Source organism: Diadema antillarum, unplaced genomic scaffold (assembly GCF_040938485.1).
Source record: "Diadema antillarum isolate AM-2024a unplaced genomic scaffold, OU_Dant_1.0 scf00000025, whole genome shotgun sequence".
Classification (NCBI taxonomy): domain Eukaryota; kingdom Metazoa; phylum Echinodermata; class Echinoidea; order Diadematoida; family Diadematidae; genus Diadema; species Diadema antillarum.
Genome location: NW_027270914.1, coordinates 3098658 through 3170746, shown reverse-complemented (window position 1 = coordinate 3170746; position 72089 = coordinate 3098658). Strand labels below are relative to the sequence as shown.

Below are 72089 nucleotides of genomic sequence, written 5' to 3'. Positions count from 1 at the left end.
TGGCCGGAAAAAAAAAACTATTATGTCGTAGAGAGCGCCCTGCGAGATTGACTCTTTCTGTGCTCTGAGTTTCTTTAAGATGTTTTTGTTGTTCAGGGATATCATTTTTGCATCACTGTTCCAACTGTATCATATATGTTTTTTATATCAAGTAATTCGGGGATTTCGCTGAAAATCGGCAAATTGGATTTGGGATTTGATATCGATTGTACGGTAGCCGTACTACAGCCTTCATATCAAGGTGTTTGTTTGTGTAGACTTGTAGACCTTTCACATTTGAAAGAGCTTGTAAGCGAGTAGAAGCTATGCGCGTGTGTTTTAATAAAGATTATGCGCTCAGTCTTTTCACTGTTGGCCTGTTACACACTGTGCAGTTGTTCTTGATTTTGAACGAGCTGTAAACTTGGTATGTATGTATGTACTCACCACTCTCATGCCGTGATAATAAGGATCAGTACAATATTGATGAACGATTGAGATGCCTGATTATTGTGACTTAATACTGACTGCCATGTATATAATATAGCTGCTCTACAGTCACATGCAATTGAAGTAGGTATACGTACTTCTACTGAGGATGATCAGAACAAGTCAATCAGAGTAAACGGCTACTAAAAAGCATGCATTTTTTTATTATAAGAACGGAGGATTCACTTTTCACATGTCAATGCTTATCAGTGGGGATGTTGAAATCAACCCAGGTCCATCATTTAGTGTGTCAGGTGCAAAAGATCATGCTGTTGGTAACAATACAAGTCGTGTAAGTAGTATTTCTGACCTTTTACAGCTGAATCCTTACAATGTTTATCCAACTACGCCTTTCTGTAAGAGTCTTCTGGGATAATTGAAGCAAAATAAAGACATAATATTCTCTGGCAAATGAAAATAATACCAATAATGATAATAATAACAACAATAGTAATAACAATAATGATAATGACAATAATGATAATAATGATAATAAAAAGAAGTAGAATGAAGCGTTCGTAACAGCATACATATCTCACTTGGCGGCGTAAAATTCGATTATTTTTGATATTCCTGTATAATGTTAAGGTATCATTCTTCTTTTCAAACAATGTGAGTTTGTGTATTATCATCGTCAAAGATTAATTTTGCATTTCTACATTTATGTAGAGTATTAACATTGTGTCGATGATACGATGTAAAAAGGAATGTCCTTGATTTTTTATTTTGTGTTTGTTGAACTGTTATATTAGTCATTCTATTGCAGGGCCCCCTAGGATAACAGTGTGTAAACCAGTGATGGGGCTAGCCTGGGTAAAGAAAACTGAATACATGAATATATAACAAATGATAAATAAAAATCATGTTTTCAGCATATTTCATATGTATCTTTATATGTTTTGGTAAAAAGCATCCTCAATGGTGACCTTGAGAAAGTGTAAATGTTGGGTCATGTAGAGTTTGAGTTGCTATATCTGTGTGCCAAATATGACGTTGATATATTATCATAATAAAGAAGTTATATGGGGGCACAATGTGCCCCCCCCCCCCCCCCCCCTCGGCCTGGGAAGGGTCAAAAATAACTTGGGCTTTATAGGGTTGAAAAAGAAATAGAACTACATATCTATTCTCACCCTGAATTATACAATGAATACCGGCACTCTAATGAACACAAACCACGGAAAAAATAAAAGTTAAGGATTACTATTAAAATTCTATAACATAATGAGTATTGAATTCGAGAGATGGTGGGGAAAAAGAGAGAAATAATGTGCGTGTATGTATGTGCGTGTGGGTGTGTGTGTGTGTCTGTGTGTGTGGGGGTGAGTGTAAGCCTTTTGTGTCAAGCTGTTTGCGTGTGTAGGTGCAAACAATGCTATATATATACTAGTATATTATACAATTATCATGAAGAGTTTCATTACAACATAAGCTAAGCGCCATTTTTTTAACATTTTAAAGTATGTCCACCGTCAGAGCAAAATAAAGCCTCTCCGGTGAAACTTCACTTGTAACATAATAAGGGATATTCTGGTAGTTATAAAACATATCCTACGTTTTCTTATTGTTTTCTTTGTTTTCCAGCAGCTTCAATCACAAGAATGGAGTTAGCGCGTTTTGCGATAAAACTTGTAATGATCATGTAGACGCGTATAGATTTGCTGTTTTGATCGAAAGTAAGGCCTACACCAAAGCTTTACGATCTGTGCATAATTTTCTCCGTCCTGTAATGCGATTTTTTATTTAGCCATGGAATCAGGTTTATGTGAATATTTTTATGCTCTTTTATTTGTTGTTGATTCATCCGATACTTCGCCACTTGAATGACACTCTTTCACGTACAGTCGCGTTAAACGATCAGCCTCATATCAAGGATTATCTATATTATTAGATTGTGATTATTTTACCCCACCTTACCCGACCCTTTGTATATTAGGGCATGTTATTCACGAAAGGTCGGGAAAAGCGACCACCCTACGCGAGCGTGATCATCCGACAGAACGAAGTAAGCCATTTAAAACGATTCAGATGACTCTGAACAATATGCAGAAATCGTAGCATTCCATTAATGTCCACCAAGTGCAGCACAGTTTGGGATTTTCTTGGATGAGTTTGCTAATGTTCTTGATAAACAGCTTCTCTGCTTTCTTACTTGCCGAATGCAGGTGATTTCCATATTATACTCATAGACTCATCAACTTCGAATTTGAAGTTATTCCTTGAATTATTACCAGCCTCTAATAATTATGATTCAACATATTAATGCGCCAACTCATAATCGAGGCATGTATTACAGATCTTCTTATTAAGTCATAAAGAAAACACTGCACAACTCTATAATACTGGTGATATGGAAGGCATATCTGATATTTCAGCAATAGTGTATGAGTAGAACCTTCCTAAACGTTTAAAAAAAATGTTATTACCCGGAATTTGAAATCTGTAAACACAAAAGAGTTTGTAGCAGATACTCATGTTAAGTCTCTTATATCTGCTAGTTCTCAGGTTGATATTGTTGATGATAAAGTGAATTTGTATAACACCTTACTCACTGCTACCCTTGATAACTTGGCACATGAGAAACGAATCAAGGTCACAATTCACCCCAATACTGAATGGTATACCAAGAAAGAGCTCCAGCAAAACTACTGTGCAGACCGTTGAGAAAGAAAGTCAAGGTCTACAAAACTGGAGATTCACAAGCAGGTGTATAATGCACAATGGTGATAATGATGTAAATGCCTGGATTAGGGATGCTTAGTTACATTGCCATTCAAAAAACGTTAAGGATTGTGGGAAAGAAACAAATCAAAAAACTGCACAAAGTTGGTAATGCTTTACTTCATCGAAAACAGCGATCTCCTTTACCAGGAAATCTCACTCATGGTGATCAGGTTGAGCTGGCAAATCGTTTTAATCAATATTTCGTTGATAAAATTGTGGCAGTCCAACAGACTTTCCAAGCTTGTCGTCCAACGTGTCAGCTCTAAGATCTGTATTTATCTACGACTGACGATAAGTCTGGTTCTGCTATGAGATGCACTGTAAATAATACGCTTCAACACTCCGTGAGTTTACTGAACAAAAAATGCAACTCTTATGCTATTTATTTTTCCAACAAAAATCAACTCACCAAAAAAGAAAATGTATAGACAACAATTTCACACAAAATAAAAACCCTAATATAATTTCGTTCGTATTTACACACACACACAAAAAAAAAAATATATTGAAACGTTCAGAAACAATTCAATGAGATAATAACGTTCAGGAGCATATCAGTGGAATAATTATACTAATAAATTCTAGACTCATATAAACACATCTTAAGAGTCATGTAAACACATCCTAGACTAATCTTATAAACACATCCTAGACCCGGGTTGAATAAGATACAGGTGGTTCAATACTTTACTGTGCGCACGTGTGGTTTCAATGTATACTGTCCGACGGGAATGGGGGGGGGGGGTGTGATGAGACAGTCCAATAGGTATTGCTGAGGTTGCCAAGATAATCGCGATGTCGAGGATGTCGTCCGGCTGGCGGGAATTGTCGTCGTGTCGACCGAGATGCCACCGCTTGCACCAGAGGACTACCAAGGTACGGCAATTCTGTCCGGTAGCGGGAATTGCCCTCACGCTAACCGAGATGCCGTTGAGCTACTAGCGATGCCGTCGAGATAATAATAATAATAATTCACAACATTTATATAGCGCGTTATTACATAAAATGTCTCTAAGCGCTATGGGAACAAGAAAACAATAGAAAGGGAAGAAGAGGAAAGTAAAGAAAGAAAGAAAGAAAGAAGAAGAAGGTACAGTTTCAGTAACGGTATAAGACATGAAACACAGTCATAATATTATTCAATAAACAAATACGTTTTTAACATGGATTTAAATTTGTCTACTGAGTCTGTTTGTTTCAAGCATTCAGGTAAACTGTTCCAGAGTTGAGGTGATGCTGACTGAAAAGCTCTAGAACCATAAGATTGTGTATTGACAGGAGGAGGTATTAAAAGTGATTTGTTGTTAGACCGCAAGTTCCGGGAGGGTAGGTATTCAGTTATCAACTGTTGAAGATAAACCGGTGCAATATTTTGCAAACATTTAAAAGTTAACAAAAGAATCTTGAAGTTAATTCGTTCGCGGATTCTTAACATATGGAGTTCTCTCAGTAGTGGGGTAACCGACTCACGTGAACGACGTTTAGCAATAAGCCTGGCAGCTGAATTTTGAACTCTCTGCAGTTTGTTGATTTGCGCATCAGGCAAACCATACAAGAGACTGTTGCAAAAGTCAATGCGAGACATAACTAGTGCCTGAGCGAGTCTCTGGGTTGTCTTTTTCGTCAGAAATTGGCGGATGCTGCCAATTTTGTGTAGGGCAAATGAGGCTGATCTGCACACATTGTTCACATGAGTTTTCAAAGACAGATTGTGATCAAATATGACACCCAAGTTCCTTGCATCTGTGCAGCATTGTATAGTAGTATCATCTAAAGAAATTGTACTAATTGGGCTTGAAATCCTGTGCCTGCTTGTGAAATGTATACATTCTGTTTTGCTTTCATTTAGCTTCAAACCATTCCGTATTGACCAACTCTTAATGTCCGAGACACATGCACTGAGTCTTTGTATAGAAGTAGACTGATGCTGCTTTTTATGGTGATGCCGTCAATATGATGCCGTCGAGTTACCTGACGGTGATGCCGTTGATGTGATTCCGACGAGCGTATTTGCTATGCCGTCGAGCCCAGCTAGTCGGTGTCGATCTATACGGGGATATCATAACCACCTCACATAAACATTCACAGGGTAATATCAATCATGAACCACAGTTCAATATTTCCTTACACCTAAACAACAATGCTCCTGTATACTTCCACCATCACAACAGACCTAAATATACATACTACAGAAATAAACCATCGCCATGTATATAATCATGACTAACTTAACATACAAACATGACAGATCATCTCATATAAGCTATCTCACAACCGACAACCAAAAGCCAACTAAAACTGTATTCTCCTAACATATTATCCATTTCTCATTTGAATCCTTCAACAACCAAAATTACATTGTAACTTGTCCCATAACAAACTTCTAACTTCATTCACTTTAATTATGAACAACAGAACCTGGATTGTCTTTTCCTGATAAAACCATAAAAAAACACACACTGGATCCACAATAATCGCTGTAAATTCAAACATTCCATATATAACACTCGCCTGCTGACTTGGCCTGCCTTCCTGTGAAACTAAAACAAAATCCTATTTCATCACTATACAACATTTTTATCCAATCTGATATACAGCATAATCTTTACTCTAACATAATTAATCCATATGTTATAGCGAACCAGCGAACATAACATAAATCTCTATATACAAAAAAATATAACAATAATGCAAATTCAGAATATTACAAAAACAAACTTAACACAGATACAGAAATACTTACGTCTGATTTGGTGTTCAGACCCTGAAGTAAAGTTAAGGAGGAGACTTCAGCTGTTGTCAGTGCCTGCAGCATGTCTTGCGCGTGCCCTGTATGCGTGGGGCTGCTGTGCCATGACTCTCCTGCCTGAAATGCAGCGCTGCGTTGCAAGCCGATCAGCTACCTCTCTACCCCTATCACCAGTGAGTTAGAAGAGCATGTCCTGCTCTGACAGATGTTCAGATCCAACTGATTTTTCCTTCCAAATTTACTTTCCCTGTCGCCTCTAATGTAACTCCACCCTCTACAGTGCTTAAACTGGTTCCAACTAGCTTTCCCCTTTTAATTACATGTCCCTTTTCTTTCCAACTAATTCTCCCTTTTTGCGTTAAACCTATATATCCCAACTATCTCCCCCTAACTAAATACCTATTTTTTTCCTACCAACTCTCCCTTTCTAAATTTGCCATTCTACCCTGACTCCACTGAGCCGCCCTCTTTCTTCCACACTGTCCTTTCTCCATAACCACTTCTCTCCACCAGGTTTGCCTGATTCGAAATTTTTATGCTGTTTACGTCTGCTGTCCCCATTTCGTACCTGATGGCCTGCCTGAACAAAGGAGTCTCACACATTCCTCACTCGCACTCTCAGTCACATCGTCACACACCGCCAGATGACATTCTCTGTGAATTCAAGTCAGAATAATTATAGTGAGTTTCAGTACTATTATTGGTATTATCAATTTATTATCATTATATTATTATTGTTATTGTTATTGTTATCATTATATTATTATAGTTATTATTATCATTAGTATTATTAGTAATATAAGTATTATAATAATAATTATTATTACTATTATTATTATTGTTATCATTATTGTTATTATTATTATCATTATCAAATATGTAAATAAACATAAATGCTTTGTCAGACACGTTACCATCATTTCTTGACTCGAGAGACCTAATTTATTACAGACAGGAACAAAGGAAAATTGAATTTGTCCGTATTTTGTGCATAGAAATCTTTTCCAACTTCATTTCTACCGTCATCCGTGTAATTACAAAATTTCGGAAGTTACTATATCAGACAAAAAAAAAGTATTGTGGATATATTTTTGTTTGGTTCTCGTATTTCACGTACATGACGTATATCTCAAGGTTTTATCGAAGAGTTATTCAATCTTCTACCTATGACGAAATCATTCTGTACGTTTAGAAGTGCTGTGTTTTTAAGGGATCGTACAGTTCTGGTTGACACCTAATTTCAGGTTTCTAACATTTTCTGGTGAGATAATGAGAAACTTCTTATGAAATATGAAAGAGCATTTAATTCTAGGAGGAATTCAACGTTTATTTGACGAAAATCGGTTTTGAAATGGCTGAGATATCCCCCAAAAAAGAGCAATAATTATAAAGTGTGGGACCCACACTTTATTACGATCGCTTTGTTTTACTTTGTTTTTAGATGTTTCAGTTATTCCAAACTCGATTTTCATCAAATAAACTTTGAATTCCTCTTAAAATGGTTAGCTCTGAAGTATATCATAAGTGTTTTCTTGGTATCAAGCAAAAAGTTAAAAGTCCAATTCTCATCTCTACCAATATTGTACCATGCCCATGCCTCTAACGAAAATCGTCACATTGTGATGTTCTTACAAGTTAAAATGAATTAATACGGCGTGATCGGTGCTGGGTGTGAAACGTATACTAACGGAACTGTTGATACGTTAGATACATTATCACACACCGTTTTTCTTCCGATCGAGAATGTATTTAGTCTGGCAGAGATGTTACCTGGCATTTGCTATTTGTGAGAAGTGTAATACTTATTCATAATGTTTCATACATAATCAATGAGATTATTGATACAATTCAAATGCAGGTACAAAAACCCTTCAGTCTTGTTTAAGGAGTTATAGATAAAAATATGATTTCATGCATACATTTGCATAATCAATGTACTAAAAATAGAAAAGAATTAACGGGCGAGATCTGAAGGGGGTCTAATTGACCCCCCCCCCCCCCAGTAAAGACGTTGCCTCAAATAGCCCAGTTACAACAGGGTTAAGCTCATACTTGCAATGTATAAGTCTGATTGGTCAAAAGTTTGAATTCAAAGAAACTTCATCTTAAAGTATTGGCCCCCATTAGGCAAAAGCTGCAGAAAACAACTCTACGCATGACTGGGATAAAGGGTCACGCGATTATATGTCTGAGGCTTTTCGGAAAATTATGCGGGATTCCATAACTATTAAGATTTAATCAGCTATACACAGTTCAAAAACGTATGGAACCCGCTGAAGTGATTGATGCCAAACGACAAATATTGTTGACCTATAAGTAGTATCATGATAAATATTGTGTCTATACACAATAAAGAACTGTAGGATGCTTTCAACTTGTTTTTTGATAACATTGGTGGTATAGTGCAGATAGAAGTCATGAAACAAAATCAGATTTTCATTCTAGAAATTGCCACATCAAATGTTAGTATTAATACAACTTAGTGACAAATGCCATGCAACTTTTGATCGCTCTGCCATGTGATATAAGGCTACTGGACATGTGTTCCAGCAAAAGATATTTCTCCCATTATAAAACATATTATTGCGTCACTGCTTACTCATGTTATAAATTCTTCTCGTCAAGAAGGCATTTTACCACATCAATGGAAAATGACCCTATTTAACCCTTTATTTGAAAGTGTTTAAAATAGCTTTTTCGGCATTACCGGGCAATATCGGTAATTTTTGTTGTTTGAAAGATGATGGATAAAATTGTTCACAACCATGGAGGTGCAAAATTGTTTACTACTGAAAAAAAAAAATACTCACCATCTGCCAGTTCGGTTTTAGACCATATTTCTCCACCTAAGCTACTCTCCTTAACGTAGAAGAAAATTCAATCTAAAAACATCCGAGGCAGAACTGACCCGGAACTGGGTCCGTTGGGGTCACACACCTTTCCGGGTCAAAATGACTTAGAATTTCATCATGAAGACCCCGACTGGGGTCACCCTCACTCAATTAATGACTCTGAATGGGTCATATCTGACCTCACTCCTTGTCATTTCTGATCCGGAATGGTGTGTGACCCCAACGGACCTAGTTCCGGGTCAGCTCTGACTCGGATGTTTTAAGAGTGTTGGTTTTTAGCAATGGATAAAACAGACTTATATATAGTGGGTGTTGTGATATACCTAAAAAGGCGTTTGAACCGTGGATCACAAAATTAAATGTGGCGTTAATGACAAAGCAGTGAAGTGATTTTAAAAATTCGAAAATCTATGCAACCAAAGACTTCAGGTTGCTTGTATAAATAATCATTAATTCTCTGTAAAAAATGTAACGTGGCGTACCCCAGATAGGGCTCGCTCATTTAGCCGCTGTTATTTCATCTTTATACAAATTACCTGCCTATCAATATTGTAAATTATCTTTATATACAGATGATATAGGTATACCTATTTCATTCAAGATCCCAAATGTAATATATAATTAGATGAATTATGATTCCAAGATCATTTCAAAAAATGTTTGAACGTTGATTTTTTTTTAAATTTAACAAAGTGCGAAAGCATGTTAAATGGCAGTAAATTACGATTGAAAAAATGGAGCCACGTAAATTGTAATATCCATATGGATATAAATGACGCACCCCTTGAAGAAGTATAAGGTTTGTAAATATTTGGGCATTCATATCTATGTAAAATTAATTTATCATCGAAAAGATTCATTAAATATCTGAAATCTAAGATCCCTGCATTGTAAAAGGAGGTATGAAGGGTTATGAAGGTCAAGGAGATTGTATACGCTCTGCAGTGCCGCTTTGATTGGCGACGAGTTTCATAATCTGTTCCTGTGGAGTACTTTTTCGAGGAACGGAAAGTTTTTATTCCTAAGAAATACATAATAAGCCAATTACTTGTAAAATAAATGAGTTATTGAATACTATAATTTTGAATGTGCTGTTACAACATGTCAACCGTTTAAAGTGAAATTCAATATAAATTTAGTTCATAATTCTCGTTTAAAATTGTTTATACATTTTTTACTTTTTGTATAATCATGTTATCTATACCTTCGTTCTTAAGTAGTATCTCATCTCATGACTTTTGAAAACTGACATTTTGGGATTGTTTTACGTTTTAAAAACTTGTAAATATGATACATTTCTCACACTTCGGAAGGGGTCTCAAGAAATAAGGTTCATACAGTGTAACTTCGAGTTTAACTCAATGGAGTCTTGGGAGAGCACTTGTTTAAGGCTCAGCGTGGGGGGGGGGTACTGTATCTGGAACCTATTTTGTTTAGTGGAGGTAAAGAAACGAAAATAGCACTGTGTTTTGAATTGCAATTACATCGTAATGCGTTGAGTTTACCTGCAAAAGACCTAACAAAATCTGCTATTTTTGTTTTTGTTTTTGTGTTGATGTTGTTGTTTTTTAATCATTTGGTAGTTTTCTCATCACTAAATAGACATTCACCATTATTATAGGCAGCAAACTAACTACTCCAGCTCCCAAAGTTTTAGGACGTTTGTTATCAAAGAGTTACATTCATGTTTCAGAAGGGCCTATAAAAAAGATTCAACGATGTCAACGCTGATTGTCATTATGGGGATGGTGATAATGTTCAATGGAAAGTTATAATTGGGACGTGGAAAAGAGAAGGAACAAATCTTTCCTATGTATGTCACATTGATTTCTTCTACATAGGTATCTATGTGAAATGTGTGCACATTAAGTCATTGGTACATTGTAAAGGGTTAACACCCATGCTCTTTAGCGGTACATTGTATTTGGTGAAAATGGCTGCTGTGGAGAGCAAGGCAGCATTTTATTGACAGAATGGTGAGTGTTGATAAGGCACTTCCAACAAACGCCCTAACTATAAATGGCTTATGAAGCGCAAATCCTGAAGTGAGTTTAAGTTGATGTATATCAAGCAAAGTTTCTTGTAGCAAAGTGAACAGGTGTGTACAACAATTACCCCTCAGAACTTTCTTTTAAACTGGCCTGTAATAATCCAACGTTCCACAGAAAACAGAAAATTTAAGACTTCTACAGATTTTTTTCCATCACGGTTTTTGTTAAATATAATGAGTAATCTTAAGCATTATAAAGGAACTTCCTGAATGGAAACATAGAATTGTGAAGATTAAAAAAAAATATTTACAAGGAATTGGCGGTATGGTATTTTAGCCCTTTTGCAAGAAAGTTCTTCATAACAAAAATAATTGCTCATATTCCTTTAATTCATCTGCTCATATACCGAAAACAAGTATAAGACGAATATAGGAAAGTAAAAATAAAAGAGAGGTTTTAAAAAGAAAATAAAACACGCGAATATTCATTTGTCTGGGATCCGAATAGCTAACGTCAGAGAACTATAATTCCGCCTAAGGCACGATTTTTCTCTAAATCAACATGGGCACAATTTGAGCTCTTTTACTGTGGCATTAGAATTGAGCAGAAAATGGTAGACCGTAATATATTTTATTACTGAAATAACGTGCAGTGTGCTAAATAGCTTCAATATAGGTGTATCGGGTCGTGCTAAATTTCCTGTAGTCAACCCCCCCCCCCCCCCCCCCGAGGTTTTAAAGCCATAAACTTATCCCCATTAATTCACTTTTTGGTTGTTGTCATGGCAGAAAACCGACAGAGAAGATCGTTTATGAGAAAAGCCGCTATTCTTAAAGGAAAATTCAATGGCAAAGCTCTAAGTCTAATTAAACTCTAAGTTTTACTATTGCAAGTCTAGGAGAACTAATCCAACCTGGAACATTGTGAGGTCACGTTCATTTTCAGATTTTTACCGTTTCCATGACAGCAGCTGCAACGGAAACAAGCCATCTTCCCACCCTTTTTTTATCAAAATGTATTTCTCTCCAAGCCACATGTTGCTGTTGATACGTGAGTACTTGTGTTCTCTTATCAGCTCGTTCACTTTGGATGTTGAAGTATAGGTGCGACAGTTCGTTTTCTTTTTTATATCAGCCTTGATAGTGGAAGGTACCTGCATTCAAACTTCAGAATTTGGAGAAACTCAAAGGCATCATGTCCTTCCGATCGAGATGTATGGAAAAGAAGGTATGTACAAGGACTTGGGAGGCATAATCATGTTGCATTTTCCCTTTGTAACTTGCTGACATAAACGTGTGCAATAATAGCGGCACAAGTGATGTGAAGTCCGTTTTCACTTGGTCTAGTTTACCAACCAATGTCATCCATAATATCATTATACAGTTTATCTGTATGTGTTATTATTTTGTTATAGCCCAGTTTCTGGGGGCTATTTTCAGGTATGAAGTCATGCACATGACTAGACAGTGAATCAAGGTGTCTGGCAGGATCTTAAACTCACAAGTATGTAGCCTTAGGTTTCAGATAATTACAGAACAATAAAGAAAGATTGAAGGGACCTTTTTAAGCTACAGAAGGTATGAAGAAGGTAGAGTACCCGATACCTCTGCTCTGAGAGGTACGTCACTTAATGTCAGAAAACAAAAAGCAAACATACGCCTCATCACATCTTGCATTCATATTTTAGGGAATAAAATGAGTGATTTATCATCGTCTTTTTTTTTATTTTGTTTTCATTATTTGATTTGACACCTTACAACGTAGTCTAATTGCCACACGTTTAAATGAATTTCACGGGTAAGAATTGATGTATCAAGCTTTCTATACAACTTACACCGAAATGTTCAATATTGTAATTTTCATTGAAATTGCGAACAAGTTCATAGACATATGGAGCAAACCCCTTCCTGATATGAAATAATATGAACTGTGTTATCGTAGAGCTTCTCTTTGTATACCTCCATATCATTTTGTGTTGAGAAACACAATCTGATCTTTCGTAATGTGTGCTAAAACTATTACATTGTAGAAGTTATTCTCAAGGATTTCACTTTGGTTAGTATTTGTGACACTGCACCTCAAAACAAACAAAAAGTCGCCAGACATGAATTTTAAGTTAAGACCATATTCTGAAAGAACAGACTTTAAGCTTTAAAATGATGTATAACTCAAATCAAATGGACTCTCCTAACCTATCTAAATATTGGAAAGAAAGCACAAACTCAGGAAAAGTGTGAACTGAGAAAAGAGGCTCTGAAGTACAGTGTCTATTCAAGCGCTTAATCTTTACCAAACCGTGCTGGCTGTGCAATGAATGGGACAAAAAACAGGAAGTAAACCGCCAGAGTAACAACAATGAAGGGATTATAAGATTAAACTGAAATTAAGCATGCCTCATTAACACATTCTGTCCATAATTGATGCCAACTTTCAAAGCAGTAGCACTATCCTTTCAAAAGTTATTAGAATTGAAGGTGAAGAGTGTGGACAAGGTTTTTCAGAAATGAAAAAGGGATTCTAAAGACACACCTAATCACACTATTCTACAAAAAATATCCGAGATAAACTGCTAAAAAAACACACTTTCCTGCCCGTTTTATGATCCCAAATTTTAGCATAATGTAAAAGAAGACCCGCTCTTTCAGAAAATATGAAAAAGTCAAGTTCGGCTAGGTTTACCCATTTCACTTATTTTCAGTCCTCACGCAAAATCAGTGTATGCGACTTTATGTTCGTTTTGAGGTGCACGGTCACATTTATTCACCCTCAAGTGACGTGATGACTGTTCCAGGAAGTCTAATAACGTTCTTGCAGTTCATGACAAGAAAAATATAATATGTGACCCTGCTTCACAAAACCAACAAAAAGTCACAAGACCGGGACTTTAAGTTAAGGCAGATTCTGAAAGAACAGACATTGAGCTGCAAAATGATGTGTAATTCAATTCAAATGGACTCTCCCAATCTATCGAAATACCACATTCGCACGTCCGACTCCGTCGACGGCGTGCCAACTTCGCATATTCTGCTCAACAAAAAATCGCTAATCTCGCGGTACCATCAAAGCGTTTATCGCGCTTTTGTTCCTCTCACATACGGCTTGCATTCTATGTGGTGATTTACTTATACAGTGTATCAAGCGGTGTTCCCAACTTAATTTGCGTGTACATTCTCAGTTTCTGTCACTATTTTAGGTGCAAGAATCATGCCTTTAGAGTAATGTAGCAACTGGTATTTCAAAAGAAAAATTGAAAATAGAATTGTCATACATTTTATTTGAAAGCAAAGTTTGACATTCCTCTTTAAATTTGCTCACTATTATGTCCAGCTTAACAGAAGTTTTTAGAAGTTATACAAATTGGAAAAACAGAATTCTTTCTCAAAGCATGACTACCTTCATGTCTCAGAATAACGTGGCACACAGGGGGTTTCCACCATGGCACATAAAGAGTTAAGAAAGCACACGCTCCGGAAAAGTGTGAACTCAGGAAAGAGGCTCTGAAGTACAGGGCTATTCAAAATGCTTCAATAATCTTTACTATTAAAAAGCCATGCGAGCTTTGCGATGAATGGGGAAAAAAACAACAACAAAAAATAGGAAGCAACCACCGTAGAAACAACAATGAAGGGATTATCAGATTAAATTGAAGTTGAGCACGCTTTATTAACACATTCTGTCCATAATTAACGCAAACTTTCAAAGCAGTGACCTTCTTCTTTTTAAAGTTCTTAGAAGTGACAGTGAAGAGTGTATACAGGGTTTTTAAGAAATGAAATGGGGCCTCTTTCATATAAAAACATACCTAAACACACCATTCTACAAGAAAAAATGTTCATGAAATACTGCTTAAACACTTTATGATCTGAAACATTAGCATAATGTAGAAGAACACGTGCTCTTTCAGAAAAAGTAAAGATTGTTATAAGTTGACTCATTTCACACATAGTCTACACTTTTCTTTTTATCATGCAGACATTCATAGATCTGTGGTTTGCTGTCTTCATTCTAACTTTCCCGTTGCCAGGTGAGCACCAAGGTGGAATTGTCCAAGTATGCATCCTTGCGTCTCTATCATTAAAAAGATAATAATAATTACGGTATGCAGGGCGTAAAGTATTACGTGGATTTTATTGATTAGATCAGCTTTGAAAGTGTAATACAAACCGTTGTAAATATGTGAAACCAGCACACAGTATATTTTTCAAAGTACATGAAAGTATTAACTCAGTAATAGCTTATCTTCATAACCGTAAGGTAATAATTGCAAATTTGTAACAACGAGTGTTTTCGTTAATCCGAAGGTTTGTTAATCAAAAAAAGAAATAGCATCTATTAATCGGAAAATGAACGAACTTTGTTTCGTTTTCGGATTAATGAACCTTCGGGAAATAAAAATGTGGGTTGTTGGTTGTTGCTGTTTTTTTTTTTTCGTTTTCGGTTTAACGAAAATTCTACATCACAAACTTTTTTCCCATTTTCGGAAAAACGAAACTTCGGCCCTGTAGAAAAGACTGTAAAGTAGTGAAGTGGTCCTGAAAACAACAGTGTTGTTATAAGGAAATTATAAAGAAATAAAAGAGAAAGTAATAGGAAAGTCGAGGAGAGGTTAGACCTCTAGTATGATATAAGAAAACAAGTGATGTGAGCGGCGGGTACTGGAGCGAGCGGTGATGCGTTGGGATTGTTGATTTCATTTCATTTATATTACACGAACTGTATTTCCAAATCCTCATTGTAATACTTGTAACAAAGAACAAAGTGAAAACCATAACATTACATTACGTAACAGTATATATGTGCAAAAAGAAAAAAAAAACACAATGGAGAGAAAGAGAAAAAAAAAATAAAAAGACGAAATTCTAAGAGGAAGAAATGGAGGAGCCAGAAGAGGTCATTGGCCATTCTACGGCTGGACTCCCACTTGAGCTTCTACTAGGTGTTTCAAAAAACATTTCCCACTTTTGATTCTAAATAATTAATATATATATATATATATATATATATATATATATATGATAACACTGTCATTGGTATGAGTGATAGCTGTATAGTGTACAAAAAGGGCCTTGGATTGATCCCTGGGGAAGGCCTGCAATAATTCTTAGAAAAATGGAACTATTGCCATTGATATAAACAAATTGTTGTCTATTACTTAAATAACTCTTAATCCACACCAAGGAAATCCCACGTATGCCCAAAAAAAAAAGAAAATATGACGTTAGAAACAAAATAGAATGATCCAGGTTGTCAAAGGCTTTCGAGAGATCTAAAAAGATCCCAACAACTACAATTTCAAAAGCTGTATTAAGATTGTTGATGAATTCAAGTGAAGCCCTATTATACGTTGAGTGTCCAGATCGAAACCCGATTTGTTTATTAATAAAGTATAGCAAATTTTAGCTGACACAAGCTTCTCAAATATCTCTCAAAAATTTGAAGAAAAAAAAATTGGCCTGTAACTATCACAATGAGACTTGTCACCTTTCATACATATGGGCAAAACTATCTTTAGTCTTTCAGGAAAACAACCAGTTTGCAAAGAACTATTCAAAATATGGGCCTATACTGGAGCAATAATATGTGTACACTTTTTTAAGACCATGGTATTGATATCATCACGACCTGGGGTTTTTGCCATCTTTCAGACTTAATGATGCATTAATTACATCAGAGTTCCTTATGGCTATGAAGAAAAATAAGTTTGGGAAATCACCAATAAGAAAATCAGATGGACTTTCCACTGACGACGGCAAAACTTTTAGCAATATTCTTACCAACAAAAACAAAATATTGCTTGAATATCTCTGACACTTCCACAGAAATTGAAACACACTTATTATCGTTTACCAATAATGGGGAATCAATCGTACTCTTGTGTTTCAAAATACCATTAATAACTTTCCCTGTACACCTCAAATCATTTTTTTTTTACTCCCAAAAATGTCTCACCACAAAAATCACGCTTAGCTCTTCTTATTGTTTCTCTGTTTCTTATACGCAGCCTCTCTATGTGACCCTGCACCACAAAACAAACAAAAAGTCACCAGACATGGATTTTCAGTAAATGGCAGATTCTTAAAGAGCAGACTCGAAGCTTTAAAATGATGAGTAACTCATTTCAAATGCACTCCCCTAACCCATCCAAATACTGAAAAGAATGCACACATACTGAAAAAAAATGTGAACTGAGAAAAGAGGCTCTGAAGTACAGGGTCTATTCAAGCGCTTAATGTTTACCTATCCGTGCTAGCCGTGCAATCAAAGGGACAAAACACAGGAAGTAAACCACCGGAGCATCAACAATGAAGAGATTATTAGATTAAGCTAAAATTAAGCAGAATCGGCGAGAAACAACGCTGAAGATAAGCAATTCATGCCATGTTTCAAAAGGCCTCACGGCTGCTCCGCTCGGTCTCGCATTCACCCGCTTTCTTGCAGTTAGTCTCTTTTTCGGCCACGGAGCCTTGCCAAAAGGATAGGTGATCTATTGTTGTTGGAGCGTGTTGATTTTATATATATTGTCGATTTTTTCCTGCCAGAAAACCCGAACAGTTTGTTCTATTACGCTTTCAAAGCAGTCATTACGAATATTTCAGGCTTCCAATATACACACTAAGATAGAGGAAGGGTAGGCCTACCTTCATCCGTATAAGCACACACACTTTTTAAACCTAGCCGAAGAGAACAGAAATGTGCTTTCTTGATAGGTACTGCTTTCTCTCTTTTCTTTTCCTTTTGGTGCGTGATGCTTTGTACTTCTCTCGGGTACTGTCCCTGCTAAAATGTATTTTTTATATTGGGCAGGAACGTGTGATTTATCTGGAGACATGTGTTTGCATGAACGTCAGGAATTAAATGACATATATGCCCACAAATATTTTCCGAAACGCTTGGGAGATACATCAGGCTGTCTCCGAAGTACGTCCCGCTGGACCATCCCAATTATGACGTCATGGTTCCAAGAGAGGCCAGAGGAAAGAGAAATCTCTACTGTGCTTACCCAGGTACAACTTTAACTTTAACTCTCTCTTGCTAGAGTAATTCCGAAGATTCGGACCTTCGCACGCACCTTCTATTCTCTCAGAGTAGTAGAATCAATGAACCTTCTGTGAAGAATGACGCCCCTCTTTCTCATTATTTTTTTTTCATTACTAATAATCCTTTTGATATTATCAAACGTTATTTCGTTTTTCATTTATTTTTGGAATAAGAATCATATTTCATTTCAAGGAATGGTAAACCTTCCGATATGTATCAAGCCTTGGAAGTACGACACATTTTTTTTTTCGGATTAACTAATTAATATCTACATTATTGTATACGGAATTGGGTGCTCGGATGTAACAAATATCACCCACCTCACGCAGTTACAGATTTTTCAGTCGAACATTCACGCCACCTGCAGGAAATATTAGGGAAATTCATGAAGCCATGTGAAATTCTAAAATTTCAAAGGTAGGTTTCACCGATTGCATCACAGTTTGCTCCTTTCTTTGTCTGTATAGGTTTTCTTTTTATTTCTTCTTTATATCTTTCAATCCATAAAGATTTATCTCTCTAATGACTTGTGTACTCGCATTTACTTTATATGCAGCATGCGTCCCAAATCCTTGTCTTAATGGGAAAAGCTGTTCGGAAATGCTGGTGGACTTCCACTGCGACTGCGACGATAATCAGGCTGGAAAGACATGTGAGAGTAGGTACCAGTGTGACATATAAATGTATACGGGTGAGAATTTTGAACGATGCACAATTGCCAATTTTCGCACCTTGTGACACTCTTTCCCCTACAACACCAGGATGATCCGAGAAACAAGATTCTTTAATGTCATCTCAAAGCCTGGTAAATTTCCTTTCAGGAAATGTATGATTTGGTTGACTTTTGACTGATATTTGGCATTTGACAAGGACTTGAAGCGTAAAAATACGGAAAAAAACGCTATTTCCACAATAATTTTTGTTTTTCAAACTAATGATGTGCCTTTTTATTGGTACGTGGCATCTAATATCTGACCGTGTCCTGGATCTGACATATCATGGCTATGTACCACAAATTCATAAGAACTTTATGAGTACGTATAAAATTACAGAGAACAATCGAAATATAAAAGTCCTAAACAGACGAACGTCAGTGATGTTTTTATTTCCATCGCTGCTGCAAATTCTACTTTTTTGTCCCAACTGTAATGTATACGAAAATTGGTGTTCCACCTAACGTACATATCCTGCAAAAATTGTGCGTCTGTTGGCTATACATGGGACGTAACATTCTTTTACGCAAGATTATACTCAGTTTTCGTCACGGACGTGCGTCCGCTATCTACTAATAAAGATCGTAGCCCATTCAACGTTATTGGCGATATTGTTCTGAGTCGTAATCAACTAAGATCTAGCCACATGATAGTATGTATGTTTTGAGTTTCACATTTTTCGACGAACCTCCGAGAAAAAAAAAAGAACGTCCGTGATGATTAAAACTTTTTCGAGTGGGACACCATCTTGCTTTCATGGCGAAGGTACATTTTACCTTTGGCTCTTTAGCCGAGGAGCTGCATGTCATGTTAGGAGCGGACTGGGGCTTGTCTGCAGTTTTTGGACCGTACGATTCACCGAAAACCAAGCAAATAATTAATATTTTCTCTGAAAATGCACCTCGTAATCCCTCTCTGAGCAATATTTATGTTGAAAGGGTGTCAAATTTCTTATAATTTGCATTGTCAATACCTTTTACTGCTTTTTGTAAGATTTAGGAAGGCTACGTACTCTCTGTCGATTAGTTGCCCGTCCTGGAACATGACCCTAGTAGAAGAACGAACGTCCGTGACGTATGGAATCCGACCGATAGGGATAAATTGTCTCGAAAGTGTCCTTTTTTGTGTAAAACTTTTAGCTCCAATAGCGACAAATAAAGTTTTACAAAGCAAACAGTGAGCTTAGAGCAGTAGTTTCAGAATTTTTAAGGCGGAATGTGATCATGATGAACAAACAGCTTTAAATTTACTCGCAATTTTACGCTTGTTTTCCCTCTAATTATATAAAAACAGCTAAACACTGTAAACAAAGTTATAGGAAAATATAATTTTGCGTAAACTGTAATTTCTGTTCATTTTTTTTCTGATGAGATTTTGGAGACAATTTGCACTGTTATAGGTTCGGAAAGTTTCGCTCACGAACGTTCCATCCGAGAAATCAAATTTCTGATAATTACAAACACTGTTCATTAAGTTAATGTTATTTGAAAATACTACCAAATCACTATGTCTCTCATACCCAAAGTGAATAACGTTCGGCATTCAATTTACCTGTAATAACAAAAAGGAAACCGCTTTGTTCACGGATGTTCGTTGGTAGAATAAGTCCATGGATTACATAGTAGGAGACAGAGGAACAGTGCCATTTTTTAGTGACAAATGCTCTCTGTGTATATCTTTTGAGTAAGGTAGCTGCCATCTCAAACAGAACACATCCAGTTTGGGTCTCCATCACGGACGTTCGCTGTAATTATCACAATATTTTATGCCTTAATACATTCTTATTTTTCTCTTCACAACGATTTTTCTCTCATTCCCTAAGTAGCCTGAACATGCTGCGACCAAACAGTGACAAAACAAAACCAAACAAATCCGAAGTCACATTTAGAATATATTGAAACAAAAAGGATGTGCACTCCCGTTATACCGAATTTTCTGGAGGAGCTTGTTTTGTTTGTTTGTTTAGTTTTTATTCATCGAATAGTCGTCATAAGCGAGCAAAAAAAATGCAGTATACAAGAATGCTGTCTAATGAAAGCACGCAAATCCTCCGTTTATCATGACATGATGTTTTTTCATCACAAAACCAACAAAAAGTCGCCAGACAGGGATTTTTAGTTAAAGGCAGATTCTGAATGTGCAGACTTTATGCTTTGGAATTATGTATAATTCCATTCAAATGGACTTTTCCAACCTACCCTAATATATGAAAGGCAGCACACACTCTGAAAAAAAAATGTGATCTGAGAAAAGAGGCTCTGAAGTACATTTTTAGAGTCCTCATGTAAAATCAACGAGTGCGAATATTTGTTGGTTTGTGATGCACGGTAATTAATCAATATGTAATTTATCTATTTATTTGAGTGGTTGAGAAAATCAGGGTTTCGAGAAAAACGCCTTGAAAGTTTTCCTTCCGATGGTAACATGATCAAGGGGAGGCGAAACAGTCTTCACCGCTTTACAATAGAAAGTATGCTCCTTGCGACCTCCGCGATGTTCATTAAAGCTTAGCGCCTGCGGTCTACGCATGACCAATCAATAATCATGATGCCAAGCAATAACCAATAGATCACTCCTTCGTTGCTAGGGGCGGAGTCTAGTTGCGGCGCTAAATCCAAATCTTCGGACACGTTTCTGTTCTGTTTCTGTCACGGCTCAGAAAAATGCTAATGCCTTGACTTTCACTTAATCATGAATAGCTTCGAAATTTCGGGAGATGATAGGCGAAACATTAGATTATAAAATTATGCCAAAAATAGAAATCGGATTGTTTTGAACAATTCTGATGATGTGACTTCAAACTCGATTTTCTCGGCTCAGCCGTCAGCGACTTTAGGATCCTTTTGTTATAGCGGGTCACATATGCATTACCTTCATTTGTATGTATTATTGATATTACCTTTGACACAGCTATCCGGAGGTGTCCGGAAGGCTGGTCCCCTAAGAAGTTCAAGAACGAATCTTGCTATCTCTACCGCGGCGATTCCTTGTCATGGACCTCTGCCAGGGACTCGTGTGTTCAACTTGGCGGATACTTAGTCGCCATTCAGACTCCTGAGGAGATGACGAGAGTACGGGAATATTTCAAGTCAACGTGCGGGGCTGGCTGTGGCAGATCTATTTGGACGGGGCTGAATGATCGCAAAGAGGAGGGGACCTTCACATGGACGTCAATTGGTGGCACTCTCTCCCAATCCAGTAGCATGTGGTTCGATGGCGAACCAAATTGTAAATTCGGGTAATATTGAGGATTGCGTCGTAATCGATCGGGACGCATTCAATGACGTTAGATGTGGTCGTGCCTTTCCCTATATCTGCGAACTGGAGATTTGAATGCGCACGATCGCATAATCATTACGCCGTAGAGAAGCACCCTGCGTGGTTGCCTCCTTTCTGTGCTCTGAGTTTCTTTAAAGGAGACCTCCGGATGATTTTCAGATTTTTGCATTTGAACAACTATAAATGAGTTATACTGAGGACAGAGTTTCAGAATTTGTGATAATTGGGATGAAGAATAAGAATATTTTCAACATTTAGAACAAATTGCAATGAACAAGGATGATGACATGGCAGAGTCACTATAAGAATGCATGAGTTGGGGCTCAAGGAAGCAGAACAAAAGAAGAAGGCATGCATAAATTATAAATTATTTATTTTAAACGGTATATTGTAATGGAATTACACTGCTACATTTCTGAAATATGTGAACCTCCTATGTCATCATCCTTGTTCAGTGTAAATTGTTTAACGTTTTTCAAAGTATTGTTTTTCTGCTCAAGAATAACAATAAATTCCACAAATCTATGCATGGAGTTGTTGATTTATGTACTACATGATGTGAAATTATGAAAATCGTCTAGAATGTAACTTTTTGCGTTGGTCTGAGATATTATTTTTGTATTATTGTGCAAACCGTATTGCATGTGCTTTTTTATCTTCGTAATTTCTGGATTTAGCTGAAAATCGGCAAATTGGAATCGGGGTTGGATATCGATTGTACGGGAGCCAAGCTATACGCGTCACGTGTGCTTTCATATATAGGTTATGGCTCAGGTGTTTCACTGTTGGCCTTTTATCATTGTTGTACTTGATTGTGAATAAGCTGTAAGCTTTGTATGTATGTACTCACTACTCTGATTATAAATATTAGTACGATGTTATGGAACGAATGAGGTGTTTTGTGAGTCTAATACTGACTCTTTTGCCATGTATATGGATGAGAATTTTGAACGATGTACAAGTGCCAATTTTTGTACCTTACGACATTCTTTCCCTTAGAACACGCCAGGATGATCTAAGAAACCAGATTTTTTCATGTCATCTCAAAGATTGGTAAATTTCCTTTCAGGAAATATATGGTTTGGTTGACTTTTGCCTGATATTTTTCATTTCACAAGGACTTAAAGCGTAAAAATACGGTAAAAACGCTATTTTCACAATAATTTTTGTTTTTCAAACTAATGATGTGCATTTTTAATGGTACGTGGCATCTAATATCTGACCATGTTCTGGATCTGACATATCATGGGTATGTACCACAAAATTATAAGAACTTTATGAGCACGTATAAAATTACAGAGAACAATTAAAATATCAAAGTCCTAAACAGACGAACGTCCGTGGTGCTTTTATTTCTATCGCTGCTGCAAATTCTACTTTGTTGTCCCAACTGTAACGTATACGAAAATTTGGTGTTCCACCTAATGAACATATCCTGCAAAAATTGTACGTCTGCTGGCTGTACATGGGACGCAATATTCTTTTATGCAAAATTATACTCAGTTTTCGTCACGGACGTTATTTTCTAATAAAGATCGTAGCCCATGAAACGTTATTGGCCATATTGTTCTGAGTCGTAATCAACTAAGATCTAGCAACACGATAATATGTTTGTTTTGAGTTTCTTTCCATCTTTTGTCAAATAGGAACCGAAATTATATTTTTAGACGAACTTCCAAGAAAAAAAGAACGTCCGTAATGATTAAAACGTTTTCGAGTGGGACACCATCTTGCTTCGATGGCGAAGGTGCATTTTACCTTTGGCTCTCTAGCCGAGGAGCTGCATGCCATTTTTGGAGCGGACTGAGGTTCGTCCGCAGTTTTTGGACCATGCAATTCACCAAAAACCAAGCATATAATTAATATTTTCTCTGAAAATTCACCTCCTGAACCCCCTCTGAGCAATACATATGTTGTAAGGATGTCAAATTTCTTATAATTTGCATTGACAATACCTTTTCAAATTTTTGAAAGAGTTAGGAAGGCTAGGTACTCTCTGCCGATTAGTTATCCGTCCTGGAACATGACCCTAGTAGTAGAACGAACGTCAGTGATAATTCCAGAGAACGTCCGTGACGTATGCAATCCCTCCGATAGGGATAACTTGTCCCGAAAGTGTCCTGTATTCTTTAAAACTTTTGGCTCGAATAGCGACAAATAAAGTTTTACAAAGTAGAAAATGAGTTTAGAGCAGTAGTTTCAGAATTTTTAAGGCGTTATGTGATCATGATGAACAAACAATTGACAATTTACTCACAATTTCACGCTTGTTTTTCCTATTATTATGCAAAAAACAGCTAAACACTTAAAACAAAGTGATAGGAAAATGGAATTTTGCGTAATCTATAATTTCTGTGCGTTTAAATTTCTTTCTAATGAGGTTCTGGCGACAATTTGTACTGTTAAAGGTTCTGAAAGTTTCGCTCACGGACGTTCTGTCCGAGAAAGGAAATTTCTGACAATTACAAATATATCGCTGCACATAAAATTTATGTTAGTTGAAAATATTACCAAATCACCGAGCCGCTCATACCCGAAAGTGAATAGCGTTCAGCACTCAATTTACCTGTAATAACAAACGGAAAACGTTGTTTTCACGGATGTTCGTTCGTTGAATAAGTCAGTGGATTACATAGTAGGAGAAAGAGGATCAGTGCCATTTTTTAGTGACAGGTGCTCTAAGTGTTTATCTTTTGAGTATGGTAGCTGCCGTCTCAAACAGAACACATCCAGTTTTGGTCTCCATAACGGACGTTCGCTGTAATTGTCATGATATTAAATGCCTTAATTCATTCTTATTTTTCTCTTCATGACGACTTTTCTCTCATTCCCTCAATAGCCTGAACATGCTGCGACCAGATAGAAAACAAAAAACAAAACAAAACAAACCAAAAAAAATCCGAAAAGTGCTACGTAATCACATTCAGGATAATGACGGAAGAAGTCTGTAATGAGCATGTGTTGAATAAGAAACGGAAAAGTTTCAAAAGGACGTGGAAGCAGTTGAATGAAAATGACTGAGAAACAGAGAAGGGAATCGAGCTCCAACACCCAGAGAAAAGAATTGCCAGTGCACTCCCGTTATACCAAATTCTTCTGGAGAAGTTTTTGTTTGTTTGTTTATGCTTTTTATTCATCGAAATGCCGTCACAAGCGAACAAAAATCATGCAGTATACAATTATTGATTGATGAAAACACACAAATCCTCCGCTTATCATCACATGATGTTGTTTTAAACTCATCAATGAAAAGCACTATTCATTTGTAATTTTTTCCAAGATTTTTTTTTTTCATTTTATATTTAAGAGACAGAGAGATCGTCAATTTGTTTGGGCATTTGTGCTTACTTTGAAAACACATGTTAAAAAAAGTAATGATTAAGAATAGGTTTAAGGTTGCACTTTGATACCTTCGCTCTTCCAAAGATTCGTTACTCCGATGTCCAAAGGTTTGTTATTCCAAAATTAAAAACAAAAATTGTAGTTAATTCAGGAGGTTTGTCATTAGAAATGTTCTTCGGAAAATAGATATTAAGGATCATTGTTTTTAGGTCCGTTCTTCTAAAGTGGAATGGGCCTAATATTCGTTTAGGTGAAAACGGTTATTATGAGGTTTTGAAATTGGAGGATTTTAGTTGTTAACATGTTTCTCCACATTTGGATAAGCGAACATAATTTTTCATGTTCCAATTAATAAGCCTTTCGGTTAACCTTCGGAGATTCCTATCATTTACCGAATAAAAAAGCTTCATAATTATACGAACTCTATCAATTTTTGTATTGACAAACTGTATGAATAACGAGCCTCCGAAATGACGCGCTACAAAATGTTTGTTATAACAAACCATATTGTAAAATATCGAAGTCACAAACATCCATCCAAGTTATATGAACTTATTATGGACTTGTTATGACGAAACTTCGCAGTATCGAACCAATTATCACTTCTGACTAATATAATAACACAAATTCTCCTCGATAACAGTGTGTAACACAAGGAGCAAACACAGAGGGATTTCTTCCTAACGTATTCGTTTGCCCTCCCCAGCTAAACATCGTATTTCTATAACGGAGCACATTTCTGTTGTTTTTCTATATTAATTCTTTGTCATAATTTTAGCTGTGACCATGTTCGTTATATAAAAAGCAAATTTTGCATTGTAGACTTTATAATTATAACAACTTTAGGACCTGAATATTCACTTCATGAAAACGAAATTTTGATAAATATATTCGTTCTCAAGGATGGACTACGTCACTGAGGTTACACGTACGTTTGTACGTTCATTTACGAGAGATGGAAAAATTGTTTTCTTTGATTCCCCAGTATGAGAAGATAAACAAGCTTATATAATTGAGAATTGGTAATATCTATTCAGGATTTTGCAGAGGAGTTTGTTCTCGACATGAAATTGCTGTTTGTTGGGAGTAGAATGTTCCAACTCAAGAGAGCTGCATTGTTCAATATCTTGTTTGTTCCGAACGTCCGTGAGCTCCATGCGAACCTCCGTGATGAAAACTATGCTATGTTTGTTGGGTTATAGAGACTGCCCAGATGAGATACATCTTAAAAAGGTATATTATTATTTGGGAGTGAAGATTTAAGTATGGGATAGTGAAATAAGAGGTGAAAATATTGAGTTTCTGTAAAATGCGCGTAAAGTTAAGAAAGTGTTTAGCGGAAGAGCAATATTTTCACAGAAATGACGAATTTAGTTAAATCATCAGTTGTCTACCATTACGAACAGGTTAAGAGTACAAGCTTAATATTCTGCAATCACGTAAACATGTCCCTTAAGATATTTCGTTAGGATTTTGAACTGAATCAGATCTTTGGAAACTATGTTAAATGGTATTCAAATGTATGTGCAGTACTATTCCTCACGGACGTTCGCTGCTCTGGACATGGTAAACTTCAGCGATGAATAAAAACTTGTTCCTCTGGGAAAATCCTAGTATAATTGGGTTCATATTAAAGCTTCAGTTATACTCTTTCAGGTAAGATGGATGATTTGGAGAATTTCCTACTTTTTAAATTTTGCCTTGTTTTGGCTCAATTGTACATCGTTCAAAATTCTGACCCATATATAGCTGCTCTACAGCCACAAGCACTTATAGTAGGTCAACATCCTTCCAGCTGTGGAGAATGATAAGAACATGTCAATCAGATACAAGGCTACTCAAAGCATGTATTTTGGATTATACGAATGAAAGCTTCACTTTTCACATGTTACTGCTTACCAGTGGGGATGTTGAAATCAAACCAGGTCCATCATTTAATGTTTCAGGTACCAAAAATCATGCTGTTGATAACAATACAAAACTTGTGTATAGTATTTCTGACCTTGTACGGCTGAACTGTTACAATATTTACGCAACTACACCTCGCTGTAAAGAGTCTTGTAAGATTAATGAAGTGACATGGCAAGAAATTGATGTACTACAGTAGAGATTATAGAGTGAAAAAGACTCACAGAGGTAAAAGATCAGTTAGACAGTAGGGATCAAACTGTGAAGTTTTTACATGGAAGAATTGATGTGAAATCTAAATTTTCATGTATGAATTTGAAATTTGCTATGTTAAATGCAAGATCGTTAAAGAGCAAAACCGCTGAATTTGTTGATAGTATTTTTTATCATGAATTAGACGTGTTTTTTTTTATTTGTGAAACATTACTACGCCTTACGATGCAGCTCCGTGTGGACACACGGAGTTTAGGCACATTCCCAAAATTAGTAAACGAGGAAGAATAGCCGTGCTGTTTGAAAGTCAAGAATTAGACGTCAAAATCTATAGATTCCCCAAATGTCTAATGAATTGAAATTATTCAGAATACTCTGACTTATATGCAAAAGTCCACCAAGTCCAGCACAGTTTCATATTTTCTTGGATGAGTTTTCTAATGTTCTTGATAAACAGCTTCTCTGCTCATCTTACTTGTTGAATACAGGTGATTTCACTATAACAATGGACTCATCAACTTCGAACTCGAAGTTATTTTCTGAATTATTGTGAGCCTTTGATATAATTAAACATATTAATACGCCAACTCATAATCGAGGCATGTATTAGATCTTCTTATAACTCATAAAGAAAACATTGTACAAATTCGTTATACTGGTGTTATGGAAAGCATATCTGATCATTCAGCAATAATGTGTAAATTGAACCTTCCTAAACGTTAAAAAATATACTACACGGAATTTGAAATCAGTAAACTCACAAGAGTTTTCTGCTGATACTCATGTGAAATCTCTTCTAACAGCTGGTTCTCATATTGATAATCCTGATGATGAAGTGAATTTGTATAACACATTACTAACTGCTACCCTTAATAGCTTGGCACTTGAGAAACGAATCAAGGCCACAATTCACGTAAATTCTGAATGGTACACCCAAGAGGGAGCTCAAGCAAAACGACTTCGCAGACAGTTAGAACGAAAACCAAGGTCTACAAAACTGGAGATTCACAAGTAAAAGGCGATGTGTAAATGCTTTGATTAAGGATGCTAATTTACATTATCATTTCAAAAGGTTACGGATTGTTGGAGAGACACAAACAAACTGTACAAAGTTGCTAATGCTTTTCTTCATCGAAAACAGTGATCTACATATGTGTAATTTAATACCAGAACACGTCACTCATGGTGACCAAGTTCAGCTAGCAAATTGTTTTAATCACTACAATGTACTATGTTGACAGAATTTTAGCAATCTATAAAGCAGAGGTTCCCAACTTGTTGTGCCCAGCTAAATGGCATTGTCTGTGAAGTCAAGTCAGAATAGAGTCAGTTCCAGTATGTTACCGTCAATGAGATCGAAAAGTTTAAGAACTCACCAAACTAGCCATATGAATCCCCAACATATTTGGTTAACAAGTGTAGCAGAGTTTTAGCACCCGTTATCACACGAATCATGCATACTAGTACCACAGGTGTGTAAAAAAAAATATTCATCCAATCAAAAAAAAAAAAGTAGACTGATATCAGGAGTGTCTCCAAATTACCACCCAATTTCAAATTTACCCTGTCTGAGTAAATTGCATGAGATTCTTTTCTAACGATTGACAACATTGGCAAGATAATTTTTCATCCAGTGACCTAAAACTGAATTATGATTTAATCTGGGTTTTTGTTATTTGGGTCAAAGCATATGTTAAGTAAAGTTGATTACCAATCATGTCATGTCAACATCGGTAGCACTTGTATTATTCGGTCAAAAATAGCCCGTAGTTTATGTGTTGATCAGGAAATGTTATTTCGAATCATGTATCTCAATCTAACCGAAGCAAACCGCGTGTCACAAACTAAAAAGTGGTCAAGTGCATGAAAACATGGTATTTTACCTTCTCTTTGAAAGTATACTGTTGATGTTTTTAAAGCAGAACATTCATATAACATGGAATAGCATTAGATTCACTTTGCATTTAATGGTATGACATTATCTCGGCTAAATATCAATAAAACACCCACCATGGAAAACAATTACACATATGAACCTGTACACTGTCTACAGGACATGGTTTGCTTTCCTTTGCTGATGCCATTCGATGGCGTCACAGATATCAGGGTTGTTCGACGAGTTCCTTCCTTTGCTTTGCACAAATATTTTCCGTGAGTTCGGGAACTGTAAGAACCGGGACTGGCTTAAATTTTATTTGCAATTTCTTAACATATTTTTTGAAAGGGCAGTTTAAAGGGATGGTTTAGTATTGGTTGGTTGAAGATTGAGCTTTTAACTTTCTGCAAGGTTGTGCGATTTTGTACGCACAGCTTTATGGTGGTTCAGTGAAAAGAAATTGATACAGCAATGGCAACCCTACTGAAAAAAACACAGTTTCAGACAGTGTGCTCACATAGTCAACCTTGTGAAAATGCTGGAATTTAACAGCGTGGAGATGATTTCACAATGTGGTTTGGTCTTCACAGAGTTTTCACATAGTAATGCCTTGTTTCACATTGTGATTTGATAACTCATACTGAAAAACATGATATATTCGCACGAAATTTTCGCGAATCGGAGCCGACGTTGTTTTTCGTGGCATGCAATTTTTGCGTTCAGTGCATATAGTGAACACATAGATAAGACATTTCGCGAATCTTGGCGCTCGCGAAATTCGCAAAATTAATATTCATGCGTACTTTCCTCGTTTTAGAGTATTGTGGTCACATTGTGATTTCACACTGTGTTAACACTGTGTTTGTCACGCTTTGGGACACTGTGTTCTTTCCAGGAGGGAAATCGCGTATGTTTATTGTCTGTTTAAGCACAAGTGAGTATTCATGCCATACGTCACATAGGACCACAACTATTGGAAATAAGGATGAAAAAACACGATGACACGAAAGAGGAGATTGTGTACTCTTCACAAATTTGATCTGTAAATTTGTAATTTCATGACATAAACTGCTAAACTGACTGGACGGCGATAATACTGTATCTAAATAAAATGACTGGCATTTATCTAGTGCGCCACCAATGAAGACAAGCATAGAGTGAGTGAGACTTTGGAACGGCAGCATTGGATGTAGTTATTTAGCACTGGGTAATAGTGTAAGCCTATGGACTCGTCGAGCATTGAGAGCAGCCAGCACTCAGAGTCGTGACTATGAGGGCGGGGTCGAAACATTACCCTAACAATCATAACACTAATGTCGGTCAAGCGCCTGAGCCGGAGGAAACGCCCCTTCCCCAGCCCACTTTTTCTTTTTTCTTTTCTTTTTTTTTTTGCACCCGTATAATACATAAAAATACATGTATATAGGCCTATACAGGGTTTAGAGTGACAGCACTTTACCCCCCCCCCCCTTGTTTTTGTTTTGTTTTGTTTTGTTTTGTTTTGTTTTTGCTTGTCAGATGAAATCAACCCGAAAGTGGAATGAAACACATTTTTGCTTGTTAAAATGAAAGTCATAAATGACACCCGATTTTAAAATGTGTCACCGGTCATGAGTGCAACACATCAGGGCTATGTAGAGGCTGACCGGAGAAAGCTTGAAAGACCTTCTGGCTGATACCCACTGACGTTGCCAATGGATATGTGCAGTTAATTGAATAATTGGTTAATTGTATAGAATATGCAGTCTTTAAGGTATATCTCATGGAAAATGCTAAAGGCAACGTTTTACTGCCTCATTGATTTAATTTTCAGTTCCTGTCATATGGTAATGATATTGACACATACGCGGGGTTCAATGACGAGTTGGAATAACGAACCCTATTTCTACTTCTTTGTTAGAAAAGGAAATGTTCCTCTGGTTTGTCAATCCGAAAATAAAATACAGCTCGTAAAATGGACAAAAGTAAGTTTGTCAATCGGAAACAGAAATAGAGTTCGTTATTCCGAAGGTTAGTTAATCCGAAAATAATCTCTGCCGAAGCCGTGGAGCGGGGGGGGGGGGGGCATGGAATTCTGTAGGTTTGCTATGAAGGATGATTGGTTAGAAAGGGCTGATGAATTGTGGCTGTGAGAGTATCCTTTCAAAGGGTAAACAGTTACCTACGTGTTGTGTTGTTGTTGTTGCTGTTGTTTTCATTTCTTTCTGTTTGTTTTTTTCTTCCTGTCTGTGAGTGGCCTCTTCGTAATGATTGTCTGTTCGTCATACATGGCCCATGCATGATGATGATGTACAAGAGGTGGAAAGGTTTGTATACTAGCGAGGTGGAAAAGAGAAATTACTTCTTTCCATAAACATTAACACAAGACTTATTGCAGATTGCAATTACACTCCAGTTCATCAGTAAGCAAATTCATTGTTTGTGTTTCTGTGAGTTTACATATCCCGTGTGTGTGTGTGTGTGTGCGTGTGTGTGTGTGTGTTTGTGTGTGAGGACACTGATTCATTAAATTCTCATTGCGTAATATTGCGTTTTTTCCAACTAAATGAAGTTTATTTCATTTTTCGAAATCACAAGCCTTAATTCATTTTATAAACAACTAACCTCTGGAACAACGAATCTTCAGAATAATGAACGTTATCGTCTGATAACGAACATCCGAAATAAGGAACTTGTTTTTGTTTTTTTTTTCAATTAAATTATCAATCTTTTTGTTACTTAAATTACTTTCAGAACTACGAACCTCCGGAGCAATGACCATTTGGATTAACGAAGTGTAACCATCAACAGAGAATATAGGGGAGAGATTTTGCTAACATCCATTTTCCGATTGCGCCTGGTTCCCTTTTTTACGACTTTTTTGTTGTTGTTTCAATATACAGATCAGCAGGTGCGGTCTGACAAATGTCATTTGTTTTACAGAGGGCCGACAAATTGAAGAAAATCGTAGCTAAATTATCTTCCACCCTCTGCTAATATCTTGCTTTCCTTTAATGCCATCATGGTATATGATATACATACAATGCCCAACGAATAGAAGTGCATCACGAGAAGTTTCCCCACCTCAGGTGCTACCAATATCTGACCTATATCAACACCACCATCTGGAATATACGCAAGGGCAACCATAAAACACACAACCATGTGCGCGCGCGCACACACACACACACAGTAAGGGAAAAATACATATAACACATACTTTCATATCCGCGATATCCAATCATAAAATGCCACTCAACATAGCTTTACCCAACTTGCAGTCATATCCAGGCATAAAGCACCAAGGGTAAGTCATGCACTCTCTTCTCTTGCAGCAATAGATGTACCATTGCACGCTTTTTAAATCAGTAAAACATGCAATTTGTCAAAGTTCAGTCACAGTTATCGTACGCTTGACAGTCGCAAATGATTTATTGAAATAGAAATTACTATCCAACGAGGGATCTGGTTTCTGTTAAGACTTTTTTTACTCACATCTGTATATGGAAGCACACATCATAAATGTGAGTTAGTCATCCTATCGCTTGACACAAAGGGTGAAAATGACAAAAAGGACAATTTTAGATGTAGAAAATTGGTAATCATTCAAAAACCGCGCGCGCATACACACAAACACACACACAAACAAACACAAACACAACTGAAATGACAGCTGTACGCAAAAGGTCATTATTCATGTTTTGAAAGAAATATTTATCCCAGATCATGAACTATGATTTTAGCCAAAGTATATTACTTAATGGTGATGTTACAAATAACGAAACTGGAATACGTATTGACAGATCCAAATTAACATCCCTACCGAAATTCATATTGCTATGTATGTCGTATGTCAGAACACACACATACACACACACACACACACACACACACACACACACACACACACACACACACGCCTGGTATAGCTGATCTTCAACAGCCTGGATGTCCCCTTCTGACACGTCTGAGGTTGCAGTTCGTACGTCTTCTGTGGTGTTAATTCAGTTTTTTAAACAGTTTGTCTACATTCTGACAAATGTCGACGGTTCCAAGCGTCTCAGGTCCTCTGCCAAAGTTACCTTAACGCCGTTTCTTTTATCTACAAAGATTGCTCTTTCTACAGGGTAAACTGAGAACGCGCCTTGTTTACCCTGTTCATTGCTTTACGTGATACCTGCTAAGTCAGGCAAAACCAATGAGAGAGCATTGTAGCTTCGTACAACTACGCGCAAGCATCTCTCTTGACGAGGCCACGCACCCTCTTAATTGATCCGGGCAACAGTCAAACTTTGCCTGGGTTCCCCACGCTCAATGCATGTCGTAGCTTTCGCTCATATAATATGGTGTCTTCAGTAGTCAATGTAATTTATTTTCGTGACTGTCTCAAAGACAAGCAACAGATTAGTGATAACACAATAGGTTATGGCATGCACATAACAAGAAAATGTTGCACTCATGCTACTCTCATGAATAAAAAAATGATTTTGATATAATGTTTCAACAGGCATGATAAGGTTGTAGGACTCTGTGCTGCTGCAATGAGTAGAGAAACATGACAAAAATCTACGAAAAGCTAATAATCAGCAGGAATCGCATAAACTGACCCAACGAGCTGATTTTAAAAAAAGTGATACAAAAAGGAGTCTAGGGCAATTACCCCATGGGCAATCACCCAAGACCCTTTCCTTGACCCTAACCCTCATCCTAATCCTGAACCTAATCCTTACACTAACCCTTATTACTAACCAGTATTAAGCGGGGGGGGGGGGGGGAATTGACCTTTGGGGGGCAATTGCCCTTCCACGATCAAAAGCTGTGTCAAATGAAGTTGCGAGAAGGAGCGTCATGATATTGGGAGGCATCACGGATGACGACTGTACAGAGATGATTATCCTCAGTGGTACATTAAAGGAGCATTCCAGACAATTTTCATAAATCCACATCATGCAGTACATAAATCACCAGCTCCATGTATAGATCTGTAGAATTTATTGGATCTTGAGCAGAGAAACAATATTTTGAACAACCTTAAACAAATTACACTGAACAAGGGTGACGACATAGGAGGCTTACATATTTCAGAAATGCAGCAGTGTAATTCCATTACAATACCACTTTCTTGCGAGTTCACCTGTGTATAATCTATGCATGCCTTTGTCTTTCGTTCTGCTTCCTTGAGCCCCAACTCATCCATTCTTATGGTGACCCTGCCAAGTCACCATCCTTGTTCATTGTAATTTGTTATAAATTTAGAAAATATTCTTATTCGTCATCCCAATTATCATAAAGTCTGAAATTCTGTACTCAGTATTACTAATTTAGAGTTGTTTAAGTGTAAAAATCTGAAAATCATCCGGAGGTCTCCTTTAATTTGATGGCGGAACGGCACGTCAATGTCATTCTTCAATCCGTGATCTTGCTATTGCCCGAGAGGAATCCCATCATGGATGATAACGCACACTCCTATCTCGCCCAGGTTGATCACCAAGTTGTGGAGGAGCACATCATATGGGTCCCTCAAAGCAGCCTTCTCATCCCGATAATGTAACTTATTGAGGGCATTGTCGGCCCAAATACAGGGAGGGCCGTTCAAAATAGGTCCATTTTTTTTATTTGCTTTGGGCTTTTTGTTTCCCAGGTACACCCGAAAACAGTGATATGAGAACAATCAAGTTGACCAACGTTTGGATTTTTTTAAGTTATCTATTAAGTTCTCCTTTCACTATTAAATAGAATTTCGAAATGAGAAAAAAAAAGTAACCGATTGTGACACTAGGGAAACTATCACAATTCTAAATGTTTATTGAACGCTTTCTTCTATTATGTTCTTTAACTTCATTTTAGTGCTAAACTCAACAAAAACCAAGATTGCATCCCCCTCCCGCTTTAAGGAAAAGAGCATTTTAATAAAAAAAAAAATGGTTTTACACCTACGGGGGTGCATGGACAGGAGTATCGACAACGACAAACATGACAATCTGCAGAATTGTTTTCTCATGCATATCTCCATCGAAAATAAAAATAAAGAAAACCAAACGAAATTGTCATAACAGCATGTGGTGATGCCTGAAGTAAATTCTCGCTATCGCCAATGAAGTAAAAAGTACCCGGATGTGACTTTCTCGTCAAGATTTAGTTCACTTGGTAGCAAGGGCACTTCCGGCGCGGGGCATAATTTGCACAACGCTAGCGTGCGCGTACGTGTACCTTACCTATAGCGCAGCGCCGACCACGGATACTAGTATACAGTAGGCCGCTGTACCGCCCGAGCCAGCGAGTGGCCAGGCCCGTCATACTCGTACACTGTAGTCCCCGCCGCCGGCGGCCGGCCTTGCTAGCTAGCATGCACCACCACTGCACGCAGCGCATAAGCTAACACATACACCGGTACGGCGCACATCACAGATCAGTCATCTCTGCATACGCTTACGCTGGAAAATATTCACCCACCTGGATATACAGTATATCGTCATGGAATGCCCATCTTTTTTCTTTATTTGTTCTCTGTCGAAATGTCGCGAACACAATCGGGAACGAACAGTGATCTCGAACTTAACCTGTCTCCAAAGCAATTTCTTCAAAGTAAGTATAATTTGTACGTACAATATACGTAGGCACTGTACTAGGCCTACTACTAGTGCTATTACCACTACTAGTAAGTCGCGTGTGCACGTACTGCGCTGTGGAGTCACCCGCAAACTTCATCCACGCTGCCACGTCACGTCTCGCATGCCAGTAAGGGTCCTATTTCTGCAGATTTTTTTTTTTCATTTATTGTCGTGCGAACAACACATGGCAGCTTCGCAGCAACAACCAATAGTTGTAGTAACAGCAATTTCTTAAGAATGGGGAAATTTCAAATCATATTAAAGCTGTAATTCAAGTCGAGAAAACCGGAAGTACACGTAGAATACAGTCGGTTGTGTATGTAAATAGCATTAGTCACGTATCACGCGCGTACGAACGGAAGTGACTTTGCTACCGGACTATCCCATAATGCACCGTAAATGACGCTTAAATCAACATCCGGGTACTTTTTACGTCATTGGCGATAGCGAGAATTATATGGGAATGTTTACCAGTGGCGGATCTAATGGTTGTGGTGGTGGTGGGGGGGGGGGGGGCTTACCTGGCGCGTGCCCCTCTTTTTCTTCTTTTTTTTTTGTGGTAAAAGCAAAAGAAATAAAGTCTTAGTTTTGTTAATAATTTTGTAAAGGCGCCTCCCTTTTACGGAATTCCTGGATCCGCCCCTGTTTGCCCTTCACTGAGTTATAACGGGCACGTGTAGTTTCCACTATTATACCACGTATGATACACAACTCACAATGCGAGCATGTTCAGCATTATATTACTGTTATTTTAGTTTATAATAATTATCTATGAATCCATTGCAAAAACAGTAGCCACATAGAATTTTCATTCCCATTAAGCGAATACACACCGCTACACTGTAGAAAGAGCGGTGTTGCATCTGACATAACACCAGCCCATGTTCAATAGGAGACCACAACAAATGGTGTTACTGTGGTGTAAATGTGTTTACAACATGGTTTTTTTTTTTAATCGAATGCTTTATCGGAACGCTCCCGTTCGTCTTTTTTAAAGTTCGAAATCAACAAGAAAAACAAAACTAATCAATCGTTTTTTATAAATACTTTTATACTTTGAAGTGAATCCGAATGTATTATAATTTAACACCACAAATAAGCACCAGAAAATCAGGGTTTTTTTTTTCCTCGGGAATCTGTCAAAATAACGTCATCAAACGTTTGCTGATTCTTGCACCAAAATCTTAACATATACAAATCTAAACTTTTAATTCTAAGTATAGCATATTCGAGAAAATAAACTGCTTTGTTGCACATTCAGCAACGCCGAGGTATTGAGTTCTTTATCATGAACTGCATGTTTTCTTTTCCTCTAAATAGCTGTGTAAAAGGGTTTCAGGTATGTAACTATGCCACCATAAGATTGCTGCAGGAAAGATAATGAGCCATGCAGTATCTCCTTTATTAAATGAGCTTCCTGTGTGTTTTACGTGAAAATTAGATGTTTTGCGTGCCTTTATTTGGCTTGCAGTTATGTTCCAGTACATTTAGGGCCGTGAATTACTCAGCAGTATGGTTGACGCTATGGTAACACAACGACATAAACCAAAAAAAAAAACATAAAATTTCCAGACTTACGCTCCATTTATATAATAATGAACCTTATTTTAGGGGGAAGGAAAGGCTGAAGTCATCCTGAAGCAGTATGAGGTCACGTTCATGTGATTTTTTTGTTTATCGTTTTCCATAACAACAGCTGCATACAACATGATCAAGGTCTCCCATCAACCTTTCACCCCGTTGTGCTCCAATCGAGTTGTCGTTTTCTCCACTCACTTTCATTCAGATCATGAAACTCGAGATCATTATTTATTCAATTTGTGTGTTTGTGTGTGTGAGTTTCTTTTTCGTTAGAAAATACGACTTTAGACAATAGGTTTGCTTGTTTGGTTTTTTTTTTTTTTTTTGTACCTCAACGTACAGCTGTCCACAGTATCCTAATTTAAGGATATATCAATTTGAATGACATTTCATTTGTTTGTTCAGCATGAAAAACATAAAGAATGGCAAAGAAAAACAATCATGATGCTTCACGTGATAAGCTCTAGGGAAGCAGTCAAGGCAAACTAGGAATTAAAGTTTCATTAAAATCAGGCCTTCAAAGAGTTTAGCAATGATAGAAAGAAAAATGTGATGAGCAATAATCATTTTCAAAGCACATATATTCATAATTCTCTTTTTTTCTAAAGACATCTAATATATATATACGCTATTCTACATAGCCCGTCCTGATTTATCATGCAAATACATTTTGTAAAATACCATGGTCAAATCTAAAGGTATACCGACGATATTTCTTTTTTTTTTTTGTTTTTTTTTTTTTTTTTTAGTTCTACTCAACACCTTGTGTATAAGATCTTTTAGGCATGTAATGTTTAATGTCTTTCAGATTCAGATTCAGATTCAATGACAATTATTTCAAGTAACAATAAATATATAGATAAAAGTACGCACGATCAATTTGAAAATGCTGGGGACACAAAAAATTGTGACAAGTGTCCCCTTTTTTTTTGATTGAATCATTTCTTTATTCAAGAAAATGTTTATACATTTATACATTATAAATAAATCAGTATGATATTCTATATTATACAACGTCCAAGTAGATCCTTGTAATTTGATTGGAGGATTGTTGGTGACGTGATATTCAATAAGCACTCCATTCAACGCGCCGTGCAATTTTGGTTCTATTTTTGCGTGCAACTTGGTTCGATTTTTTTTCGTTCTATTCCACGGTTCGAGAAATTGTACGGTACTGCATGTATTGTGTGTTGCATATTGAGGATCGCACGCAGCTAGCGCAGTGTACGTGTGCGGTACATGCTGCATGCGCGTATGCAGGCCTACGTAGTGCTAGTGTGTCTATACTGATTGCACAAGCCAGAAAGAGAATCGCAGTGGATCCACATGTAAGTATGGTGTTCATATATATATATATATATATATATATATATATATATATATATAGACTTCTAGGCCTACTTAGACCTACCCAACAATCCTCCGACCAAAAAGATCTACTTGGACGTTGTATAAAACAAATAGTTTATGGTCTTTACTCGTGCAATGGAACGAGATTTCGCACGAGGTGAAAGATAGAGGCGCTCTATTCAACGAGGCGAAGCCGAGTTGAATAGTGCGCCTCATCTTTCACCTCGTGCGAAATCTCGTACCATTGCATTCGTGACCATTCACTATTTGTATAATATTATGCATTATCATAGTAAATATACAAAAACTAGGTAAACAAATGGACAGAGACAGAGACATCTACCAAAATGTTATACAAACATTTTTTTTAGACAAAACTTACAATTTTTCGAACGGTTCACTAACCGTTGGGGTTTTAATGGGACAGTCGAGTATCAATGACCCACTATTAACATGTGGCGAAAATCTGCATTTTTGTTTGGTGGTCTAAAAAATGAATACACAGGTCCAAATTCTAAAAAAAATAATAATAATTCATGACGAATATGTGAACACAACTACATTTTGTTTACATACACGTTTCGAAATAAATAAATAGATGTACATGTATGTACACAGTTTATTTTCATATAGCTTTGTACTTTAGAGAAAGGTATATACATGTGGGTTAACTAGATATCAATTGTATAATATGTATCAAAACTCTACATTTAAAATATATTAAATTTAGACGCATTTGAAAGTCAGTTCAGCGGAGAAATAAAATTTGTTTGAAAATTATGATGTTGACATGATTAGCACCGCAATTTGTTTTGTTTTCATGGCTGCCTTGCAAGTGGAAAAGAAGTGCATCCAAACTTCAGAAAATGGATAAACTCAAAGAGACCCTGTACATCCGGTCGAGATATGCGGGGAAAAAGGTAAGTGTAAGGAAATTTCTATTAGACGTCGGTCTTTCGCGTGCATTCTGTATATTATTCCCTTTTTGACTTGGTAACAACGTTTCCAAAGATATTCGTCCAAAACACACAGACAGACACACACATACACACACACGCGCGCGCACACACACACACACACATCTCATAACGTCATGCCTTCATACTGAAGGAAATGAAATGCCTGTGAAGCCAACTTCCTTCTTAAAATTGACACAGTATTGAATACTACTAATACGACGTACTTAAAATGGCATGATTCAAATAAGTGTTACTACTATGGAACTTGGTGCGTCTCTACTAGACTGCTGTAATACAAACGCGCATGCAGACAACCTGAAAAGATGTCATGTAACGGCATGTAAATGAAAACCAAAATGCTCAGATATTGCTGCATTTTTTATACCGTTATGCATATATGGACAGGCATGTGGAGGAAACTCCACTGAGGCCGAAAATGGTACTGTAGGTAAAATCTCTATTGAATTGAGTCCATCATTATGTTTTCATAAAAGCTGATGAATGGATTAGGTTACTCAGGAATGTTGCTTGTTTTGTCATTCATTATCAATTTATTACATCACTCTTCCTGTAAAGAACTGTCCTGCGTCCTATTCATTATAACAATGACTATGTCAAGTATACAATACGCTCCTCGACAAATTACATTTTGTGTCGAAACCGCGTGGCGTCTTTTCAGTGAGTCTAACGAATGACAGAATCCAAACTGTCGCAAGTGTTGCAGACCACTTTTTTCACATACAATTAGTTAATTTCAATTTTGATAGTTACATTTTTTACTTTTTCACAGTCAATTAAGGAGATAGTATTGCTATAGCAGAGTAAATCGTATAGGAAGACGATCATCATTCTGTATTATCTATTCCATTGTTGCTAGAAAAATACTTCGTTAACAACTTACATTGATGAATATGTAGCCACCAACACCCATCCATTAATAATTGTATGTGCATGTACAATGATAAGACAGGAGCCAATAGATCAAATCAAATCAAATCAATTGTGTAATAATTTTGTTATTATCATTTCAACAGATATATACTTGTCTGTCCTCATTAAATATAAGATGATGATATTGTTATGAGAGAAGAAAAAAGCTGTGAAAAGTGCGCGTCAGAGCCTTCACCAACTTAACCTCACTTAATACCTAGAAGACTGCCCCACAAGGCAGCTTTTCAGAACGCTTCGACAGTTAAGTGTTTTTTAATGTAGTTCTTCTTTATTCGAATGTATGAATGTGATTATAGTACTGAATAAGTTTTATATATTATGCACTGCTTTGTATGACATTCTTTTATACTATGCAGAAATTCGTAGATCTTTGGCGTGTTGTCTTCATTCTAACAGTCTCCTCACCAGGTGAGCACAGACCACCCCTCGTCCTCTAGCGTTTTTTTTTTTTTGACATGTTTAATAGTTTCGAATCAACGAAATGATAGTATGAAACATGATTAAGACTGCATATGTGACCCTGCACCTCAAAACAAAGAAAAAGTCGCCAGACATGGATTTTTAGTTAAGACCATAATATTGTGAAAGTGCAGACTTTAAGCTTTAAAATGATGTAAAACTCAAATCAAATGGACTCTCCTAACCTATGTAAATATTGGAAAGAAAGCACAAACTCAGGAAAAGTGCGAACTGAGAAAAGAGGCTCTGAAGTACAGTGTCTATTCAAGCGCTTAATCTTGACCAAACCGTGCTGGCTGTGCGATGAATGGGACAAAAAACTGGCAGTAAACCACCAGAGTAACAACAATGAAGGGATTACTAGATTAAACTGAAATTAAGCATGCCTCATTAACACATTCTCTCCATAGTTACTGCCAACTTTCAAAGCAGTAGCACTATCCTTTCAAAAGTTATTAGAGTTGAAAGTGAAGAGTGTGGACAAGGTTTTTCAGAAATGAAAAAGGGATTCTAAAGACACACCTAATCACACTATTCTACCAAAAATGTTCGAGATAAACTGCTGAAAAAACACACTTTCCTGACTGTTTTATGATACCAAATTTTAGCATAATGTAAAGGAAGACCCGCTCTTTCAGAAAATATGAAAAAGTCAAGTTCGGCTAGGTTGACCCATTTCACTTATTTTCAGTCCTCACGCAAAATCAGTGTGTGCGACTTTATGTTTGTTTTGAGGTGCACAATCACATATTATGTAAACGATTCTAATCAGGCAACAATTAAGGTTTTATACCCTATGTCTGTGAAAAAACGACCGCGATTTGCGAACTTGGAAAAATATGAAGAACACTTTTACTTCCCTAATACACTGTCTCACCCAAAATTATATCTCGGAAACCGGCCAGGAACGTGTGATTCACGAGGAGACACGTGTTCGCATACACATCAGGAAATGAAAGACATGTGCCCGACCATATTCTCCAAAACAGCGGGAGGATACGTCAAACTGACTCCGAAGCACGTCCCTCTTGACCATCCCAATTATGACGTCATGGTTCCAAGAGAGGCCAGAGGAAAAACAAATCTATACTGCGCCCACCCAGGTGATTTTCGACTCTGTGGAATTTGCTTAGTTTTATTCATTGTAGTTTCTTTCATGTATGATCAGGTAAAGTTCCACCGAAGACATGCAGAGTATTTGATAGAATTTGTATCATGAAAAACTGAGAATCGCGTGCGAAGTAACATCGAATAGATCATATCCCATTGCACTCACTCACGTATTATGACGCATACTAGAAAGATACTGTAAATCATACACTTGCATTGACAACAAAATATTATGTTATCACGATTAGCCTCACAAAGGCAACAAACATAGGTATGATGATGATGATGAGTTTGATGATGATGATGATGATGACCTACATCACTTGTATAGCGCCATATATCTGTTATAGAAACATTCAAAGGCGAAAAGGCGCAAACATTCAAACATTCAAATATATGCACAGCTTCAGATAAAAACCGACTTTGAACTTTGCGTTGTTGTTGTTGTTGTTGCTGTTGTTGTTGTTTTGAATATCAAAACGACTTTCGAATGTGAATATCATGCACAGGCCCATGTGCTCTTATGCTAGTTCATTCCAATTACAACCCTTTCCTACGACAAACTCCAGTATCAAGCTAGAAAGATGAACATTTTGCTAATCTCATTTGATATTGTGACAGGTTTTACTGATTGAGTTGGTCGGGCGCCATATTCACAATATTCCTACAAATAGGAAGTGAACATATTAACATTGATTGATTGTCACGATTTTAGGATTGTACCATATTTGATGAAACAATACAGGAAGTACATTTCGAATCTACATTTCGTTTTCAGCAGTTTCATTAATTTTAAAGAACGCAGACAGAGAATGTACATTAACTTACGTTTTGCTTATCTTTTGAGACGCGATATACCATCTGCTTTCATTTTGTTACGACTACATGGAAATTCTTTATTCTCTGTATTGTTCCGAAGTACAACGTTTTGATATATAAATGATGCACAGGATAAGACTCGTGCATGTTTCACAATTCTAAATACCCTCGAGTGCGCTACGCCTCCACTAACGCCACGAAATAATCCTGTGCATCATTTGTTTTATAAAACGGGTCGAAAACTAAGAGCATTTTTCACGTACCTTTGTGGGTCAATACCAGTCAGCTACATGTAGCACTCCCTCGAGAGAGTCGAGTCAAGCACGTCGCACTCGGAAATCCCGCACGTTAAAGAGTTACGCCACATAATAAGTTATGCACACAAGAAAGGCCGGCCGGCAGCCCGAACTAGAAGTTGTTTACAGGATTGACAGCGCGTATAGTAGCGCGTGACGCACTTGTAACAACTGATTGAGTGCGCACTGGTACTGCAGTGCAATGGTACTAAAGTAATCAAAGCCAACGTGACTCATTTCAGCGCTTCCTATTGGCTATGTTCTTGAACCCATTTTATAATATGAAAATAATGGCAACATAGAATGATAATGGCAAGTGGTGTGAAACGTGTGGCAGCTGTAAGAAAAAACAGAACCTTTTTTTGCAGTCGTGTAAGGTTACCAAAGAATCAAAGGTTTCACAGATCATATTCTTATTGCTTTGTTTATGTGTTTGATATTTTATTTCATTTAAGTTAGATATACACTATCAAAAACACATTTGACTATCTTGCATTATCACACTGACGTGTTTTAAACAGCATGCACCCCGAATCCTTGTCAAAATGGAAGAAACTGCTCGGAAACATTGGCCGACTTCGAATGCGATTGCGGCAAGAATTTCTTGGGAAAGACCTGCGCTAGTAAGTACAAATATGCAAAAATTCTTTATAAACCAATAGTATGAGCTGTGAAGATTGTACAAAATGTACAGTATTGCTGAAGCATAGATCACATTCCTGTCATCAAAATGTCCTTGCCCGTGTGAAGGATTAAACTTACTTTTCTGCAAGAAATGTCATCTTTACAAAAGCTATTCATTTGTTTGTTTGATAAATTTATTTTCTGCAAATCAACATACATAAGTTACATAATCATAAACATGCAGGAAATATACAAAGTAGATTCAACACAGAGTTGTTTGACTTTCGTAAACAACGATATACATAAGTTACATAATCATGAACATGTGGGAAATATACTCAGTAAATTTATTACAGAGTCGTTTGACTTGCATAAACAACGATATGAAAGAAAAGTAATGATATGATATACAATAAGCATGTCTATGCAGCAGTGATTACAATAACAATTGTACTTAAGAAACGATTACGCAGAAGGCCGCCATTATAAGCATTGCTTGAAAAAATGGCCGGCTCTGTTCAAAGCTAAAAAGGCTATGTTCAAAGCTAAAAAACTGCCATTCATTGTGCTTTCAACCTAGCACAGGTTTCAAGAATATAGAGAGACCCTATTTCAATGGAAGTAGACACAGTGCATACATTGTTACAATACAAGTGACAAGGGAAGAAGAATAAACAATCGCAAACGAAGATGATATATTTTTTTATATGAGCTTCTATAAAGTTGAAATACATGTGCATACTTTTCGAACAGCTGTCCGGAGCTGTCCGGAACAATGGTTTCCTCAGAACCCAACGGACGAATCTTGCTATCTCTACCGTACCGATTCCTTGTCATGGACCGCTGCGAGGGACTCGTGTGTTCAACTTGGCGGACACTTAGCCGCCATTCAGACTCCCGAAGAGATGACGAGAGTGTGGGGATATCTGACGTCCATGTACGGGACTGGCGCAGCCAGAAACTTTTGGACCGGGTTGAATGACCGCAGCGAAGAAGGGGTGTTTACATGGACCAGAGTAGGTGGCATTCTGCCACGGTCCAGTAGCATGTGGAGGGATGGGGAACCAAACAATTCAAAAGGTGACGAGGATTGCATTGGTACATTTGGGGATGGGCAGTCACTCAACGACTACAGATGTGACATTTCGTGGCCCTACATTTGCGAACTTCAAATGTAACTGGTTTTTTATGAGTGCGTCAATACGGACGTGAGCGGGCTTGTAATACAATCATGATTTTTTACCTCCGCCAAGGGAGGAGGCTATGTTTTCATTACCGTTGGTTTGTTTGTTTGTTTGTTTGTTAGTTTGTTTGTTTGTTTGTTTTTTGTTTGTCCGTGTGCAAAATAACTCATAAAGTTGTACACGGATTTGTAAGAGACTTGCAGGAAAGGTTGAGAATGACAAAAGTAACAAATCTTTAGATTTTGGTAGTGATCCCATAATTTTTTTGGAATTTATGAAGGATTTTTGATATTTTGACAGGTAGGGTCAATGAACTTGGGAGTTCAAGCTGCGCATTTTTGAGGTTTTCAAACGCGCACTAAAATGCAAAACATCTGATTTCTCTCTCTCTCTCTTTTTAGGGGGGAGGAGGGGTAAAGAAAAGCCTAGATATCAACACAATATTATGGACGCAGATTTCATGAAGCTAAGCCATTATTGGCCAGACGGACAAATCAGAATTTAACATAAAACCAGCTTAGCAGACTGCTCTGTCTGAGAATGTGTTACGAAATTTCTAAATCTACCGTGTCGAAGAGGATGATTGGGAAAGTGACAAATAATATTTATGGTGATGATAATAATGATGAAGAATAAAGTTGACAATGTTGAAAAGACAAGATAAGCTGCATTAATCCTCTGCATGTCACAATAACTTCCTGTTAATAGTAATGTGTGTAAAATGATATTAACTCATTGGCATAATCCGTTGCAAAGGGTTAAAAAGACTGCACTTGTTCAATACATTGTAGTTGGTAGAGGTTGCTGCTATGAAGAGTAGCCTGCTTTTTAGGTTTATAGACATGGTGCTAGATGTCAATAACGATAACTGGCAATAACGATCTGACTAATAGGCATGAGTAGCTATATACTAAAACTCAAATTATGAATTGATTTAAAGTTAAATTTGAAGTTTCTAGTAGCAAAGTGAACAAGTTAAACACTTCGACTGACAAAGGAATGGTATGGATTGAGAAAGGCGTTTTTCGTGTTCATGAGAAGCATTTTCTAATTGTGTATACGTATTGGCATTCAGGGCTTGTTATGCTGTTTTTATTTTCTTTTTTATCGCACGGCCGGCGCCATGTTGTCAAAAGTGGGGGTCCACTTCCGGGTTTCGTGAGCTAACAAGCAGAAAAAAGGGTCGTCAGTGCATCTTTCTCATTCCGCTTCCGGGTTTCTTCAGCTGACAAGCAAAAAAAAAAAAAGGGTCTATAATACGGCTCAAAGGTTTCTTTCATTCTATATTTTTCCTAGTGCCGCTTGGGGGGGTTAAAAAAAAAGTGGGGGTCAAAGTGGTGACACCTTATGTATTCCTATGTATTCCTAGGTGGGGGCCGAGCCCCCCATGTATTCCTAGGTGGGGGCCGAGCCCCCCCCCCCCCCCCCCCCCGTGTTCTCCCGGACCTGTTTCGCAAAATAGCCTATAGAACACATAATAATAATGATAATGATGATGACAATAATAACATTAACAATAATTATCTTCAATATCATTATCCTTATTACTATCATCATTGATCAAATAAATCGTATACAGTTTGATTCATATTGTATACATTTACGTGCCATAAAAAACCTTTATTATTACAACGACCTAGCTTTTAAAACTGGATTTCAGACCTTTTTGTAAGAAAACACTTCATGTTCGTCTTATGTACCCAAGCAAAAATTGTTCAAACCCACAGACTACTCGTTAGATACTTGTTCCATTATACCACCGACGCTGACATTCTTATATGCATCTATTCCTTGTACTAATTCATTTTAGGTGTTTTTCATAAAGCAGTTATTATATGTTCCGTATACATCTGTTATGACTTACTTCAAATTATGTTACCTTCGAAAACTTTAAAAGATAGTATACTTGGCAGAGTCATTGCTTGTGACTCTTCAAGGTGTGTATATATATGGGAAGGTGAAATATGTACAACTTCTTTTTCTAGGTTGTGTGATTTAGTGTGGACAGTTTTGTGTTCTGTGCTTGGATTGGCCAATAGAATAGAAAAAGTAACTATCACAAATACACTTGGCAAAATGATGAATGAAGCTTGAATCTGCAATAATTCATTTATTCGAAAATATTAATGCTGAATCATTAATAGATTAAAGTTTGCTCGTAATGCTTGCACAAGTGAACCCTATCAAGTTGTTTTCGTTGGTGTTCGATTGTTTGCTTGTTTTTCCTTTCGAAGAATAGCATACACTGATAGAAGCCAGTGTTGCCCAATATTTTGTAGCAATATCAATAGTAGAGCACTATGCCTTGAACGGAACGATGTACATCATCTCGGACAATTCACATACAGGGGAGCATTTCATCAAGCATTTCGTCAAAGTTGTCGACAAATTTGCTCTCAGCCATAAGATGGAAGGATTTCAGTAGCTCGTAACAGTTTGTCAGAAAAACATCCGGACAAACTGCTTCGCAAAATGCCCCCCCCCCCCCCCGTGATGGTTAGACTAAGACGCACTGCTAAAAAGATGCCAGATACTGATTGTTATTGCGACAATGTGCATTGCGAGGGTACGTCTCTTCTATATACTACTCTCCAATCTTCTCAGCGTTAGATGCGTAGCTTCTTAATTACTATTAATTAATACTTGTAAGGATTAGAGGGTAAAATGTAGGATCTACAAGTAGAAAAAAAATACAGAGAAAATACACCATGCGGTGAAGTGTACTATCTGAAGAAAATTATTATTAGTAGCATATGCGATTTACAGACGTGTATAAATAAAGGTGTGTCTACCTTTCAGATCCACGAGATTACCTTTCATTAGTAAGACTCATTTACAAAATCATTTGTGTCAGACCCCCGGATGGTATAATGGGAGAAATTTGCTGAAATCACTTTAAACACATTTGATGGGTCTCGAAAGGCTCCATTAAAATGAACTGATTTATAAAACATTAACGTATCGAAATTTTTTTCGTACCCCCATATCCTACTTAGAAAGTCTTTTATCCCTATCAGCATCTGTATATGTATTTTATATTGAAGATACTGCAACACAAGGAGAATAATGGAAAAGCAAAGTCTATGATCTCAAAGAACAATAAAAAGCAAATATCAATAAAGATAAACAAGATATTCTTACCGAGCCAAGAAACTGGAGAATGAATAATTCAGATGATTACTATATCATGTAGTAACTAACTTGATATGCTGATCATACAAGGTCCAAATACTTGATATCTGCAAACAATCATATATATGTGACCGTGCATCACAAAACCAACAAAAAGTCGCACCCCTTGATTTTACGTGAGGACTCAAAGAAAGTGAAATGGGTCAACCGAGTCAATCTTGAGTTTTTCATATTTTCTGAAAGAGCTTTCCTTCTTCTACGTTAATCTTTAGTTTGTGATCGTAACATGAAAGGGAAAGTGTGTTTTCAGTAGTTTTTCTACAACCCTTTTGGGGGGAGAGTAGAATGATCAGGTATGTCTTAGAGGTCACCCTTTCATTTCTTGAAATCCTTTGCACATTCTTCACTTTCAAGTGTAATAAATTTCGAAAGGATAATGCTACTGCATTGAAAGTTGGCATTAATCATGGACAAAATTTGTTAATAGAGCATGCTCAATTTCAGCTTAATCTAATGAATCCTTCATTGTTGTTGCTCTAGTAGTTTACATCCTGTGTTTTGTTCCTTTCATCACATAAGCTAGCACGACTTGGTCAAGATTAGGCGCTTGAATAGACCTTGTACTTCAGAGATTATAGTCTCAGTTCACACTTTTTCAGAGTGTGTGCTATCTTTCGAGTATATCTTTCGAGATAGATAAGGGATTTTAGTTCATAAGGGAGTCCATTTGAATTGAGTTATACATCATTTCAAAGCTTAGATTCTGCTCTTTCAGAATCTGCCCTTCAATAAAAAAATCCATGTTTAGTGATTTTTTGTTGGTTTTGTGATGCAGTGTCACACACACACACACACACATATATATATATATATATATATATATATATATATACATATATATATATATATATGTGTGTGTGTGTGTGTATGTGTATGTGTGTGCGTGTATGTGTGTGTAAAACATAAAAAGTTTTATTAGCCAACCTTGGTGATTGTAGTAGACAAATTGAATAATAAAAGAGATACACTGAGACCAAAAATTTGGAAATCTAATGCTTCCCATACCAGTCACGTCATTCATGATGAAAAATTGCAATATTGACCAGGCTTATCTCTTCATGTGAGTCATTTCCCTCTTGCAAGTGATTTTCTTTCTTTTCTTTTTTTTTTTTAGTGCTTCCTCCAAGATTTTGTTTTTTATCTTTGGCCTTTGGGACAACACGCATGAGGTCAAATCATTACAATCTTTCTTTACCAATTTGCTTGAATACTTCCATTTTCTTTTATTTCATCATTAATATGGCACTCTTTAAATTTCACCCCTGTCAGTCAGTAGAACTAGGCGGTCACACGCATAATTTGCTCTGTTGCCGAATGTCAATAACACACAAGCAAACACACACAAAAATGCATACATACATAAATATGACAGATACATGCTTTCCAAATTTCATGAATTTCAATACAATATATATCATATATATATAATTATATATATATATATATATATATATATTATACATATTTATATAGTATACATACTTACGATACAGACCGGCAGTGCATGACAAAAGTTGATCCTCACTTCAGTCATCGAGTACCAGAATCCCGCATCTAATCTATGCGATTGCGCCACATTCGCGATATGCTTTGCTCGATATTATCGCTATTCTCAATTCTCGCTGGCCATGCCAGCAACTAGCTGTGTGGGACTAGTTTTATCCTTTCGGCGGTAGATTTAAACATGGAAGCTGAAAACAACAGGTTCGCAATTCTTTAGAGACTGATCTGTATAAACAGCATCTTAGACGATAGGGACGCAAAGAAAACAAAGGATGTCATCAAATACGCCCTACGAATTTTGGATTCCTACTGTTCTGAAAAAGGAATCAGTCTGACGGATATTGAAATAAGGTCAATCCAAGCTTTGCGCCGCTTTCTCCGTACATTCTACGCGGGAGTGCCCCGTGGAAATAGGGTATTACTATAATACGGTATACGCTAAGCGCTCTTTGATCACGCTTTATACACTATGGACTTCAACGACATTTTCAACACACTCATCATCAACGGGAAATGGCATATGGCTTTTGTGCAGATGCGAGACTCTAATCAAATAAATTGAAATTATCTTTCGCTAGATACCGGCGTAGCCAAGAGGGCGAATGGGACGCCTTTGAAAGGGGGAAAATTAAGTAAAATAAACCAAAATGAAATGCTTTCCCTATACTTAATACACTTTTCAGATCAACAAAAAGGTCTGAATAATTCTTAGTGCACAAGACTTGTCACTTTAACTACAACAATTCAAAAGTTCCCTCGTGTAAAGGAAAGGGTCACTTAAACTACAAAAATTCAAAAGTTCCCTCGTGTAAAGGAAGGGAAATATTTTTTTAATCAACCCTTTCCTCGCTCAATTCGCGGCCATTCCAGATTTAGCACAATTTTGTGACAATTTCCTGAATATTCCATCAATTATGCGAATCTTTCAATTTCAAATTCAATCTAAAAAAAATGCAAGAGCTCCCTCGTATGGGAAGGGTGGAGATATTACTTTCCCACGTCAAGTCCCCCCCCCCCCCCCCCCCCCCCCCCGCTGCATAGACTATTTCTACGGATTGAAGATTGGAAATGTTCCAAATACATGACTGCTACAAACTGTGTTCATCAGGTCGTTTGATTGCAATCATGAAAATACAAAATCTCCCTCGTGTAAGAGAGTGAGTAGGGCTTATCCCTCCCATATCCTCCTACTTGGTCTCCTTACTCAGACTTGCTACACTTCGCTGACTGACAAATTTCCAGATGTTCCAACAAAAGTATGCGGCAGATTGTTGAATTTCAGTTCTAGAAAATGGAAAAGCTCCCTCGAATATATGGGAGAGGTATCCTCACTGCCCGTCCCCTCTATAAACTTTGAATGGTACACTCTGGGGAATGTCCATTTCCGAATATTCGACGAAAAGTGAGCATCAGATCCCTTCATTCTGATTTTGATTTTTGAACAATGAATTACATTAAAGGGGATGGCTAGTGACTGATCAGTAGGAATCAGTGGGAATGCTGGAGGATGATTGCTCCAATCCTTGTGGGATTCATTTAAGAGTACATTATATATCTATTGTTGTGTGAACATTATTTCCTTCAGAATGGTATAATGTTCAAGTAATGTGCAGTTTCATGTTTCCAGGTTAGCGTGCCTGGTCAGTGACGGGGCATTAATCTGTACATTACTTGAATATGAGACCGTTCTGAAGCAAATAATTTTCACACTACAGTAGATATAATGTACTATTAATTGAATCCCACAAGGATTGGAACAATCATCCCTCAGCATTCCCACAGATTCCCACTGATCGGTTACTAGCCATTCCCTGTAAGGGTTTCTTCAACACATTGATATGTGCTTGTTGACGGCCAAACTCGGGGTTGGGCTGCCGCGACATAAGATTTTTTTTTTTCAGGATTGTTTAATGGCTTGCTTATTGTCTATTTCTTATTTCAAAATTTCATTGCAAACTTATCATGTTTTATTTGATTCTTGTTTTCTTTCCAACAATGGGTTATCACATAATAAAGGTAGAAATTATACAATTATTTAGACTTGCTATTTTTTTATTTGTCTTCTTTTCTTTCCAACATTGGGTTATCGATAACAAAGGTAGAAATGATACCATTATTTTAAAAATGTCAGTACAAACTCCTTTTAACTTGCTTTTACTCTCTGATGTATACCACACCGGGAGTATCAGTTGTTCTTGGAGGTCGTTTGGAGGTACGTAAGATCCCTACAGACACCGAGGCGAGAGAGCTGGTAATGCATTACGAGCGAATGTGAAATAATGTCATCAGTTTCTCTATGAATATTTCACCAAGCATTACAATAAACACTCGTCCATCTCATTCTCTTTCGCCTCGACACACATTTGAATGATTTGTAGGCCCTACTGTCATATGACTGTGAAAACAAATTCTTCTGCATGGTCCTCCATGCTACCATAGCTTCGGATGTGTATGCCATTCGTAATATAATTGGTACGAGTGAGAGGAGATAGGGGAATAGGCAATTTACATGAAACCGTCATTTCATTTCAGTTTACGCAAATGGGCATCTAATAAAATTAGTTGGCATGACAACATGTACAATACTCGGCAAGTATTGTCAACACACATCAGCCCCATTCTTTTAGATTGGATGTTGACTGAGTGGTAGGCCTACGACGATTACATTTCATTTTCACTGTTGCCTTTCAAGTGGTCAAGACCTGCATTTAGATTTTAGAACATGGATGAACCCAAGCGCAGTCTTTACCTCCAGTCGAGATATGTTGTGAATACTCAGAAGGTAGGTCGGCAGCTCGTAATAATTTGTGGACTCGCACATAGCAAGCGATGGACTTCCCTTTGCAAAATCCTAATGTTGTATATTTCCTCTAGACCCAGTAACAAAAACGTTCGCTAAGAATGTCGTTCCACAGTCGCAAAATGCGTTAACTTCATTTTGACTATGTCTAGATCTGTTATACCAAACGATGGCATCTATAATTATTTTGTAGAAGAGAACAGACATTCATACAAAAATACACCTCATCACCGTGATCACGTCATGCATTTAAACTGTAGGGAATAATATCACCGCTTACCTTCATCTAATAGATTTGACGCAGTTGGTACTACTCACAACATATTTGAAAGGTTTAAATGAGTTTGAGGGAGGGGAACAAGTCAATATACCTGAAGCGAAATGAAATGGAATTGATTTTAATGGAATGACATGACTTGTAATAATAATGATGTGAAATATTCTGTTTGGGTTCTTTTTTTTTCAATCAATTTGAAAGTTACTGCATCTATACAGAGTGTTGAGCTGGCTGAAAACTTATGAAGTAATTGTGACCGTGCACCTCAAAACGAACATAAAGTCGCACATACTGATTTTGCGTGAGGACTGAACATAAGTGAAATGGGTCAACCTAGCCGAACTTGACTTTTTCATATTTTCTGAAAGAGCGGGTCTTCTTTTACATTATGCTAAAATTGTGTATCATAAAACAGTCAGGAAAGTGTGTTTTTTCAGCAGTTTATCTCGAACATTTTTGGTAGAATAGTGTGATTAGGTGTGTCTTTAGAATTCCTTTTTCATTTCTGAAAAACCTTGTACACACTCTTCACTTTCAACTCTAATAACTTATGAAAGGATAGTGCTACTGCTTTGGAAGTTGGCGTTGATTATGGACAGAATGTGTTAATGAGGCATGCTTAATTTCAGTTTAATCTGATAATTCCTTGATTGTTGTTACTCTGGTGGTTTACTTCCTGTTTTTTGTCCCATTCATCGCACAGCCAGCACGGTTTGGTAAAGATTAAGCGCTTGAATAGACACTGTACTTCAGAGCCTCTTTTCTCAGTTCACACTTTTCTCGAGTTTGTGCTTTCTTTCCAATATTTAGATAGGTTAGGAGAGTCCATTTGATTTGAGTTATACATCATTTTAAAGCTTAAAGTCTGTTCTTTCAGAATATGGTCTTAACTAAAAATTCATGTCTGGCGACTTTTTGTTTGTTTTGAGGTGCAGGGTCACAATTACAGTCTGTGAATTAATGAATGCCGAAATGTTCAAAGATTAAACTATTTTTCTTGGAACTGTTATAGGCCTTATACATATGCACATGAGTACGGAGTAATTACAATGCGGCTGCATTCCATTTGAACGCATATGCACAATACGAAAACATTCATTTTCATAATTGTTAGACCAAATGAACTGTGTTGGAATGATTCCATTTTCCTTTGCGCTGTGTCGAAACATTGGTGAAACTCATGGTTTGTTGAAGTAATTTTGGACTCTCACTCTGGTTTACCATTTGTCCTCAGTTTATGTGGTCATTTTTGTTTCAATGGACTTCCTATTCATCTTAAGAAAGACACCTGGGCCCTGTTTCATAAAGCTGTTCGTTAAGTTACGAACGACTTACGAGGGACTGGTGATCAATTCTGATGTGCTATACTTTTATATCAGAATTTCAGCACAAGAGCTGATCACCAGTCGCTCGTAAATCGTTCGTACCTTTTCGAACAGCTTTATGAAACACCCCCCTTCATGTACTTGCCATTGTCTATTGTCATTGTCTAGGTGTTAACTACACACTCAAAAACACACCGATGATCCCTGTGCAAAAAGAAAAAAGAAGTTTTGTACAGAGGGTTGAAAATAGAGAAAAATCTGAAATCTAACTTCAAAATTAATCTTGAATGTTATGAACTCGTTTATGTTTTCAGTTGTAAATAATCTCCGACAGAATTGTGCACTACTCAGCTATTGCACATATCATTATCTGATATATAGTTTTTGATTCATTAAGAATCAAAAGTGGGAAATGTTTTTGTAACTATACACACACGATAATATATGTATATATATATATATATATGTATATATATATATATATATATATATATATATATACACACATTATATACGTGGTCGTAGATAGACATAAGAAACGTATGAAATTAAATGCAAAAACCGATTCGTTCATTTTCATCAACTTGAGATATTTGAGTTTTTTTAATTTGCGATTATTCCAATTATTAAAAAATCTTCACCTCATATATTGTATATGATTTTCCTCTCTTAATTTTAGGGAAATGAAAATGTATTTGAATTTGAATTAAAACTTGAATTTGAATATTGAAGATACTGCAATACAAAGAAAACAATCGAAACGTATGTGATCATTTTGATAACATCTTCACAACATTTTCCTGTTATATAACTAGTGCAGTATCACTGAAAAGATATTTTTTCTCTATGTCTTGGTGACTTTGCTTAAAACACTTTGAAAATGGCGTTTATTCTTTATTGCGTTCTCAGTGTTTATATAAAAAAAAATATTTAAGAAGTTTTCTTTAGAGTAGTGACAAAACACTTCATATATACCATGTATACTACTTTTTATAACATTCTTTCTCATGCAGGCCATTATAAACATGTGGATCGTTGTCTTCATTCTAACATTCCCGTTACCAGGTAAGCACACAGGGCATGTCAACATTCATCCCAGTATGCATTATTTCAAATAAATGATTGTGTTACATCAGCATATTTCACTACATCGTTGTGGCCTTGAGGAAGTAATTGCTTTTTCAGTATATGATGTTTATCACACGTGAAGGCTGGGATGAAATTTATTATTTTTCAAAACAAGATCTTCACTTTTTTTTTCCATTCAAATTCATCCAGTGGCTTTTTCCTCAACCCAAAAAACTAATGATGAAAAGTCTGTTATCTTATAGATATTATGCGCAGTTTTTATCTATACGATTCGACTGCGTTGTGTTGCTTTTGTGGTATGCTCGCTGGTATAAAACGTACAAGCTAACATTCCAGCGAGTTTATTATTTCACATCATGCGCTGTTTCCCGTATGGGCAACGCGTTGCGAAAGCCCCTGTCACTCTTTGCTGGATAAGACAGACGCATGAGATACGAATGTTGATTTTGGCATCCTTTGATATTCGTTAAAATGCATTGCATGTCCTTTTTATCCTTTAAATGAACGCTTATCTTTCGGTGATTTCTGTTAGAGAGGCCAGAAATCTTTGTGCATACACCTTTTTTTATTGTCGCCAAAAACGGATGGCGCGATCTGACCCTTGTCCAATAATTGTACGTTTTCTTCTGTATCTGTACTGTACTTTGTCATTTCCACTCGCTTCCGTTCTCTCTAGACATATGAAAACGTCGTCCTGTGACCTTCTCTGACGTTTTACGCACTATCCTCTGCTCTGTACATAATCGCCCCAGGTGCGTTATTTGAACATTATGTCAAAATGTTTTCAGAACGTTTTTCTTTTTTTGTGGAAGGTTTAAAACGTTTCAAATGGACGTTAAAAAAGTGTTTTAAACGGTAAGATTTTTTGTAAATGCCAAAATTTGTAAGAACATGCTGAAAACCTTTTGGACGTTATAGACGTGTGAAAAAAATATTCAAAACGTTCTCTTTACGTTCTGTGTCTAGAGCTTTCAAAAAACATTTTATGAATGTCTAAAAAGTCTTATGATCCCCCCTTCCAGAACGTTTAGAGAACCTTTCATATCAATATAGATCGTCCAGAAACCTTTTAAGAACGTTTCATGTGAACTTTTATAAAACTTGCTAAAATAAAATTAAAAACACTCTGAACTTTTCTGGAATGCCTATAAACTTTTATGAACGTTCAAAGACTTTTTATAAACGTAGCTGGGGAAAAATAAGGGTTGTATTTGGCATACTATTAACTTATGAGATTATACAGACACAATGTGGGATAAAATGTGACCGTGCACCTGAAAACGAACATAAAGTCGCACACACTGATTTTGCGTGAGGACTGCATATAAGTGAAATGGGTCAACCTAGCCGAACTTGACTTTTTCATATTTTCTGAAAGAGCAGGTCTTCTTTTACATTATGCTAAAATTTGGAATCATAAAACGGGCAGGAAAGTGTGTTTTTTTAGCAGTTTATCTCAAACAGTTTTGGTAGAATAGTGTGATTAGGTGTGTCTTTAGAATCCCTTTTTTATTTCTAAAAAACCTTGTCCACACTCTTCACTTTCAACTCTAATAACTTTTGAAAAGATAGTGCTACTGATTTGAAAGTTGGCATTAATTATGGACAGAATGTGTTAATGAGGTATGCTTAATTTCAGTTTAATCTGATAATCTCTTCAGTGTTGTTACTCTAGTGGTTTACTTTCTGTTTTTTGTCCCATTCATCGCACGGCCAGCACGGTTTGGTAAAGATTAAGCGCTTGAATAGACACTGTACTTCAGAGCCTCTTTTCTCAGTTCACACTTTTCTCGAGTTTGTGCTTTCTTTCCAATATTTAGATAGGTTAGGAGAGTCCATTTGATTTGAGTTATACATCATTTTAAAGCTTAAAGTCTGTTCTTTCAGAATATGGTCTTAACTAAAAATTCATGTCTGGCGACTTTTTGTTTGTTTTGAGGTGCAGGGTCACAAATGTACCCTAATCCTAATCTTATAATAATAGAATCCTATCCTATCCTGTTCCTAATGTCTTATACCACCTATACTTGCTACATCCTATTCCTAGCTGATGTTTCTGTATCACATTTTTTATATACCGGCAAAAATGTTGTACTTCGTGTAAACATGATTACTAGAATTTAATCACACCTTAATCAGGCCCATTAAAATATGAACACCTCTTCATAAAACAATTTGAAATTGTGAACAACTGCACAATAACGTAAGTACAAATTTAATTCAGTTAAAAGTTTGCATCCAGAATAAATACTTTAGATTTCAAAGTATTTTTAATCTATTTCTACTAGTTTGAAATTTTAGATTTTCTTACTTGAATATACATAAATATGCATGACTATTCATGATATACGTTAGGTACCGGACGTTTGATTTTGTAACGTCGATCCGATAACGTTTACAATCGTTTTGAAAAGGACGTTTCATTTTGTAATGTCCATTGATGTACGTTTTAAAAACGTCCGTTTAGACGAAGACGTTTGGAGCCTCAAAAAAAAAAAAAAAAAAAAACCTTCAGGAAAACGTGATGTGTTTGCTGGGGGCGAACAACTCGGGGGGGGGGAGGGGAGGGGCACTTTTCACTGCTACACCTGCTATTAAAAGTTTGAGTATTGGTAAAGTCTGAAGGCCGTCTGTGGTGTGCTCTTCAATAATTTTCTAGAGTTATGACCATGAAAATTACACCACATGTATACTGGATTCCACCTACGGATGCCGTACAGGTTTACATTTTGATGAAGTCCGATAGGGTCGTTAGTTGGAGTAAACTGAATTTCACCTGAGAAGTACTGTACTCACAACATTCAACTACTATTGTGTATGCCCAGTAAAACGTGTGTGTTTGAGTGTGTGCCTGTTTTTTTTTGTCTGTTTCTTTGTTTGTTTGTTTGGTTGGTTGTTTTTTTTTACCTCCCTCGAATACTGTCCACCTTAAATTGTATCTCTGAAACTTGCCAGGCAAGGGAGATGCACTTGGAGACACGTGTTCGCATATACCTCAGGAAATGAAAGACATGTGCCCCACCATATTCTCCGAAAAGACTGGTGGATACGTCAAATTGACTCCGAAGTACGTCCCACTGAACCATCCTAATTATGACGTCATGGTTCCAAGAGAGGCCAGAGGAAAAACCAATCTGTACTGCGCCCATCCAGGTAATTTTCTATTGTCCTACCATGTGTAACATCTGTTTAGCCCTATGCAATTAACTTTGTTTGCTTATCATCCATTGGGAAAATTCTCAAAGAAGATATTCATCGTATTTGATAGATTATGTTTACTTGTATCAGAAAAACAGATAATTACGTGACAATCATTAATTACATCCACCCACATGTGCATATTAGAAATGTTTATTTTATACACGACAGGTGTACAGACACGTGTATGTGATCCGTCAAAACGAATGCCTTTACAAAGGCACGGAACACTGATGTACACAGCTCTTGAAATAGCCGGCTTTGGATTCATGTTTTTGAATGTAAGAAGGTCTGTCGAATCTGATTATTCTTTCGGCCACTTTAATTGACAGATCTCATTCGTTCAGTGAGACACTCATTGTTCCTTCATGTGACACTCAAACTTTGAAAAAGTGCAATTTGTCATTATTGTCTTTCAAAGTTCATGTGCTCAGTCATGCATGACCTTTATCAATATAACTAGGTATCAATGGAAAGAGGAATAAATGTTCTTTCCTCACAACCAACATTATGCCTACTGTAGCTGACAATTATGAAATAGTAGCCCTCCAAAATTGGATAACCCTTTTTGAAACGCATTGTATATTGCTTAAGATTTCGCAGTGGTTCAAGTTAAATGTTGTTACTACAATAAGAAAAATAAGGGAACACTTTGAAGTCATGTGAAATTACAAAAGTACCACAGCATGATAGGTTTCCATATCTGTCTTGTTTTATTCCTTGTCTGATTTTTTTATATAAATTCAATACACACTTACACAAAATGTGTCTTTCTGCAATCCCCACACTGACTTGGTTTTTAAAAACAGCATGCATCCCAAACCCTTGTCTCAATGGAAGAAACTGTTCGGAAACACTGGAGGACTTCGAGTGCGATTGTGGCGACAATCTCCTAGGAAAGACCTGTGCCAGTACGTACCAACATCTAAAAATCTTTACAAAACTATGATATGAGCTGCTAAGATCATAAAACTGAATAACAAGTGAACAAAAATCTTTATAAACCTAGTGAGACGTGAAGATCATTCAACTGTAATAATATAGATCACACTGTGATTTTCAGTATGGCTATCCATGTGTGTGTGTGTGTGTGTGTGATTAAAACTGACTTTTCGCAAGAAGAGCGATCACTGTCAAAGCAATTGCCTGTTTGAAGGTTGCGGTGTCTCTACACAGGCCCCTTAAATCCAAATGCATGTTGATTTGTGTTGATTTATGATACCCTCAACATCACTTTTGCGGTGAGATGAATATCTAGAAACATTCCATTTGTTTTTTACGATTTTTTTTCTTCTATTTTTTTTTTCAAATTACTTGGGAACGCCCACAAAAAACAAAAAAAAAAAATCCTTCCAAACTAAATATCCTCAGATGACCTCATCTGTCAATCATTGCTAAAGTACTGAAATGTTTAACAAAAGACATTGGAATACACCTTCCCCTCGACTCAGTAAACGAGTGCACGTCACGAGACCGACACCCACAAGTCATACAGCCCACGAGTCATACAGCTCACAAGTCATACAGCCCATTGGGTACAGCTCACGAGGCATACAGCCCATCAGTTCGACACTAAACCAACAAGGCCTACGAGACCGACACATTACGCGCCGTGTTGTATCTGTCGAACTCGTGGGCTTTTTCACTTAGTGTTGGTCTCATGGGCTTTATTTGCCTAGTGTCGAACTCATGGGCTGTATGATTCGTGAGCTGTATGACTCATGGATATGTTTTAAATGTCGAACTCGTGGGCTGTATGACTCGTGGGTGTCGGTCTAGTGGGATGACCCCCCAGCAGAACTTGCATGTTTCTGTAATATTAATGTGACTAACAAAAGACAAGACGAGGGAACATGCAAGTTATGTTGAGTCGAGGGAAAGGTTCATTCCACTGTCTTTTGTGGGCGTTCCCAAGTAATTTGAAGAAAAAAGAAGAAAAAATCGCAAAAGTTATGATGCTGAGGATATCATAAATCAACACAAATCAACATGCATTTGGATTTCAGGGGCCCCTTAAAGTCTCATCGAAAGCAAAAACCTCCCCTTATTGTGCTACAAACCCATTCCAGGTTTCAGAAATATACCAGAGAGACCGTATATGGATGAAAGTATCCATACAGTGATTGAATGCATGTGCGAGTGATAGAATAAGGAGTTAACACACTGTAAAAAACATCGGTGTTAGATTTAACACCATGGGTGTTAAATCTTACACCGATCAAACTTCAATAGAGGACCACGCCCACAGGTGTAGAAAATACACTGTGATGGCGTTGACAAGTGTTCACCTGACACTTCGTGGTGTTATTTTGACACTGCACTGGTGTTAATTCAAAAATGACACCACATGGTCTTGACTTGATATTTGTTGGTGTTAATATCAATGGTTTAACACCCGTCCAGCTTCAATAAAAGACCACACCAGCTGGTGTTACTGTGGTGTAAATTTATTTTCACATTTTTTTCAAAAATCTAGTATTTTAATGTAAAATCCTTGATGGTCTTGTTCAAATTAAAAATCAACAAGAAGTGCAGTTACTAAGAAACTCTTCAAAAAACAGTTTTATATTTGGAAATGACACCCAGAGGTGTTAATTTAACACCATAAATGAGCACCGAAAATTTAACACCAGCTCGGTGTTCACTATTTAACACCGGACTTTTTGCAGTGCAGCTTTAATATTACATGATTTTTTTTCTTTGTTTTTATTTGACATAGGCATCAGACAATAGATATAATAGCGATCTCTGAAAAAAAACAGTACTTTCAAGGGATTACCCTTTTATTTTGTGTCATTTTAAATCTTTCACACATGTTATGCCTAGAGTATTTTGTTTATTATCATCGATATGAAACCTCAAAATTCTAATATCATGGAAAGATGAAATGGGATAACTTTATATCCTATATCCCAAACAATACATCACAGGTCTCCTGTTATACTTCTTTACATTGCAATGAATAGCGTGTGGTAACCTTGAGAAATTAAAATCATAACAAATTTTGATATGAATTTGACTTGCTTTTTGTTTGGGGCAGATATGAAAGTAATTGATCTAAAATAAAGACATATTGCGAAAAGAAAAAAAGATATTCAGAAAAATCATGTTTTAGCAAAATTATTTCCTACGCATTTCTATATATGAAGAGCTTGCTTCCAAAAGGCGTTAGATCTGTCATTTTTCTATGGATTTAGCGCCTTTTGGAAGTAAGTTCTTCATAATAATTGGTGAATACTGTAGTGCCCTCCACCGGTGACCTTGAGAACTTTCAAAGGTAGGCTTATCTATGAGAGTTTCAGTTGTTCGTACTACCCATGTGCCAATTATGCCAGCCCTGTGATTCAACAAATGATAACGAAGTTATAAAGTGCCCCATCCCTCCCCTCCGTCCTTGGAAGGGTCAAAATAGCTAAGGCATATATATATATATATACCAGGTGTCCCAAAAAAAGCGGAACGGTGGATTTCAGTACCGTGCGGTCTAAAAGTTATATATCTTTTGACATCATTAGAAAGAACATCTTCCGCAGAAGACTATGATACCAAAGTCATTACATTTGATTTAGTACTTTTTATTCTACGCCAATTTCTGACAAATGCAGTCATTGTCAAATTTTGCCGGATTTTTGCGACTTATGAGATAATAATTTGAGTGCGACACGCGATCCATACGGTGAATATTGTGTAGGCTCGGTGAGTCCATGTCAACGAAAGATACAGCTTTCACATTGAGCATGGGCCAGGAAAAAACAGTGTGCGTGTGTGTCTCTGTGTGTGTGTTGTGTGCGCGCGCGCTCCCAATATGAAAGCGTTCTCTTTTGTTGACATGGATCAACGAGCTTACCACAATTCACCGTATGGAACGCGTGTCGCACCCAAATTATTATCTCATAAGTCGCAAAAAAATTGAAAATGACTGCATTTACAGAAATTGTCTTAAAATAAAAAGTACGAATGCAAATTTAATGATTTTGGTATCATGGTCTTTTGTGGAAGATGCTCTTTCTGATGATGTCAAAAGATATATCACTTTTAGAACGCAAGGTACTGAAAAATCCACCGTTCCGCCTTTTTTTTTGGGACACCCGGTATATAATAATAATATATATTAAGAATTATATACTATGTATATATATATATAGTATATATATATATATACATCTTTTCAGTTGCTAAGGGAGTTGTAGCTATTTCTATTCGTATACCTTATGTCTGTAAGATGTTATAGTAACGGTACAATTTTGTTTAAGCTCTTATCGCTTCATCACTGATTTTCATTAATGTCATGTTTACACACACAACACTCATATAATATCCCTGTATATATACACTTCTCAGTTTGACTGTATACAACAGAAATAGATGTCATGTAGCTCATCTAATAGTACTATTTTTCAAATAGCTCCATGTCCAACGGGATGGTCTCCGCGGAACCTTAAGAGCGAGTCTTGCTATCTCTACCGTACCGATTCCTTATCATGGACCGCTGCGAGGGACTCGTGCCTTCAACTTGGCGGATACTTAGTCGCCATTCAGACTCCCAAAGAGTTGGCGTTAGTGTTGGAATATATTACGTCAACGTACGGGACTGACGCGGCCGAACACTTTTGGACGGGCTTGAATGACCGCAGCCTGGAGGGGATCTTCACATGGACGACAGTTGGTGGCGCTCTCCCCTTGTCTAGTAGCATGTGGAATTCTGGGGAACCAAATTGAGGCTATGGTGAAGGTTGCATCGAGGTGAATCAACGCTTACTCCTGAACGACCGTCCTTGTAGTAATTTGTTGCCGTACGTCTGCGAGCTCCAAATCTAAAAGCTAATGAATTATCATCGCGTTTGTACATTGATAAAGGGGTCTTTATTGTACTACTTTTGCTTTTCTATCTTTTGTTACTTCTCTTTATTGTTTTCTCTTTCTTCTTCATATTGTTCTTCTTCTCTTTGTCCTTTCTCTTCTTTGTTTTTGTCCTTCAACTTTTTCCCTCCTTCCCTTATACTTCTATAACTTGAAATGATATTGTTATCTTGCCGTCGATGTTGTTATTAGTTTTATCATTGATGTTGTTAATACCAGGAAAAAATCATTTGTAAATCGGCACTTCCTAACCCAGGGAAGCCAGAAGCAGTCTACAGATAGGGGGTATGGGGGGAGGAACTGCAGAGAACTACACAATTACACAACATAATCCGTGCACACACACACACACACACACACACACACACGGAAACACACTCTGGCATTCTTTTAAAAAGAGATCGTATAGTGTTGGTTGAGACCTAATTTCAGGTTGCTATTATTTTGGGTGAGATAATGAGAAACCTCTTATGAAATGTGAAAGAGCATGTAATTCCATTAAGAATTCAACGTTTATTGGGATGAAACTTGGCTTTGAAATGGCTGAAATATCCAAAACAGAGCGATCATGATAAAGTGTAGGACCCACCTATTATTACGATCGCTTTGTTTTACGTTGTTTTTGGATGTTTCAGACATTCGAAACCCGATTTTCATCAAATGAACTTTGAATTCCTCTTAAAATGGTATGCTCTGTAATATTTCATAAGTGTTTTCTGGGTATCTCGCAAAAGGTGAAAAGCACAATTCTCATCCCCAACAGCACTGTATCATCTCTTTAAGAATGAGGTAACTAATAGCCAGGGGAACAAGCAAGCAATGGAGCGTGGCGAACAGGTGGCGACAGAGTCTGAATGGAGGCGCTTGTACACACACTAATAGCACAACAATGCCATGCGCATTATCCATGCTCAGATAAGGATGATGATAAAGACGCAAAAGAAAAAAAAGATCTTAGTTCTTGGAATATTGTTACACAATGTTGTCATTAAATATTACTGATCAAAGTAAGTGAGGTTGGACTATCCATGTCTAAAGAAAAAAGAAATAGGTTTGGAAATTTTGCAATAGGAGGACAGTTGGCCCTAGAATCCCCTCCCCCCCCCCCCCTCCGTGGCAATGCCCATTCGTATATGATGTATATTAAGTGAATGGCGTAAAATGCATATTTGAAGTGAAAAAGACGAGGCTGGTATGCTGAAGTCAACGACTTAAATCTCCCAGGAATCCTGTCAACTGAAGTTCCGATTTGCATGAATTAATTTTATTTGGGAAACGACTCATATCCCCCACACCCGCCCCCACCCCAATCAGTGGCGGATCCAGGGGAGCACACCGGGAGTGCTCCCCCCCCCCCCCCGTATTTTTTTTTCAACCAAAGAAATAAAAAGGAAAAAAATTTAATTCTTTTAAAGGCCCCCCGTTATGGAATTCCTAGATCCATACGCACATACAGAAAGACTTAGGCACATAATAATCCCAACGCACCATTTCGGCCAAACGGACGACGGAGGCTTTTCTTTATTATTTTTTTGCGAATACTGTAGTTGGGTTTCAGTTCCAGTCAAAGGGAGGCGATGCTACTACCCGTCCTTTCAGTGCTAGACTCGTTAAATGTTCGTTGGAGAAAATGAAATAACGAGATTTCTAAATTGTGTTACTTTGACTATGTGAATTGTTATTGTGGTTCAGTTAAAAAGAAAATGTATGTACATGTATACCTACCTAAAGGTAATGTATAGCCCAAGCATCCTTAATATCCTTGCTTTGCGTCAATAAAACTTACGACATAGCTATTCCAGATATAACATCATTTTCAAAGATGATGAGGCACAACAAAAGCACAAGGAGGTATAAATAGGGGTTTGCCCCAATTTCGTCACATTACTGAAATCATTCCTGTTCAAAATCTAGCCCGTAAAGTCATGTAATCAAGTGTTCTCGTGTTTTCGTTTGCTTTGTTTATGTGTGAGTGTGTGTGTGGGTGTGGTGTATATGTGTTCACGTTTCTATGTTTGATTTTGTTGTTGTTTGTTTGTTGTTGTTGACGGCCCGTAACGATCGCCCCGTCACTGTACAGGCATGCTAACCTGCAAACATGAAACTGCACATTACTTGAATATGAGACCATTCTGAAGGAAATGATTTTCATACAACAATAGATATATAATGTACTCTTAAATAAATTCCACAAGGATTGGAACAATCATCCCCCAGCATTCTCACTGATTCCCACCGATCAGTAACTAGCTATCCCTTTAAAGAAAAAAAATACTCTTCTAGCAACTTGTGATTATTAGCTTTATGTAAGCTAAAGCTTGCCGTTAAACTAAAGAATTTTTGTTTCGAGTATTAGCATACCTTCAAAAACATTTGACAGAATTGATCATGAAAAATCGTTTTGTAGGCTTGATTTTTCAAAATTTATCTGGAATGCAGAAAACAATTTACCAGCTATAATCCACATACTTGATTCACAATTGCAAACAATATCATATGGTGTTTCCCAAGTTTTGATATTGATTCCTATTTTTTTTAATCTTTATTAAGTTTTGCCACTTTATCGTCTCATGATACCAATTTTATGAAGCATTAAGATATCATTCAAGCCATAAAACAAAACTTGATGAATAATGAAAATAAATCAGCTTTAAATTATTCCAAACACATTTGTGAAATAGTAGCAGTAGGTCTGTTGGTGTTGAAACTAATATGTATCTCAATGGTATAAAGGAAGAACAAGTACGATTTACGAGTTTTGTTTATGAATGTACGTACGGTTTCGAAAATATCGGTATCATTAACAAACCGATGTATTTCTTCCTCAGCATTAGTATATTGTTATTACCACTGCACTGTATAATACTTTGTACTCCCATATTTAAACTATAATTGTATTCAAACTATTGGGGAAGCTCAATATGAAGATTTTTAAAGCGAATACATAGGCTAAAAAAATGTTAGAGATAGAACTGGTTAATTTCTGTTGTCTTACTAGAAGCCCTTTTTTATCAAACTGAAAATTTTACCAATTTATCAACTCTATGAATATCATCTTGGCATGTCTGTACTTCTATTTAGCAAAGAATCATTACCAGAATTATTTATTGCATCACTCATGAAAAATATGAATATTCATATTTTACAATACTGAATCTACATCAGACTGGCGAGTTCAACATGGCAGACCTGATTTTCCTCACTCACTCAGAAACTAACAGAGACCCCAAACTTTGGAATCAACACAAGAGATTGTTTGACATTGAATTAGATACAAGGACAATTAGTAAGATTTCGCTAATAACTGAATAAAGCCTGAAAATCCTGCTGTATCTGAAATGACACTTTGATTTTTCTTTTAAAAAGTGCATTTTACTAAGTAATGATACTTTGGCACTTCCATCTTCACCGCTCTTGTGGCAGTATGCACTATTTTTGTTCCACTCGGGAATCATAAGTCTTTATAGAATCTTTTGTGTATGAAAATTTCTCGTGACCCCCCTAAAAAAAGACTCATTTATAATGTGTGGGGTTTTTTTTGGCATTTGAAATTTATCCTTATTCTTCGCGTGTATGTATAGACTCTATAATTTATCAAACTTTTTAGTGCAAATTTACGGAATAAATACGCAGTCATATCACAAGCATTTATCCCATGTATCTTTTCATGATTGACATGCGGGAAAATGACTTGAATATAAATTTAATATTGTGTATGTTCGTGTTTGGGCTCTGGGGAAGAAGAGGAAAAACTTTGCTCAAAGTCAGTCAGTTTTCTTTGTGATTTCTTTCATTATATTGATTATAGTTATGTATCATTATTTATATGTATATGTATGTATGTGTGTATGTATATGTATATGTATACAAATGCATACACGTGCAATACATGTATAAATGCATATTACATTCATATATTAGTGCATATTACCATTATTACACATGTCTTTAATCACTATACTAGTACTTGAAAATGATAGTTCAGTATGGTTATTATATTTCAGAAGATTGGTGTTGTATTATTGTACAGTTATATACGACATTGCGTTATAATACCACACTTATTACATCATGGCCCATTATGTCATCTAGACAATTATTGTCATGAATGTTCTGTTGGTAAATCCTGATGAAGGCCATTAAAGGCCGAAAATTCGATTAAAAGGAGAACAAGAGAGCAACGCCAGTCTAAAATCTAATTTCGTTCGCTATATAATATCCACAATCAGGCACGCGTACGTTTCGGGCGGGAACGATCTCTCGCATGATATATGTAGGTATGATGTATAATATATGTATGATATATATATATATATATATATATATATATATATATACCCTTTTTACTCATAAACCTATATGAGCGTCTGTATATGAATTTAGTTGAGAGAGAACTCGAAGAGAAAAAGAATTCAATTTTGTTCTTTTTCTTCTTTCCAACTCGCATTCCTACAAACTGGGAACCTCAGGGTTAGCAACAACAACATTCTATAGCTTGCTACTGGAAAAGTAAATTTCCAACCAAGTGATAGAATAATGGACCAGCAGCTATGTAGAAATCACCTTACAAAGAACGTATGTGTGAGAGACGCCTACAAGGAAAAAAAAAATAAAATGCAGGCTGCAATGGCAGACTGGAACTGACATGTTAACAGTTCATGGACTTCCTGGGCTTTTTATAGCAGATACGAAACTCTAATCAAATAAATTGAAATTGTCTACCACAACAACAAACAATCCCCCACCTCCCATATCCTGCTTTGACACACATTTGTGTGTGTGTGTTTGTGTGTGTGTGTGTGTGTGTGTGTGTGTGTGTGTGTGTGTGTTTTCTATCGTCGGGCAAAATGAATCTCAAGGTCTTGCTGATGATTAATGAGTATTGTGATCCATAAAACCCTACTCTACATATTGATGGGGTAGGCAGATAAAGAACATAATGGACTGTAAGAGAACAAACAAAATAAAACAAAAAGAGGGGGACAATGGGAACTCGAAAGCCGGTGCACAGTATCATATTACAAATATATATGGCGCGTGACAAAATAGCGAAGACCTTCACTATTTATAGAAAGTACAGTAGCAGAGGTTACTTTCGTGGTTTTTGGAGCATGCATCTTAGCGTTTTAATCCCCCAGTATCAACTGTCATATGAAGAGTTTGTTCGCAAAAACCGACAAGTCCATATTTGCCAAATGGAGATATTTGCGATTAAAGGTCAAAAAAATATAGAGAATAATAAGAAAAGTTTGCTTCTTTTGACCATAACTTCAAAAGTGTACCTTTATAGGTAGTGACCAATATATCATTTAAAAGGTATAATTTTGTACTTTATGACAGAGACCGTACTTCAAAATCTTCAAAAATGGACTTATCGGTGTTTGCGAACAAACTCTTCATATTTCTTTAAGATGAGGATGATTGCATAACAACAAAATTCTTCTCCTTTCATTTATCAACAAGGATAGTTTGTTTGAAACCAGTTAATGGCAATGTCCCTTTATTGCCTGGGCATTGTGGATGAGAAATTTTCAGGACTTCATGGCTTGTCATGACATTGTGTAAAGTAGCCACGAAATCATCCATACGAGTTTATGAAACCTATTCAAAGTTCAGTTAATTATTGCTTTTTAAATATACGTCCATTCACATGACTTTTATTGTGAGTTTTGTTCAGTGCTAACGAAAAAGCAAAATCCCAAAATTAGACACAAGAAAAATAAATATTCGTCTCTTCCACCTAAATCACTGTAGCCTAATCATTTAGGTCTTTGGTCACACATACACACACACACACACACACACACACACACACAAATACAGTACGTGATTACATGAGTAGATATTACGAGCCAGGTTTTTGTAGGAATAATTCCGGTAATCTGAACATGTCGAAATTGGGGCACACTCCAACGTCCCTCCTTGTACCTCTTCATTTTTGTAATTAATATTTTGTGTGGTTATGTTTTATGTTTTATAGACCCGAAGCAAGCACATGTAAAGATAAGCAGGTCTACATTCACAGTGTACCACGTAATAAGTGTCGTTTATTATATCGAATTATGTTTTTGATTAACTCAACACCATCAGACTGATCATAACACTTTGCATAAAATGTAACATGATCTAAAAAAATCCATCACCTCATGTTCTCACGGAAAATCATTACATTGCTAGTACGTACGGAAAGGGAGGGTTCCGTCGCATTGCCTCAAATTTTACTGGGCCTGAAATCCAACTATTGGCAAAAAAAGTCCCACGCGTCCCCCCCCCCCCCCCCTGTTTTGCCGAAATTGTGCGTTGGAATTACTATGGTCCCCCAAACTCTTCCACTTTGTTGAAGCAATCCTCTTGTAATGTGGTACTCATTTCTCCCTTTAATTCCAGGCTTTGAGCTGTAAGATCCTTGATGTTGTTTTTGGTAATCCTAATCCTTTCCGATAACAATGCTTTCCTTGATTTAGTGACGATGTTCTCCGCCTATTGCGTGTCCATCGGGCTCTTGGTGTTGAGACTGACCGGAATCCATTTTTCCCTTTTGCACCGTAGGTTGAACACAGGGTGATTGCGTTGCTGCGACAATTTCCTCTCTAGTCTACGCGATCCCATTCTCTCACTTTCCGGACTGTAGGCTGTCCAAAATCATCCCTCAAATCGCTGAAAAGATTATTATATCGTATATCATTCCTCAACACATAAGATCCCATTCTCTCAGATCGGCGTGCGCCATCTACGTCGGCTAGTGGGAGGACTCTCTCACAGCGTTCGATCTGAAGAAGCCTACAGATCAAGTAGGCGAAAGTCTCAAGAAGCAATGGTAATTTCGCAACTGATTGTGACAAAGTGAATTTTTATCGAGAATTTATCAGATGAATCTCTTCAGCGATTAGTAGGCCTACGACGATTATATGACATTTTCACTGTTGCCTTTCAAGTGGTGAAGACCTGCATTTCACTTTCAGAACATGGATGAACCCAGGCGCAGTCTTTACCTCCGGTCGAGATATATTGTGGAGATTCAGAAGGTAAGTAGGCCCTACAGGGATTATCCGACTTTTGTCATTCCTGTTCATGTTGTATTATCCTTTTGCAAATGCAGCTCGTAACACGGTAATTTGTGAATTTGTAAGTGAAATTTAACTATTAAGAATAAAAAATGGGAGTTTTCTTTGTAACACCTCTATATATATATATATATATATATATATATATATATATGACCCTGCACCTCAAAACAAATAAAAAGTCGCCAGACATGAATTTTTAGTTAAGACCATCCTGAAAGAGCAGACTTTAAGTTTTAAAATGATGTTTAACTCAAATCAAATGGACTATTCTAACCTATCTAAATATTGGAAAGAAAACACACACTCAGAAAAAGTGTGAACTGAGAAAAGAGGCTCTGAAGTACAGTGTCTATTCAAGCGCTTAATCTTTACCAAACCGTGCTGGCTGTGCGATGAATGGGACGAAAAACGGGAAGTTAACCACCAGAGCAACAACAATGAAGGGATTATCACAGAAATTTAATGCCTCATTAACACATTCTGTCCATAATTAATGCCACATTTCAAAGCAGTAGCACTATCCTTTCAAAAGTTATTAGAGTTGAAAGTGAAGAGTGTGGACAAGGTTTTTCAGAAATGAAAAAGGGATTCTAAAGACACACCTAATCACATTATTCTACCAAAAATGTTCGAGATAAACTGCTAGAAGAACACACTTTCCTGCCCGTTTTATGATATCAAATTTTAGCATAATGTAAAAGAAGACCCGCTCTTTCAGAAAATATGAAAAAAGTCAAGTTCGCCTAGGTTGACCCATTTTACTTATTTTCAGTCCTCACGCAGAATCAGTGTATGCGACTTTATGTTCGTTTTGAGGTGCACGGTCACATATATATATGACTCTGCATCACAAAACCAACAAAAAGTCGCCCAACATGAATTTTTAGTTAAGGGCAGATTCTAAAAAAAAACAGACTCTAAGCTTTAAATCCATGTATAACTCAAATCAAATGGACTTCCCTGACCTACCTAAATACTGAAAAAAGCGCACACTCTGGAAAAGCGTGAACTGAAAAAGAGGCTCTGAAGTACAGGGTCTATTCAAGCGTTTAATCTTTACCTGGATGTAAATCTCCGGTTCAACTACAATGAAGGGATTATCAGATAAAGCTGAATTTAAGCATGTATTATTACAGCACATTCTGTCCATTATTAAAGCAGTCAGGTATCTCTCTCTTCAAAATTTATTAGACTTGAAAGTGGAGAGTGTGCAGACGAGTTCAAAAAATGAAATGGGGCTTCTAAGACATACCTGATCATTCTACTCCATTATGCCCCCCGCACAAAAAAGGTAGTAGAAAAACTGCTGAAAATACACTTTCCCATTCATGTTATGATCCCAAAGTAAAGAATAATGTAGAAGGATAGCTCTTTCAGAAAATATGAAAAACTCGATATTGACTTAGTTGACCCTTTTCACCTTTTTTTTTGTGTGTCCTCACGTAAAATCAAATGGGTGCGACTTTTTGTTGGTTTTGTGATATTAATATACATATATATATATATATATATATATATATATATAGTCCTACATAGACATTAATAAATATATGAAATTAAATGCAAAAACCGATTCATCCATTTTATCAACTTGAGATATTTTACATTCTGTTAACTTACGTTTCTGCAGTTATTACAAAATCCTCTGCTTATACATTGTATACGATTTCCTCTGTTTATTTGATGGAAATAGAAATATATT

The 72089-nt window shown here is 36.8% G+C and overlaps 1 protein-coding gene across 1 annotated transcript; it reads left to right on the top strand.

Moving 5' to 3' along the window:
- Positions 1-17736: 17736 nt before the first annotated feature.
- On the top strand, positions 17737-45070 carry LOC139734062 (sperm receptor for egg jelly-like). Its single transcript, XM_071644880.1, has 4 exons — positions 17737-17788; positions 18379-18480; positions 21446-21763; positions 44646-45070. The coding sequence occupies exons 1-4, from the start codon at positions 17737-17739 to the stop codon at positions 45068-45070; spliced, it is 897 nt and encodes a 298-aa protein (XP_071500981.1).
- Positions 45071-72089: the final 27019 nt, after the last annotated feature.

Coding starts and splice junctions, on each gene's coding strand:
- LOC139734062 (XM_071644880.1), top strand. CDS start 17,737: ATGGTTCCAAGAGAGGCCAGAGGAAAGAGAAATCTCTACTGTGCTTAC. Junction 17,789..18,378: donor TCTCTACTGTGCTTACCCAG/GTACAACTTTAA, acceptor CTTTATATGCAG/CATGCGTCCCAAATCCTTGT. Junction 18,481..21,445: donor GGCTGGAAAGACATGTGAGA/GTAGGTACCAGT, acceptor CCTTTGACACAG/CTATCCGGAGGTGTCCGGAA.